The 72,089-nt window shown below is 37.8% G+C and overlaps 2 protein-coding genes across 2 annotated transcripts in view; both read right to left on the bottom strand.

Moving 5' to 3' along the window:
- LOC149022825 (MDIS1-interacting receptor like kinase 2-like) overlaps positions 1-1,058 on the bottom strand; it is a 10,821-nt gene extending 9,763 nt beyond the window's left edge. Inside the window, exon 1 of the mRNA XM_089147707.1 lies at positions 1-1,058. This exon is cut by the window's left edge and continues 539 nt beyond it. Within this exon, the coding sequence (XP_089003833.1) occupies positions 1-1,058 (1,058 nt within the window).
- Positions 1,059-50,824: 49,766 nt separating this feature from the next.
- LOC149022824 (uncharacterized) lies at positions 50,825-59,250 on the bottom strand. The gene is made up of 8 exons (XM_089147706.1): positions 58,565-59,250; positions 58,026-58,164; positions 57,882-57,914; positions 56,830-56,844; positions 56,467-56,518; positions 56,247-56,364; positions 53,044-53,829; positions 50,825-52,949 (listed from the first exon to the last, which is right to left on the bottom strand). The coding sequence occupies exons 1-8, from the start codon at positions 59,248-59,250 to the stop codon at positions 50,825-50,827; spliced, it is 3,954 nt and encodes a 1,317-aa protein (XP_089003832.1).
- Positions 59,251-72,089: the final 12,839 nt, after the last annotated feature.

The following is a 72,089-nucleotide window of genomic DNA, read 5'->3' as shown; positions in this document are numbered from 1 at the left end:
ATGTCACTATATGCAATTGTTCCATCATAGTTCCATATTGAAAATATATCTCCATTTCGTTGTGTTACATCAGTGATAGCATCTGTTGACCTTTGGTGGTTGACAAACCAGACCACAACAATTATAAATCCAACAAGCATGATGCCTAAAAAAGATATAATGATGAGGAGCTTGACATTAAGCTTTTCTTGACTGCTTTTACATGGAAGATGCCAATAATTAGTGCACAAACCTTTATTATTCTTGCACGAATCTGGTGCAAACTTGCAAGCTATTTCATCCGGAACATAACCTTCCAAATGATTGTTGGACAAATCCAAATAATCAGTTCTCCCTATTTGTGCAGGTATTGAGCCACGTAATTTGTTGAACGAAAGATCAAGAAACTTCAGCCGAGCCAAATTACCAATTACCCTAGGGATTGAACCAGTAAACTCATTGTTATTTAGGTTCAACTGATTGAGATTTTTGAGATTTCCTATCCCTGGAGGTATCAAGCCATTGATCTTATTGGCAGATAGGTCTAACCAATTGAGATTTATGAGCTTCCCTATCTCCAGAGGTATCAAGCCATTGATCTTATTGGTAGAGAGGTCCAACCAATTGAGACTTTTGAGGTTTCCTATCTCTCGAGGTATTGAGCCATGGATCCTATTGTTAGAGAGGCAGAGATGGGTAAGTTTAGAAAGCATATTGATGTTGTCTGGTATGGTTCCCCAAATTTTATTCAAATTAAGATCCAGGTGCTCTAGATATTGAAAATAGGAGAAATTGAGTTTATTGAGTTGTGCACTTACAAAGCGAAAACCTGACAGGTCTATCACCATCACTCTTCCTGCTGCATTACAAGCTATCCCGTTCCACTTGCATGGGCTTGTATCATTTGCACTCCAATTATCAGGAAAGTTGTAACCACTAGCTTTCCAATCCAGTAGAGCCTTCACTTCTGCTGGTGATGATTTAGTCGATAGAGCTGGTATTGTTGCAGGGAATACAATAGTGGTGAAAGAAGCCCACACAAAAACCATTTCCAAAACAAATGTGAGGAAGGAAGCCATGGGAACAATTAGTAATTGGATTCTGATAATCAGTTTGGTTTCACTATTACATATATATATAAATGAAATGTTAACACGACTTTACTTTCCTGCCAAGACTGGTTGAAAGTCAAGAGTCAAAGTCAAAACTGCAAGTCAAGATGGGAATCATTTGGCAACCCTTTTTTTAATTCTTCTTTGACGTGATTAAATGATTTCATTGCTGTTTGTCATAGGCTAGAATCTAGATTAATAAAATACAAAAAACCAACTTTGGACGGAGACCAAACCGATTTTGATCCAAGTTTTGACCAGTTTAATTATACTAATTTCATTTAAAATCTCAGTCATTATTAAGTGAAAGTCTTTAAGGTCTTTAATTTGCCCTTTCCACAAGGTAAGTTGTAATTAGAGTCAATATAAGTCTCCCACAATAAATATTTTTTTTATATTCTTTTATTTTAGTGTGTCTCAGACAAGATTATTTTTGTCATTGTACAATCTAAATCATCAATAAAGCTTCACTGGTTAAAATCTTGAGTCATCAAGTCAAGGGTCAAGGGTATTTTGCAGTCGTCAACACCATAATTTAGGTTTTATCCAAAAATAAAAATAAAGAAACCATAATTTAGGACCTTAGAAAATTCTTGACCCCCTGAAAAAGACATACAAAAATCCCCACATCCCTTTCAAACTTTTATTTAAAAAATTAATTGTAAAAATCAAGAGACCAGAATTACTTGTGACCTTGCGCAAATTATAAGCGAGAGCTGTTTGGGGTGAGGTGTAGTCCAAATGAGGCCAGGAGATATGGGGTTGGGCTATGGGTGTAAGTGGATCGGATTCTGATCGGATAGTGGTAATACCATATCCGCATCCTATTATATTCGAATGGATTCGGATAATATCCTATCGGTTTTTGGATGGATTCAATCGGATTCGGATGATAATCGGATAGTTATTTTCTTAAGTAGATTCTTCTAAATGGCATGTGTTGTTAATAACTCCATTTATCTCAATTCAATTAATTGATGGAAAGATCTTTACCTAGATTCGCTTTCCTGAACTATAGAGTTATTACTAACATTGGCATGAGAGTCGTGGTTCCCACAATTCTCGGTTCCTCCCCATTGTTTATCTTCATTGTATGGATCCAATGGAATGATCAAGGGTTTATGAAAATCCATGGAGAATCCGAGGTTTAATAGGAAACCCATGGGAGATTTGATAGGGTTTTTAAAAACCCTTATGTTTTGGTTTGGATCCGAGTGGGAGGATCCTTGTGAATTTTCCTTATCAATTTTTGCATAAATTGATAATTCATGATAATTATTTTTGTCTAATATTTATTGTTGGATTTTTTTTCATGTGTTTTTGGATAATTTTTTGGGAGAAAAAAACGTGATTTTCTGTTTTTTGGAAAAATTTTGTTGAAGAAAATTTTGAAAAAAAAAACCCTCGTTTTTTGTCACTATGGACCAGACAGACAGTCCATCTGACCAAACGGATGTCCGTCTAATGGTCTGACCCAGACGGACTGTCCGTCTGGGAGACCGTCGTTTGTCCGTCTGGGCTAAATGGTCGACCGTCTGGTCACAAAAAGCCAGACGGACTCCCAGACGGAGAGCTGTCTTAGAATCCGTCTAAGAGTTTGCCTAGTTTTGAATGTGTTTCTATTTACTAGACACCAATGGTTCGACAATCTATGTGACGCTTGGGCATTGAGGACCTAATGGGGCCTAGTGGGAGCTAATGAGGTAGAAGTGTTCTATGTGAACCACCTCATAGCATTAACATGATTGCATGTTTTATTTTATTAAAACTATTTTTAATTATAGGTCTATTAATCATGTTTCTTGCACAAAATGAAACTAGTGTATAAGTCTATGTGGGTTTGCATGAGAATTTGATTGAATGTTTGTTAGCATCTCTTTTAGTTTAAATGTTTATCCCATAGGTTGACTATGCTTGTGAAATCCCACCTAATCCTAACCTTGCTGCTGTGCCAAATGCATACCTACCATATACCTTATTCAATTTATTCTTTGCCATATGAGTTGCCTAATTTCATTCAGTAGAAGTTTACCTCGAAGCTAATCTTTTTTCCCTTCTATTTTGTGCCTTCTATTTTTCCCTTTGATGAGAGGGTGATCTTAAGACATTCCCATGATTGATTCTTCTATACCTGCTGTTCTAAAGTGGATCTCCATACACTTTATGGATCTCCATACACTTTATAACCTTGTAATTTGTCCACATGATGATTTCGAAGAGAAATCATGTGTGATCTTCATGATTTGTTATTCCTTCTAATTGTTTCAAGACTTCAAGCTTTTCATCTCCTATTCTTCAATCAAAGCTTAATAATCTCCCTTATGTTGTATTGATCTACTCTTACTATGTTTTATTCCTTGTGATTGAGACTATGAAGAAGATGCTACATCCTTGCAACCATCTCTTCTACAATCTCCTTTCATTCTTAAGGTTTTATGATCTTCATATTGGTCTTCACCATGATCCTTGTGAAGTCTTCATGAAGCAATGATTATACTCTAGATTTGATTTCAAAGCATGTTAAATTTATTCCTTGTTTTCTTACAAAAGACTTCTTGTTATTTGTTTTTCGAAGATTTTGGGAGAAGAAAGTCAAGGTAAAAGCTATGTATCTCCACCTATTTCGAAAGCCTAGTACTCTCCCAATTTCGAGGACGAAATTATTTTAAGGGGGGAGAATGTGAAATCCAGCCCAAACCTAGCCCGGGGCACCCCATTTGTTTTGGGTGAAGAAAGACGTGTTTAATATTAGATCTTGATGTTAGACCATGATTTCTGTGTTTTTATCTTTGAAAGCCTTAGGAGGTTATGTCCGACCTTTTCCTTAGTGTAGATTAATGTCTCGAAATGATGGAAGTTGTCCTTGTGGGCCCTCTTTATGGAAGACATGGTATTTGACCCGAAATGGGGGAAATAGAGACTTGTGGACCCTTTTTATTAATGATTTGGTGTCGGAGCCCAAGCCCTTGGACATTGTCAATGATGCCCCTCACTTGAGAGTATTGTCAGTGTTAGTTTGAATATGCAGCCTGAAGAAAGTGAGCTTAGTTGGTAGATTTAATGAACTCCTGTACCCGATCCGAAGGAATTTTCCAAAACTAGACTTCTTGATGGACTTGTAGAAGAAAACTCCGCTCAAGTTGACCCCGTATAGCCTTCCGAATCCCTGTCTGAAGTTGCTGAACTATGTCTGACCAATCCTGCCTGCGCATCGAAGAAGATTGAATTAGTTGAAGCAGCTAATGAGCTCCAATGCTTGACCTGAAAGTATTTCTAGAAACTAGACTTCTTGATTGACTTGTAGGAGAAAACCCTACTCAGTTTGACCCAGTATAGCCCTCCGAATCCCTGTCCGAAGTTGCTGTTCATGTCTTGGTCGACTGGCCAGTCAACCAGCAGTAATGAATTCGAAAATGACAAAAGTCCTTCCCATTTTGCCCCTACCTTTTTGGGAACTCGTGAATGAGGACCTAGGCTAATCATTTGCACTCCAGAGCATGAAGTTGGACACTCTCTTGGGCTTTTCTTGGTGTTTGGGAAGATCTTTGACTCCAATCATTAGTATTGCACATCAATCATCAACTCAAGGTATGGATTCTCTTCTTCTTTCTTCTAATCTACTCAATCTTCTATTAATTTCTACTCTTGGGACCATGGCTGAAGTGCTGCAACCTTGCAAACACTTGGCCATGAGTTTCCCCTTTCATTTCCATTAATCTAACTATGTTCTTGCTATGATATATTCCCATTATGATTGCTTACATTGCAATTTTATGAATTCTTTCATTTCAACCTATCCTTGATTCAAAACTGATGTGTAGATGTATGCTAGGTCTGATTTACTATGAATTCATGATTCTAAATTAGTTATTATCATTCCCTTAATTGATTCCCCATCATTCCTTGCAAATACAATCAATTCCAATTCAATTCTTGATATTTAGCATATAGAACATAGGGCTTCGAATTGGGGGTTTTCAATTGGATCGTCATGAGATTTGGTGTGTAGTGTTCTCATACTGTTATAAACATGCCCTCCAAATTTCATATCGATCAGAGCGCCAGAAAGTTAGTTTCGGACCGAGTTTTCAATTCTGCCCGGAGGTTAACAAGTCTTGGTCGACTGCTTGGTCGACTGGCAGTCGACCAGCCAATCAACCAAGAAATGAGATCACCCTGTTTATGGCCGAATTGATTCGTTTGACCTCCGATTCGACTTGTTTTCTTCTCGATGTTACTTGTCTAGGGTACCAACACTGACCTTTGGACTATTCTTGGTGATTATTGGTATTATTTCCGACTCAATTAAGGTCAGGATGGTTATCGCCATAAATACGTAGGCTATGTGCTTATGCCTTGATTTTCATAACTTGGTGAACATGGTCTCTTTATTACTTGTGAACATCATAGGACTGTTATACATGCTTTAGAACAATAGTATTGTGATTTCATATATTCTTGTTACAATGATTAATTATTATTGCACTTATACTTATGATGAATCATTTCAATATTATGACTGAACTTCTGCTATGATGATGTATCAAATGTATGTGAGATGTTGGACTTGAGTATGTGGCTGCTTAGGTATAACTTGGGATCGGGGAGTGTTTTAATGACACTTATGTCCTTGGGCATAGGAGGGAATAGTATGGGATGTTCTCCGAAGGTGCCCATCGACACTTTCCTGGGTTATTGGATGACATACATAGGATTGTCTAGGTGTATGGCTAAGACTAATCCTCGTTGTATCAGACCCGAATCGGAAAGGTATTGAGACCGAACGACCCGTGGTAGAGTATGGTTGATGGGCGCTCAAGACCGGTAACCACTTCGTGAGAGGACTTAAACCATACTGCTGATACCCAAAAGGGGCCATTTATTGGTAGGGTTGCAAATGGATAGACCTGGGCTCACGTGAGAGCTTCCCGTTTATCATTTTTGGATGACCAATAGGGTTGATGAGTCCATAGTCCAAGTTGGTCGGTGCCATAGGATATGCTGACTCTAGTGTGAAGGATACATAACCGAGTTGGTCAGTGCCATAGGGAAAGTATCCGGATCTGACATGATACGACTGAGCAGATGACTTGCATTGGGCTAGGCTTTACCTTGACATGTGCCAATACTTAGACCAAATGGTGATGTGAGAGAGCAGTGACCGAAACCCCAGCCAAGGTTGTCCGGAAGGTTTCAGGACCCAATTCTCACCGGCTTAAGTGATTGAGACCTACCCAAAGAAGTATGGTGCTATGACTTAAAGCATGTCTACCTTAGAGACCAGCATTCATAGAGTTAGAACCATACTTGCATCATGTGTTTCATATCATATTGCATCATGTTATGGCTTGTATCATATGGCTTATGTTTTATGGAATGACTACCTTGTTGAGTTCTTTTGAACTCACTCCTTTTTGCAACATATTTTGTTAGACTTTTCTGCAGGTACTACTATTGTTGACTGTGACAGTCAACACTCTAAAGACCAAGTTGGTGACCTGTACCACACTGGTGGCGGTGAATACGTTGATAAAGATTAGCAGTCCAAGACTAATTTTTGTCATGAGCAGATGTGGCCTGGCTTAGTTTCTTATAATTTTGTTATTTAAGAAATATTGTATAAGGTAGAAGAAACTGTAATTTAGTTGTTTACCTTTCCTTTCCCTTCTTTTAAGAACTGGTTGTAACCTGCACCTTATCTCGATCTACCTTCTGTTGTTATTGTAGAATGGGTTTCCGCCTCATTTCAATTTTGATTAATTATTTATTAGTATCTTTCCGCACTCTGATGCTCTTTGTGATTCTTCTGAGATTCTTCCTTGACTTTTATTATTAAGTTAATTGAAATTTTTTGATTTGTTCCTGCTTTTGATTAAACTATTGTGCTAAATGGATATGATCGTTCCTAAACTTGATCTTTTGAGCTATGGATCACTCCACCGGGTAATCCAAATAGGGTACCCTTAGGGTGGATGTGACAATGCTAGTGTGATTTTCTGTTGCTTGTGTTGTGTTTTATGCTAGAATAGTTGAACTCATCCTTGTATGTAATGTATCTAGAACAAATGGCTCCTACAAAGAACATAGTTACTGACCTCACTAAAGGAGATAATGTAAAATCCAGCTTTTACCTAACCTTGACCCGACCCGGTCATTGTTATGTTTGTAGGTCCAAAGACCCGAAGTGGTGGTAGGAGGGACTTATGGGCCCTACTGGTTGATGACGTAATGTCGGGATTCCAGTTTATGGACATTGATGATGCTGCTCCTTCCTTGAGCACATTACCAGTGCTAAGTTAGAATCTGCGCACTGATGAAGAGCGAGACAGTTGAAATAGCAAACGGACTCCTGTGCATAATCCGAAGGTACTCCCTGAAACTAGACCTCTTGAGTGAACTGTAGGAGAAAACCCCATGCAATTTGACCTTGTATAGCCCTCCAAGTCCGCACCTAAAGTTGCTGAACTATTCTGTAAAATTTCTGCAGAGATTGTTTTGGTCGATACTATTGGTCGATACCATCGACCAAAGGTATCGACCAACAAGTCTGCTGAGCCCAGATTTAAAGATTCTTGGAATATTCTTTTCTATTTATTTATTCCTCGAGACCGGAGCCCTATTCTCGCGTTTTTAACATCCGGGAACGTGAGAGAGCCTCCCAAGAACTCCTCCTTGGTAGTGGTGAAGCATCTTCTTCATCAATCATTGCCAACCACTCATTCCTACTTTCTTGTTCCACTTTAAAGGTATGACTCTCTCTCCTAATCACTTTCTCACTCATCTTTTCTCTATTTTACTGTTGGGACCATGGCCAAGGTGCTGCAACCTTGCATACACCTTGCCATGAACCTTCTAAACCCCATACAATGATGTTTTCACCGATATGACTATGATTGATTCACCTCATGATCATTGACTACACATTTTCATGATTTATTGCTTGCCAACTTGCTTTATTTACCAAAACTGAGATGAAGCTCATGATTAACCTAATCTATACCTTGCATATGTGCTCCATGTTACTTCTAAACGATTCCCTACCTAATCCCCCATGTTTTCCCCTAATTTGCATTGAGATATAGCCAATGCCATGATCTACAACTCTTAACCTTAATATGTCAATTTGGGGATTTCCAAATGGACCATTGGATTATGAAAGTTTCTTGATAATTAGTGTCCCCATGTTGTGCTTAGAATATCCTCCAAGTTTCATGTCAATCCGAGACCCGGAAGACCAAATCGGGCAAGAATCCGAAAAGCCGACTTGTTGTCCTGGAATTGATTTGGTCGATACTATTGGTCGATACTATCGACCAAATGTATCGACCAATAGAGTTCTTGTCAGCAACTTTTGCCCGATTCGATTCGTTTGATCTCCGATTGTTCTGATTTCTTCTCTAACTTTTCATATATGCTTGTTTAGGACTTTAAGACTATTTGGGCCACTGCTTGTGATCTTGGACCATTCTCTTCTCCAATTCAAGGTAAGGATAGTTATCGATGTAATTACCTAGGATATGGAAATCTTGACTTGGTATTCCTAACCTAGTAAATATAGTTTCTATTTCATATTCTTATCGTGTTAGACTAGCTACATATGTCTTTTAACAGTAGCTTTGTGTTTACATTATATTACTTCAATGTTTTATCATGTTTATCAATTTCAATATATGATGACTTATGTCAATGTCATGAATTGAATGTTTATTATGACGTTGTATCTTGTGAACTGATATGATGAACTTGGGCATGTGATTGCTTAAGTATAACTTGGGATTGAGGGGTACCCTACTGGTGCTTCTGTCCTTGGACATCGGAGGGAATAGTATGGGATATTCTCCGAAGGTGTCCATTGACGCTTTCCCGGGTTATTGAATGACATGCATAGGATTTGTCTAGATGTATGGCTAGGATGTCCCTATCATATCAGACCCGATTCGGAAGGGCATTGAGACCGAACAACCCGTGGTAGTAGTGTGGATTTGTGGGCGCTCAAGACCGGTATCCACTCCGTGAGAGGACATAAATTGCATTACGGTTACCCGAAAGGGGCCATTTATTGGTAGGGTTACAAATGGCTAGACTTGGGCTCACGGGCACTCAAGACCGGTGAAATGATCCGTGAGAGGGACATGAGAGCTTCCCGTTTACCATTTGTGGATGACCAATAGGGTTGATGAGTCCGGTGAGTAATATCCGTGACTCTAGTGTGAAGGATACCGGAAAGGATCCCGAGAGGGGAGGAATGGAAGTATCTGGAACCGGCATGATATGATTAAGTAGATGACTTGCATTGGGCTAGGCTATACCTGTCATGCGCCAATACTTAGACCAAACGGTGATGTGAGAGAGCGGTGACCGAAACCCCAACCATGGATTTGTCCGAGAGGGATGCGGGACCCAATTCCCCCGGTGATGAGTGACTCGAGACTACCTAAAGAAGTATGGTGCTATGACTTAAAGCATGTCTACCATAGATGACCAGCATACTTAGAATAAAGTCATATTGCATTATATGCCTCATATCATCTCGCATCATTTTATGATTATCTTGTGGTTTATGTGTGGTGGGATAACTTCCTTCTTTGAGTTCTTTTGAACTCATTCCTTTTCTCGTTGCAATATTTTGTAGGCTATTCTACGGGTGATTACTCGATGGCACCCTCCCCGAGGCGGACCCAGATTCCTCATACTACCATCCGGAGGCTGGCTACGTTGAAGACTTCGGTGACCATACCGAAGAAGATTACCAGGCGTACCAGGGTTAGCCCCGGAGTTGTATGGGAGCAGTCATGTTGGGTCTCCATGGTCCTCAACTTTGAAGAAGATATATTTATTATGGAGGAGACTTATGAGTAGTTACCCCTTCTTTTGTGACAGTATACTTAGAAGAATTGTAATAACTTTAACTTACCTTTATAACTTGAGACTTGTACTTAACTAAATTTTGACCTTACTTCCGTTTGGTGAAGGAGTGGATTCCGCCCATTGCCTTCTTAATTTATCTGATTTGATATTTATTTCCGCACTCTGATTATGTCTGACACCTTATTTCTGAATTCCATGATCATTCATTGTTAGTTTATGATTATTATCTGTTCATGATTGTATTATCGTCGATGTGGATTATGTGGTCCCTGAACTATGGATCTTCGGGGCTGTGGATCACATCCCGGGTATGCCAGATAGGGTACCGGCTGGGTGGATGTGACAGATAAGCTGAATGAGAGAAACGATGACCTCTGGCACCGGAAGGTGCAATATCTCCTGGAAGAGCAGAATATGCTGGAAACCGTAAACTAGACCATGAACCCACCTGAGGAAGGTACCACTGCACAGCATCGCAGGGACCTTAAGTTATATAATGCTTGGAAGAGGAATGACCGGGTAGGCATGATTACTATCCTAAGCTCCATGAGGGATGACCTGATGCTTCGGTTTGAGAAGCACAGGACTGCAAAGTCTTTGTGGGAGGCTGTGAAGTTCCAGTACGGAGGGACTTCCACCACAAGAGGCCGCCATCTCAGACTCACCTTTGACGGTTATAAAATGCGCTAGGGTCACACCATGAGGCAGCATATAACCATCATGTCTAACATGATTAGTGACTTGAGCGCATGTGAGCGCCAAAAGACTGATGAGGAGCAAGTCTCCACAGTCATCAAGTCACTACCGAAGACTTGGGAGCATATGAAGATCTTCTTGACTCATGCTGATGATGTCAAGACTTTTGATCAAGCTGCCAAGCACCTTGAGCTAGAGGAGGATCGGATGTTGGCCAATGCCCTTCAAACTGAACTACTTGCTACTGAAGCTAGCACTAGTAAGGGTACAGGCTTCAAGCACAAGAGAGAGAAAGCTCAACCTCAGCGGTCCAAGCAACGTCACCAGGGTGGGAACAAAAACAAGAGTGGCCCTAAGCGTTCAAGGGGGACTAGAGCTGGCAAGAAGAAATCACCTTTGATTTGCTTCAACTGCTGAAAGCCTATTCATTTTGCTCGTGATTGCACTGAGCAAGAGGTATGTACTGTGTGTTATACCTCATCTTGTTATGTAACAAGTTCTACTATGCTTGTTGAACTAAATCCTTTGTGGATTGTTGATTCAGGTGCGACAGAACACATTACAAGGGAACGCTTGAGCTTCATGGAATACCGTCGTATTCCAAGAGGAAGCAGAAGAATAACGATGGAAAATAGCTCAAGCGTGGAGGTTCATGGCATAGGCACATGCATATTAGTTTTGCAAGGTGGCCGGACGCTGTTACTCCATGATGTGCTGTATGCTCCAGACATTCGGCGGAATCTTGTTTCTGTTATTTATCTTTTAAGACATGGTTTTAGAGTTGTATTTTAAAACAATTCTTTGGTTTTGTATCTAGATGATACAGTTTATGGTTATGGTTTTCTTAATAATGGTTTTATTGTATTGGATAAATTTGATAATTTATCTAATCCTAGTAATGTTTTTGTTTGCCAAAATATTGTGTGTATTGATTCTAATTTGTGGCATACTAGACTAGGACACATTGGCTTAAATATGATGAACAAGTTGGCAAGAGAAGGTCTCTTAGGCCAAGGTTCACTATTTGATTTGCCAACTTGTGAGTCATGTCTAGCAGGAAAAGCAACTAGAAAACCATTTAAAAAGGCTTTGAGAGCCTCTCTTCCTTTATAACTTATCCATTCAGATGTGTATGGACCCATGAATGTGCATACTAGAAAAGGACATGCTTATTTAATCACATTCATAGATGACTATACACGGTATGGTCACATTTATCTAATTTCTCATAAGTCAGAAGCTCTAGAATGTTTTAAGAAATTCATGAGCTTAGTTGAGAATCAGTTAGATAAAAGGATTAAGACTCTTAGAACGGATAGAAGTAGAGAGTATCTCTCCGATATGTTCAAAGGGTTGTGTGATGAAAAGGGGACATTTAGACAACTTACTATTCCAGGGACTCCACAGCAAAATGGGGTTTGCTGAGAGGAGGAATAGAACCTTGCTAGACATAGTGAAATCCATGATGGCGCAGGCAAATCTACCCATCTCTTATTGGGGAGATGCTTTGCTGACTGCGGCCTATATCCTCAACAGAGTTCCAACCAAATCGGTTCCTTCCACACCATATAAGTTGTAGACTAGAAGGAAGCCAGATTTGAGTTACTTGCGCCCATGGGGATGTGCAGCATATGTTCACTCTACTTGTCACCAATATGGAATGCTTGGACCCAGAGGAAGAAAGTGTATCTTTGTAAGATATTCTGAACCCTCAAAGGGCCATGTCTTCATTGGACTAGATGAGAGTGAGAGGAGAACGGAACTTGAGTCTAGGGATGCAACATTCTTGGAGAATGATTTTCCATCTCTTTCAGGAGTTAACAAAGAATCATCGGAATTCTTTGAAAGACAAGATAGTGGTCTTGTCACTCCAAGGATTCAGATTCTGGATAATGAACCATGAACCTGAGGTTCATCCAGAAGATCCTAGTGGGAGTGGGAGTGCAGATGTGATAGCTACCTCAGAGGGTGAGCAATCTGACATGCACTTGCGCCGTAGTGGGCGTGGGCTAGTTCCTCGTCGAAGTTTCGACATAGAGGATGAAGCCTACATGGTAACTCCTGAAGAGATCGACTGTGAGATGACTTCAGTCGATGAGCAAGAACCGAAGAGCTTGCAGAAAGCTCTTGCGGGGTCAAGCTGAAAGTAATGGTTGAAAGCAATAGAGGAAGAGTTGGAGTCGATGAAAGTTAATCATGTCTGGGACTTGGCTGACTTGCCGACGGGCCGAAAGGCAATTGGGAACAATTGGGTTCTCAAGATCAAGAGAAAGGCGGATGGATCTATTGAGAGATTCAAGGCTCGTTTAGTGGCTAAGGGCTACACCCAACGAGAGGCATTGATTATGATGAAACTTTTTCCCCTGTGGTTAGGTTTGCCTCAATCCGCCTCATACTAGCCATTTTTGCTCAGTTGGACTTGGAGTTTTATCAGATGGATGTAAAAACTACTTTTCTCAATGGAGAACTTGAGGAAGAGATCTATATGGATCAACCTCAAGGCTTTGAAGCAAATGGACTTGAGCGCAAAGTGTGCAAGCTTAAAAAGTCCGTATATGGCTTAAAACAAGTATCTAGACAGTGGAATGTGCGCTTCCACCAAGCTATGATAGGAAATGGTTTTTTCATGCTTGAGGAAGACCACTGTGTTTACACCAAGAGATCTGATAGTAATTATGTCATTTTGACACTATATGTAGATGACATACTTATGGCTAGCAATAGCAATGAGCTATTGGAAACCATTAAGAAATGGTTGTCGTCCTCCGTATTTGATATGAAGGACATGGGTGAAGCAAGCTATGTGCTTGGTGTCAAGATTGTCAGAAATAGGCAAAAGAGATTCCTGGGTTTATCTCAGGAGACCTATATTTTGGTAACCACCGCACGAGAGAGTAAGTGATTGCATTACGTATGTTTTCCAGAAAAGAGGCGGCTCCCATCTCTCTCTCTCCCTCTCTCCTAGAAACGTAGGAAAGGAGTTCCTTGCTTTGGATCACTCTTCCATCCTTTCCACACGGCATTTGAGTTGTGAAACTTGTTCCCTTTCCTAGTGATTGTGGAATCACCCCAGTGGAGCTTTGGTGGAAAAACAAGGACGTGGATCCAATTTACTTCCGCTGCAGATACTCTATAATTCAGGAAAGCGAATCCAGGTAAGGATCTTTCCATCAATTAATCGAATTACAATGTCTTATTATAGATGCAATTTATTTAAGTCCTTAAAATCTCAAAACTTGAGGGGGACCCCTTTTTTTTTGTTGGGGGGGGGGGGGGGGCTAAATTAAACATCAGCATTTGGTTGCAATTCAAATATCCTTTGTTTTGTAGAAAAATTATAAGAAAACCAACCCCAAGAGATAGTCTTAGTTTGCAAACATCAACACATCATAAGAAAAAGGTCAAGGATTCAAACTCCTTGGGACCAGGGCTCACCGTTATACATAAGTTACCTCCTCTCCTATGTGCACTATTGATTGTTTAAAAAAAAAAAAGTTATACTAAACTATAATCCAAGAACAAGTTCTATGGATTTTAAAAAAGATTCTGTTTTTTTGGTTTAAAAAAAAATAATAAATTCAAAAAACAATATGCTTAAGGTTTCAAAGTTGGAACATAAAAAAGAAAATAAAAAGAATTCAATTTAAGAAAGGAACTGACAATAATTTATAAAGGGATAATTACTGTTGCCCCGTAGTACTCTGATTTTATTACTACTTTATCCCCTCTACTTAAAATTGCTAATCCAACCTTTAACTTTGTCTAAAATTATTAATGCCCCCTTCCGTTATGCTCAGTTAGTTTACTGATGATGTGGCATTTATATATTTTTTCAAAAACCCAAAAATAACCCTACAATTATCTCTTTATTTAATTACTCTTTTGCAAGTTATAATATTATCCTTGATTAACTATGGAGAAAAATTAACTTTAAATTAAATTTTCTTTTCTAAAAAAAAACTACCGAATAAAGAAAAGACTTGATTTTTCTTCTCTAAAAAGAATTCATCGAATAAAGGAAATATGTGACTAAATAAAACTTAAAATAGAAACTAAAATATTATGAAATATCAAATGTAATTCAAATTTGAAAATTGAAAATCTCCTAATATATGCTAACCATTGTACAAAGTGGGTGGTCCCACCAAAGTCAAAATTTATTGTAAAATATAAGATTTTAAAGATATAATTGACATTCAATATAGTATCTAAAAATGCGGGTAATGTCATATTTTTTAACTTCTTAATCTTAATAAAAGGCAAAATAAACATTACATATTTGATGTTAACAACCACTTAACACAGTTAGAAGCGAGGGGGGCAGCAATAATTTTATAAAGAAAGAGGTTTGATTATTAATAAAATCAAAGTACAAGGGGGCAATAGTAATTATCGCTAATTTAAATACAATGTAAAAATGTTGGTATCATGTTAAATAGTAGGTGCTTCGTGCACCAAGAACGAGATTTTGTGAAATTTGTCAATCTATAATTCCATGGAACTTTATGAATTTTTTACTTTGAGGTCGCTAATTGCCACAAGGAATTCATGTGGAATAGTTAAAATCAACATCCACAGTACTTTGTAATTCCAGATATATGTAGTGTATAGTTGGGCGAGAATTTGGATTTGTTTACAAGCATACAATCTTGAGCATCATTTAGAAAGTTAGATCTTGAGCATTAAATTGTGTTTTTTTCTTTTCGGTAGAAGCTCCAAAGAATCTATAGCAAGCTAAGAAGAAGGAAGAGAGGGAGAAAAAAAAGAAGGTAATTTTCATCTTGACCCCCTGAGGTTTTGTCTATGTCATTTTTAGTCCAAAAAAACTGAGACTTTGCATCTACCTCTTATGTGCTACAAAAAAAGTCAATTTAAGGACAAATTATCATTTCTATGACCAATTTGTTCTTTTTTTTTTTTTTTTTTTTTTTTTTGTAATTTTCATCTGGACCCCCTGATGTTTGGTTTATATCACTTTTAGTCTAAAGAAACTGAAACTTTGCATCTGCCTCCCCTGTGATATAGAAAAGTTAATTTAAGGTCAAATTATCACTTTTATGACCAATTTGTCCTTATTCTTTTTTTTTTTTTTTAATTTAATTTTTTTATTTACATACCCCACTTGCCATAAAACTCGTGACTCCCTTTTTAATCAAAAAATTATAGAGAAGTCCTAAAGTTCAAATAAATTTTAAAATATGACCAAAATACCTTTATATGTTAAAATGACTCAAGTACCCCTTAGCTTAAACCATATTTGCAAAGTAGAATCTTAGCCGAGATGGTTGAAGAGATTCCCCCTTCACCCATCTTCATTTTCCATTTGCTCAACTCAACCAAGAAGCAAACACCCATCTTCATTTAATGTTGATCTTTGCAAATAAGGTTTAAGCTAATGGATGATTGAGTCATTTTAACATATACGGTATTTTGGTCATATTTTAAAATTTATTTGAACTCTAGGACATTTCTATAATTTTTGAACTAAAAGGGGAGTCACGAGTCTCATGGCAGGTGGGGGGTGCGTATGTAAAAAAAAATAAAGTAAAAAAAATAAGAATAAGGGCAAATTGGTCATAAAAGTGATAATTTATTCTTAAATTGACATTTTTTATAGCACAGGAGAGACAAATGCAAAGTCTTTGTTTTTTTGGACTAAAATTGACATAAACCAAATCTCAGGATTCAAATGAAAATTACCCAAAAAACGAAAGAAAGTGTATGAAACATCCATAATTTAGTGTATAGCTTTTGCATTTAGAAAGGATAATGAAGAGATGAATGTTCGTGAATGTTTTCCTGTAATTATCTCTCTACGGTCTTAAACATCACATTCCATTATCATTCATCACCATTGTAACACTGCTTTTTTTCTTTTTCTTTTTTCCTTGAGGGTGGGGGGTGGAAGGCATTTACCACATCATCACCATCTGATTGAAATTTTAAACCTGGTGGCACTCTTTTGAGTCAAGGTCACAAGAGTCTGTTACTCCTTCCATAAAGGTAAGTTGAGATAAAGAGTCAAAAAGTCTCCACACTTACATTTAGCCATTTGATTATTTGGAGTGTGTGAACTCAGAGACATCAACTCAACCATGTAGCTTTCAATTGGGCATCTCTTGATATCATTAAAGACATTTGTTGCATTTGTTCTTCTTGTATATCTGTGGTGTTCAGCTGACTTTGTGGATCTTTTAATATATGTTTGCAGATATTTTGGCTAAAGATTGTTTGAAATTCCAGATTATCAGGGCTTAGTGGAACAAATCACCGCATTTTATTGTTGATCCTTCCCTTCTTTAGTTGAGGAAATTCTCTTTAAAGTGCTTTTGGTTAATGAAATCTTTAATATCTGACCAAAAAATAACTAAAAAACTCAAGCATACAAACTAGATTTGGTTGATATTAGTGTCACTTTAGTATGATTTTACTCTACAATGATAAATTTACAATTAGAGAATACAATCACAAACCAAAATCAAATCAGAAACAAGAAATTGACCCCAAACCATTAAAAACTATAATACATAAACTGAAACCAAACTAAACCCCAACCAATCCAACTGGAACCAAATCGAAACCGAATAATCCTTTAAATGGACACTAAAACTGAAGAAATCAAATCAAAATTGGAGCCAACCTAATCCCATTGAAACCCCTATTAATTGCCAAGATGAACTTGTGTAGAATCACAATTTGCAAGACATTCTAGTTTGATAGACACGAATTGCATGGTTCACCAAGATTCTTAGATCTTTGTGCAAACATGAAATTCCAAGCATCATTGGGAAAGTCAGGTCATGAGCGATTGGTTTTGTTGGTGGAGGGAGATGTGGGTCTATTACATCCTTTAACATTACATATTTTGCAATTAGCTTGGATAATGAGGAGATGAATTCACTCGGATGCTTTCCTATAATTGTCTCTGCAGCCAATATCCTAAAATTATAAAGATCGCACTTTTCTGTTACAACCGTTGTATAAGAAAACTCGGAGAAAAAGGAGAATCAAAGGGACAAACCCAAATTAGATTTCTCAACAGATAAGAGTTACTCTAGAAATAACAGGCTGCTCTTCTCCAAGAGTTCACATCAACGGGAAGGTTTAGCACCTCGATGTCGGCTCTTCACCACCTGGGGCTATGCTCCAAGGGTTGGGCTATTCGCCCATTAAAGCGGTACGTGAGCTAGGTTCAAAAAGTTTTGAAACAGTTCAGTCCATATCCGATGTGGGCGTTAGAGCATTGAAAGGACCTTTCCCTAGTACAAGAGGACTGGGAAGGACGCACCTCTAGTGTGTTATAAAATTGATTGAACCCAAAATGGATGAATCACCAGATAGATGACTAGAAATTGTTGAATCAACTGCTCCTCTAGAATGGCTGGTCATACCACTTAAAGGCGGATAGACCGTCCACCCAGTGCCACTAGCCACTTCTACTGAGGTTGAGCTTAATAGGAGCAAGAGTGTCATACCCCACTGACGGTATCTGACTCGCTCTAACAACCCGTGGTTGTGATCATAGCCACAATATCTCAGTTATATTATCAATAATAAATAAAACACACAATCCCATAATCAAGAGCAAAAAGAATAGTTTAATATTCAGTAAGGAAACAAAGGTTTCAAGATCCAAGAATGATTATTGAATGAATCAAATAGGAAAATATCAACGGAAGCAAAAATGAAAAATGTAATAACCCTTGTAATTCTAACTCAGGATCCGTGTTGCAAGTACGAGTACCCGAAGTTCCAGCGGAAAAAATGGGCTATCCGGATTAAAGCCCATAATCCATACTTTGAGCTCATGGAACTGGATTCTACCAATGAAGAACCTACCATACTAGGAACCCAAGAAGATCTAGTGGAAATCCTGATACATTGAGCAGGTGGATCTCTAGCTTGAGAAAGTCGAGTTTGAAGATGTTCAAGATTAAGGTAAGGACCCCCCCCCCCACGTGTTGGTTTAAGTTAGATTGGTGTTGGTGATCAACCAGATGAGCAAAACACCCAAGTATTGAAAAGTACTAGGGGGCGGTTGTTTAAAGCAGTTAATTCACCCAACTAACCGCCCCAAGCGACCGATTGGTCCTTTTGTGGGTTTTAAACCCTAATTTGTCCCTAACTCTCTATAAATAGTCATTCATGACCTAATTTCATATTATTTTATTTGTGGAGGCTCCTATGGACGGTTGGGAGACAAAGTACACGTGGTTGGTGGTGAAGAATTATCGAATCATGGAGAAGACTTGGATCTCGCTTGAACTTTTGAATCTTATAGAGGTTAGTTAAACACACTCTCAAATTTTTAGAGGTTTTATTGTATTGGATACAATTGATAATTTATCTAATTCTAGTAATGCTTTTTCAAAATACTGTGTGTATTGATTCTAATTTGTGGCATGCTAGACTAGGACACATTGGCTTAAATAAGATGAACAGGTTATCAAGAGAAGGTCTCTTAGGCCAAGGTTCACTATCTGATTTGCCAACCTGTGAGTCATGTCTAGCAGAAAAAACAACTAGAAAACCATTTAAAAAGGCTTTGAGAGCCTCTCTTCCTTTAGAACTTATCCATTTAGATGTGTGTGGACCCATGAATGTGCATACTAGAAAAGGACATGCTTATTTTATCACATTCATAGATGACTATACAAGGTATGGTCACATTTATCTAATTTCTCATAAGTCAGAAGCTCTAAAATGTTTTAAGAAATTCATAAGCTTAGTTGGGAATCAGTTAAATAAAAGGATTAAAACTCTTAGAGCGGATAGAGGTAGAGAGTATCTCTCCGATATGTTCAAAGGGTTGTGTGATGAAAAGGGGACATTTAGACAACTTACTATTCCAGGGACTCCACAACAAAATGGGGTTGCTGAGAGGAGGAATATAACCTTGCTAGACATGGTGAGATCCATAATGGCGCCAGAAAATCTACCCATCTCTTATTGGGGAGATGCTTTGCTGACTACGGCCTATATCCTCAACAGAGTTCCAACCAAATCAGTTCCTTCCACACCATATGAGTTGTGGACCGGAAGGAAGCCAGATTTGAGTTACTTGCACGCATGGGGATGTGCAGCATATGTTCACTCTACTTCTCACCAATATGGAATGCTTGGACCCAGAGGAAGAAAGTGTATATTTGTAAGATATTATGAACCCTCAAAGGGCCATGTCTTCATTGGACTAGATGAGAGTGAGAAGAGAACGGAACTTGAGTCTAGGGATGCAACATTCTTGGAGAATGATTTTCTATCTCTTTCAGGAGTTAACAAAGAATCATCGGAATTCTTTGAAATACAAGATAGTGGTCTTATCACTCCAGGGATTCAGATTCTAGATAATGAACCTAAGGTTCATCCAGAAGATCCTAGTGGGAGTGGGAGTGCAGATGTGATAGCTACCTCAGAGGGTGAGCAATCTGACATGCACTTGCGCCGCAGTGGGTGTGGGCTAGTTCCTTGTCGACGTTTCGACATAGAGGATGAAGCCTACATGGTAACTCTTGAAGAGATCGAGTGTGAGATGACTTTAGTCGATGAGCAATGAACCGAAGAGCGTGCAGAAAGCTCTTGCAGGGTCAAGCTCAAAGGAATGGTTGAAAGCAATAGAGGAAGAGTTGGAGTTAATGAAGATTAATCATGTCTGGGACTTGGTTGACTTGCCGCTGGGTCGAAAGGCAATTGGGAACAATTGGGTTCTCAAGATCAAGAGAAAGGCGGATGGATCTATTGAGAGATTCAAGGCTCGTTTAGTGACTAAGGGCTACATCCAACGAGAGGGCGTTGATTATGAGGAAATTTTTTCCCCTGTGGTTAGGTTTGCCTCAATCCACCTCATACTAGCCATTGTTGCTCAGTTGGACTTGGAGCTTTATCAGATGGATGTAAAAATTGCTTTTCTCGATGGAGAACTTGAGGAAGAGATCTATATGGATCAACCTCAAGGCTTTGAGGCAAATGGACTTGAGCGCAAAGTGTGCAAGCTTAAGAAGTCCATATATGGCTTAAAGCAAGCATCTAGACAGTGGAATGTGCGCTTCCACCAAGCTATGATGGGATGTTTGGAAATATGACTAGGGATGTTTAGAAACATGCTCCAACAATTTCCAAACAAAACCATGCTCCAATTAACAAGATTTCTCACACTTTGCACCAATTTCACTATTCACCTTAAAAAAAATCCAACTTTGCAAACACTTGTCACATATTCAAATCAAATGGAATTTTGACACCAAACCACTTCCTACATAATATTCACTAAGAGGAACGTGCTCCCACACTTCGTTCAGCCAAATTCCAACTTTTGAAAAATCACAAACCCTAGCCCAAAAGAGGGTTTCTTTTTCCAAACTTGCTGAATTTTCGCGTCTACACTGCGATTTTGATGGATTTTCTTCAAATAAACCATCCCAACATGTTTATCCAAGTCTTATGCACATGCCAGTATGTTCGAATCGCAATTTTGCCAAAATCAAAATTTTTCCAAAAATTACCAAAATGCCCTTCTTCACCAAGTATTGCACTGCTTAACTTCCTTTACTCATGCAATGCAAAACTCAACTTATCTCTTTAGATTTCCAACAAACCACCACGAGGGAAATGCCTAGGGGCTAGGAGAGGTAGGCAAAGTGCTAATGCTGTGTCACAAGCAGAGATTATACAAAGATAAGGAAACAACAGTCCAAACTCCATATGAGGTTCATGATCAAGATGAAGATGAAGAGGATCAAGAAGTTCAGGAAGATGAGGAGGAAACTATTCCAACTCGACAGTTTAAGGTTAGAGGTTATTCGCATTCAACTTCAGAGGCACGGGTGTGGTTTCTCAGTTGTTAGCGAAAACTTCCACACAAGAGAGGATGGAGACACACATATATATTACAGAAGATCGACTAACACAACTAGAGGAGGAGTCTTGAACTATGAAAGATCAGCTCGATTCTCAGAAACGATTACCTAGACAGATAATTCTAGGAATTCCTTTTATGTCATCACAGATATATTCACTTTCAGACTTGTAAACCTAAGTGATTAGTGAAGTTAAATTTGTATCACTTGTGTTATTGTATATTATGCTTTTATTTTGTTGCATTAATGATTGTTCAATGTTTAGTTATGACTCATAACGACCACTCACAACCATTACTCCCAACGACAACATAAAACAACTCTCGACTCAGACTCGTACGACAACACATGACAACAACACGACCCAGACTCAATTGACGACTTACTCTCGACAACCTCTCACAACAAAAACTTACTCACAAAGACAACTCATGACTTGACACACATACTCAATAACTTAAAACTGACAACTCAACTTTAACACATGACTACAACTCAAGTATAAGTCATAAATTTTAATTATTGTGCATTATTCAAACTTGGTGTATTATGCTTTATTTATTCAAGTTTCTAGTCCAAGGTTCTCTATTATTCACTTCTAAGAGTGCTTGAATCACTTCTGGATCTATGACTCAGATTGCTCATCTAATACTTGTATTAACTATTATTGACTTCGTAAAACTAGGGCTCTAATACCATTCTGTCACACCCCACCCGCCGGTCTCGGTTATCCGCCCGACAACCCGTAGGAGTGAACCGTCACAAGATCCACGGTCTTACCCATCAATAATAATAAACACAATTATAGACAATCAAGAGCAAGAATAAGTGCAATAATTAATAAAAAGGTTACAGGAGTCCAAATACTCCAATAAATATCCAAGAAAGAATCAAAGGAAAGAATCAAGAATTAAATGTGATATCGAGTTCAGCGGAAGCAAAATAAATAAAATAAATAATCTTCTTTCTAGTTTTATTTTCTAAATCTAAAAACTGGTTTTCTAAATTAGCAAGTAAAGGGGTCCTCCAATCTTTCTCCATACACTCCTCAAATATCTTGGCAATCTGCCTCCTTCATCCATCAATGGGTGCTATAAGCACACACCAAGCATCTTCAGAAGGCTTCATGCTCTGCAAGTTCATGTACCACTGTCTGTGCCACATCAGCTTCATATGAGAAGACTCTTTCATATGAATCATCTCCAACTTCTGATGTTGTGCAACCATCTGTACAATTTATATAATACATACAATGAAAGGAATGAGCTCTAACGAACTCAGTAAGGAACATACAATTCTCATATATATGTCAATACAATCCACGAATGCATATATGAAATGATATGGATGGTATGTAGAAATATGAATGCTACTAAGATTTAACTATGCAAGTCTCTAACAACTTACATGCTTTAAGATATACACCAGCCCTCCTCTGGGTAGGTCTAGTCACTCTGATCCGGCAAGGACTGGTTACCTCTGTAGGGATCTTGGGCAAAGGGGTAAGTCCACACCTGGCTCTCAAACCATGGCTGGGTTTAAGTCAACACTCTCTCACCATGACCATTGGCAATGAGTACTGGCGCATGTCGGGGTTTCTAATCCAATGCAAGGTCATAATGGTAACATACTATATGAAGTCCAGATACTTCCCTATGGCACCAACCAACTCAGTTTAATATCCTTCGCAACCTAGGAGTGAGAACCCTCACAGACTAGCTACCGTTGTTGGACTCCACTCCTTAACCCTATGGTTATCCACATATTATTGGGGCGGATGTTCTCATGACTCTTCACGACACCCGGTCTACTCCTTGGACGTCCATGAGCCCAACCCTAACATATGCAACCCTACCATTGCATGACCAACAGTAGACCACTGAGTCTCCGCACGGGACTGGTTACCGCTGTAGGATGAAACAGAGTCACATCACCATTGTCACGGGTCAACTGGCTTCAACTCCCCTGCCGAAAGGGTAATAGCATGTGGGGTACCTAGCCATGCAATTCTAGACTCTCCTAGGTATGTCATCCAGTAATCATGATAGTGCTAGAGGCATCAGTGAGCATGTGTCCCATACCACAACCCTCTGATATCTCTAGCCAAGATATCCCAATGGAATATCCCTTCCATCACAACTACACTACAACACTCTTTATCATACCATGAACAGTTGTGCAATATCATAAAAGATGAAGTACATCAAGAAACATCACAAACAGCAAGTATACAATAAGATTCACATGCTTTATACAATTACAGCAAGTTACATGATCAAAGAATAGTAAATAGAACAACTAAATCATCATGTATATGTAATTGCATATAAATAAGAATGCATGTTGTCACATCCACCCAGCCGGTACCCCATCTGGCATACCCGGGAATGTGATCCACAGTCCAAGGATCAAGAATCGAGGGACCATGCCTCCCACATACGCGATAACACAATCATGAACAATAATAATCAAGGTAAAAACAACTAATAGTAGATATCATGAATAAAATAAGATTCAATAAATCAGAGTGCGGAAAATAGATAATGTCAATGTATAAGTGTGATCATAATGATGAGAGAATAAGTGAAAATCACTCTCTCAAAGCAGCGGAAATGAAGTAATAATCAAGTTAGTTACAATCCTATGTTTCAAAAGATAATCCAAAGAAAGTTAATTACATATCTAGTTGTTCCATAATAGACCAAGGAAATGGGGCACTAGACTAGGGTTTCTTCTATCCTAATGATCGTCTCCTCATAGGTGTGGATAAAGAAGGCCCAGCTCTACTGCTCCTGCACTATCGTGGGGCTAACCCTGGTACGAAGAGTAATACTCTTCAGCACCAAAACTCTGATCTTCACTAAAGCTACCACCCGGAGGGTAGTATGAGGGATCAAAGTCTGCCTTGAAGAAGGTGCCATCCGAGTCATCGGTACCTGCAGGATAATCTAACAACATTTGCACAAAGGAATGAGTTCGAAGAACTCAACAAGGTAGTTATTCCATAATTTAAAATCATACAGGTTCAAAACATAACATAATGCAATATGATATGAGACATATGATGCAAATATGATTTTAACTCTATAAATGCTGGTCTCTATGGTAGACATGCTTTAAGTCATAGCACCGTACTTCTTTGGGTTGTCAGTCACTCTCCTTCAACCCATTCCGTATCTTGGGAATGCCGTGGTAATTGGGTAAAGTCCTCTCAAACCATGGTAGGGGAATCGGTCACCGCTCTCTCACATCACCGTTTTGTATAAGTACTGGCGCATGTCACAGTAAAGCCTAGCCCAATGCAAGTCATCTACTCAGTCGTATCAAGTCAGATCTAGATACGTCCATTCCTCGCCCCTGGCGATCCTTTCCAGTATCCTTCACACAAGAGTCAGCGTAATCCCAGATTACGGACTCATCAACCCTATTGGTCATCCACAAATAGTAAACGGGAAGCTCTCACGTCCTCTCACGGATTGGTTACCCGTCTTGAGCGCCCATGAGCCCAAGTCTAGCTATTTGCAACCCTACCAATAAATGGCCCCTTTTGGGTATCCGTAGCATGGTTTATGTCCCCTACCAGGTTGGTTACCGGTCTAGAGCACCCATCAAACCATACACTACCACGGGTCGTTCGGTCTCAATGCCCTTCCGATTTGGGTCTGACACAACAAGGACAATCCTAGCCACACAACTAGACAATCCTATGTATGTCATCCAATAACCCGGGAAAGTGTCGATAGGCACCTTCGGGGAACATCCCATACTATTCCCTCCAATGCCCAAGGACAAAAGTGTCAATAGAACACTCCTCAATCCCAAGTTATGCGTAGGCAATCACATATTCAAGTTCATCATTTCTCATGCATTCAATACATCTTCATGATAAAAGTTAAATCATAATATTGAAATGATTCATCATAGACACAAGTAATCAAGAATAATAAATTAATATGACAAGAGTATATGAATCGCAATACTACTGTCCTAAAACATGTATAACAGTCTTATAATAATTAAAAGTAATCAAGAGACTATGTTCTTTAAGTATAAGCACAAATCATAAGTTTATGGCCTATATGTTTATGGAGATAACCATCCTTACCTTAGGTTGAGTTGATGATGAATTGAGAATTACCAAGGAATGGTCCAAAAGAAATGTGAAGACCCTAAACAAACATCAATAATAAGTTAGAGAAGAAATTGGGAAGATCGGATGTTAAACGGGTCAAAACTGGCTAAGGTTGTTCTCAGCAACAACTTTGGTCGATGGTCCTTGGTCGATGGCTTCGACCGACCAAAGAGGATCGACCAAAACTTCTTCGGGACAGAATAGTGGATTTTGGTCCGAATTTTGTTTTCCAGGATTCGGATCATTCCGGGACTTGGAGAAATGCTTAAGAACAGTATGAGGACACTACAAATCAAGGAACTAACATAATCCAATGGTCTAGATAGAAAGCCCCAAATTGAGCTACTAAGTTCAAGAGACAAGCATCATAGCATAAATTGGAATTGATTGCATTGACATAGAAAAGGCATGCATTAGCTAACGGAACTTATAGAAATTCAATTAGAATCATTTGCTAGTGATAAACATGTACATAGCATACAATACAACTCAGTTTTGTACAAAATGGCATGATGTTAAGAGGAAAATCAAAGAATGCATATGCTAGGCTTGAGATGGAGGCATATCATCAATAGATAGTTAAGAGGATCATAGGTTAAGCAAGGGTGGACACTTGGAGTGATGGTTGCAAGGTTGCAGCACCATCTCCAAGGTCTCAACAGCAAAAGAGGGAAAAAAAATAATAGAAAAAGATAGAATAGAGAGTGGAATGATGAATCATACCTTGTAGTTGTAAATGGAGACAAGAAACAAAGATTAACAATGAGTTTTGGTGGAGTATCCTTCACACTAGCCTAGGAGTTGCTTTGGGAAGCTCCCCCCATGTTCTCAGGAGTGAAAATGATTACAATAGAGCTCAAAACACGAGGCTAGTATAAATAGAACAGGGAATATTCCAAAGAATCATTAACTTGGCTGACTGGGAAACTTTGGGCGATGGTCCTTGGTCGATGGCATCGACCAAAGAGGATCTACCAAAATATGAATCAACAGAAAAGTCAAGTTTAGTTCAGCAACTTCACACAAGGTTTTGGAAGGCTATACAAGGTCAAATTGAGTGGGGTTTTCTTCCGCAATTAAATCAAGAAGTCTAGTTTCGGGGAATACCTTCGGATTGTGCACGGGAAGTCATTAGGTACTTCAACTAAATCATTCATCTCCGATGCGCAGACTTTCATTAAACACCGACAATGTACTCAAGCAAGGGGTATCATCGTCAATGTCCATGGGCTCGGTCTCCGACTCATAATTATCAATCAAAAGGGTCCATAAGTCTCTTCTACCACCACTTCGGGTCTTCGGACCTAAATACAACAGTGGATCCGGGTTAGGGTCAGGGTTAGAATAGGGCTGGATATTACACATGTCCTTACCTGTAATTTAGTAGAAGTCCTTTAAATTGTAATCCAAACACAATTATAAAACTTTAAGTAGGAACAGAGGACACCTAGGCATAGGGTTACAAGAATGTATAAGAGTCAAGAGTCAAAACAAATCCAAAATCAAACCTTTATCACTGGAAACCAGCCGGTTGCTTGTGCCGGTCGCTTAGGTTAAGTGACCTCCACAAGCGACTGCCCCTGTTTCAGACAGTTTCCAACTTCGAAAATTAGACTTTTGATCATCCGATTTCAATCCGTTTTGGGATGATCTTAGTTCGAATTTCAATCTTAATAGGTCTACAATAAAGGAGTAACAAGAAACCCTAAAATTAACACAGATCTAATACCCAAATCATTCCCCTTGATTAGATCCATCCATTAACAAATGCAAGGATTCGTTTCTGGATAGGATCTCATCAAGAACATTGGAAAGAGAGCTACAACTGATCAATTGGGTAACCACTATCAAAAATGGGGATGGGTTCATATCAATTAGAGGTTAAAAAGAAGAGAATTGCAGATGGAGATTCATTACCTTAACCAAAATCACCAAGAATAGAAGGGAAGAGGTTCTAGATCATTAACAACACTTCGCCCACCTTCCAGCACGTTTCCACTACAGCCTAATTGCCCAAAATAGCAATCCCGAACATAATAATCCGTTAATAGAGCGAGGGATGCTATTTATAACGAACAGGGGGCAAAATAGGGCATTTTCCCGCAAGCAGAACTGGACGGTCGCTTGGTTTAATCAACCGCCACTAGCAACCACCCCCAAGTATATTGCTATACAAGGGTGCTTTGCTCAGGGGGTTGAAACCCAAACACAACCTAACCCTAATCAACTCTTGGGGGAGGTCTTACCTTCATTCCGGACATCTCCAAACACCACTTGCCTTCTACCAGAGATCCAACTTCCCAATAAAGCAGATTCTTCAACAAGAGAATCCAGATCCATGGGTTCTGGATATGGATCATGGACTTCTATCTGGACACTCTACAAAATAAATCCGACTAGACTTTCGGATTCTCGGACCTGCAATACGGATTCCGGGTTAGAAATATCGGGGTTGTTACAATTTCTCACTTGTGCAAAGAGTGTATTTACTTGTGGCAAATCTTAGATTGTTGAGTAGCCATCTAAAAATACTAAGAGCACATGTGAATTCCAGAGATGAAACTAGACAATCATGTTTTGCTACCCACTTCTTTTAATCATATTTATTGTTTTAATAGTTAAATTTAATTAGCAAAATATGATAATTAATAACAAGCTTGAGTAAATAAACCTTCTGGCATACATAAGAATAAAAGCTTTTGTTTCTCTCTCTCTCTCTCTCTCTCTCTCTCTCTCTCTCTCTCTCTCTCTCTCTCTCTCTCTCTCTCTCTCTCTCTCTCTCTCTCTCTCTCTCTTAACAAGTTTATAACGAATAATAACGAGCAACAAACGGGTTGGCTCAAACCAGCCCGAATCATCAGTTTTTGACGTACCCCTCAGCCCGTAGTCAGCCCATTAAGCTTTGGTTCGGATTGGTGCGGGCCAGTCCAGTTCGGTCTTAATGGTCTAGTCTTATAAATTGACATCCCTACCCACTATTCCACTAATCAATCTCCTCACTTTTAGGGTGACTCTACCACATGCTGTCATCTGCCGAGACTTGATCAAACAAAGTGGAATTAAATTATTATTAAGGAATAGAAAATGATATTGTAGTAAGCCATGGAGCTATTCTTTTATGTACCTACACTTGTTATATACACTTGAAAGGCACTTGACTTTGATGGAGGGTATTAAAGAATAGAAAATGTTATTGTAGTAAGCCATGGAATTATTCTATTCTATACCTACACTTTATATATATATTATGATGGACCTGTCTAATAGGGTATCATCAAATTTACTCAAACAATTATAAACTCAATAGAGATTCATTAAAGTTGTCCACTTATGACAAACCTAAGATAAAATACTAAGAAAAATGGTGCCTGGCGTGGTTAAAATGCCTTGTCTATGAACACTTTTTCGTTAAGAAAAATACTAAAAGAAGATGCTTTGCATGGTGCACGTGGTTAAAATGCCTTGCCAATGATGGGTTAGTAAAGCGGTTAAAATGCCTTGCCAATGACGTTGTTGAGAACTTTCCCCTCTCCGCATTAATATGGATGATTTCAAAGGTGAATATTTTCATGAATGGATGGAATTTATCCAATCAAGTTTAAGGGATGTGGGGATATGGATAGAGTTAACCAAATCTGGAGTGCATTAATTTGGTTTATTTGGAATACTAGAAATGCAATTATTTTTTATGGTATTGATGCTTCCATACATTATACTATGAATCACTTCTCCTTTTTATTGGCAGATATCCAAAACTTCTTGAACATTCCTCAGGTCCCAAATCTCCATCAGCAGCTCATTGTTGCAAACCACCTAGGAGATGTTATATGTTTTTCAACTTTTTGTGGATGGTTCGTGGAAGTGCAACACTAGAAAGGGAGGAAGAAGCTGCATTCTCTGGGACACTAATGGAACTTTTATTGCTGCACAATGCAACCATGGTTTTGGAACTTCTGCTTCTTTGATGGAACTTCTTGCTGTGAGAGATGGCCTACTTCTTGCACTTTCTTTAGGAGTATCTCACATACAAGTGAACTTTGATTGCCTACCAGTCGTTTTGGCTCTCCAAGGCTTTAGCTCTTCTTTAGATTGGTCTAGTCTTAGTTTAGTTTCTGAAATTTTTAAGATTGTCATAGACTTTAATGTGGTTCTGTTTAATTTTATTCCTAGGACTAGCAATGTTTTTGCTAATTTTCTTGCTAGGGGGCACGTTGTCTTTCCCTCTCTCAATCTTGGTGGAATATCCCACCTTTATTCATGGTTGATGTCTCTTTGTTGGCGTCCAGGTTTCCTGGCTTACACTCTCTTACTTAATGTTATGACTTTTATTTGTTGACCAAAAAAAACTAAAGCGATTAAAAGCCCAACCTCCCTAGGGGAGGTCTTGGGTTCGCACCCATTCGGCAGCATTAATTATATAAAAGCTCCCTTGAGGATGTAATCGTGGTGCGCGTAAGCTGGCCCGGATGAACCTCATATCCAAAAAAGAAAAAATACTAAAAGAAGATGCTTTAGTTGTACGTCTGACGTGGTGGTGCATGTGGTATCCACTGTCAGATGTAGAGTCTGGATTGTCTCCCTTGACCGTTGTTGACCACAAATTACGGGGGCCCACAAGATTAGGTGATGGGATTTATTTTTTTAAAAATATTTTATTATTTTTTATTTGTGGGCCCACATAATTTGTGGTTGTAACATTGTCGGGGGAGATGATCCACACTCTTAGATGCATGCTACATGTATTCTATTCAATTTCATCCATTCAAAACATGAATTGGTTCATTTAAAAGACCATTTTTGTATCACATAAGCCAGTCGTACGTGCACATAGTATTTTGAGCAGTTAACATTTAATAAAATACGCACGGCATGCATCTAAGTTTGGGCATCACCACGTCAGGCACATCATTGAAGCAAGATACCTAAAAGAATTATCTTTTTGGGTGTAGAACCCATTCGGTAGGAAGTGGGCCCCACCCTATATCTAGTGGGAATCTATCATCCTCCCTTCCTTTAGAATAGTAAATTTTAACTCCTAATATGATACTTTCTATGGGAAAAGAGCGAAACCATATCTAGACATAGGAATCACACCAGTCACTCGACCATTAGGTAAGGCCGTAAGGGTGTCAATTCATATCATATGTTTTTTTGAAACTGAAGATTTTTATATATGGGGGGGGATTATATGCCGTCTGCAAGGATTGAACCATGACATCTTCATTGAAAAGTATGAATTTTACCACTCTATCAACTCTACATTAGCATCAATTCATATCATATAGCGTATACTGAAACTGAAATCATGCCACTTATATGACACCATACCTAGCAAGTAAATATGGTACATTGTTGGTATGAGATGGTTATACCATATGATAAAAGGCATGAAAAAATTGATATAAATGAATTATACTGCACTAGTACCGTTCACGAGATTAAAATCGTTTTGTACCAAATAAATATAATATGATAATGGTTACCCAAAAAAAAATGATACAATAATAGCATGACATACATAATACCGTTTGGTATTCGATACAATAATGAATTTAAGGTAATTTCAATTGATGGTATACCGATATTGTTTTGAGTTGACACCCTTCTCATTGAGCATTATTTTTCCTAATTAATAAATATTACCCTTGTTCACCACCATACAGAATTCTTTCAATTTAAAATAGGGGTGTAAACGGACCGGATTCGGATCGGATAGTGGTGATACCATATCCGCATCCTATTATATTCGGACGAATTCAGATAGGGATAATTATTATTGCCCCATTTACTTTGATTTTATTACTACTGTATCCCCTATATTTTTCAAAATTACTAATCCAACCTTTAACATTGTCTAATTACTAATGCCCTCCTACTGTTAAGTGCCATTAGTTTAATGATGATGTGGCATCTTTATATTTTCTCAAAAACCCCAAAATACCCTTATACTTATCTCTTTACTTATTTACCATTTTGTCGAGTTACAATAGTACCCTTAATTAACTATGGAGAAAACAATAACTATAATCGGTTTTGTTCTTAAAAAAATAAAACCACCAAATAAAGAAAGAATGATTGAATAAAACTCAAATAAAAACCGAAGAGGAAGGAAGATCGAATTCAACTCAAATTGGAAACTGAATATCACCTAAAATATTTTCAGCTTAATCGTTAACTTCACTCACTTCGTTAATTCCTTCTCTCGTAAGATTGCAACAACCTACATAGGCTTCACTTGAATGAAAAAGACGACGATGAGAAGGTGGAAACCAAATCGGATTTGAATTTTGCCCATTTCTTTAATTCAAAATAAATGAAGTTTAGTGAAGGTAGAAAACCAAATCAGATTTGGATTTTGCCCATTTTCTAATTCAAAATAAATGAAGTTTAGGATAAAATTGAGATTTAATCTGGTTTTTATAAATGGAGTAGCATTGTCTTTTGATTTTTTAATTTTAATGAAGGACAAAGTAGACATTACATATTCAAACTTAACAGCTACTTAACTCCGTAATAAGGAAGGGGGGCAACAGTAATTTTGTAAAAAACATGGTTTTATTAGTAATAAAATCAAAGTACAGGGGGGCAACAGTAATTATCTCATTCAGATAATATCCTATTGATTTTCAAATGGATTCATCGGATTCCAGATGATAATCGGATAGTTATTTTCTTAAGTAGATTATTCTAAATGGGCATGAATACAAATCGAATGCAAGTTTTCGACAACCTGATTACATTTTTACCATTTTATTTATGAGGCAAGGTTTGAAATTTAAGAATTTATTAGCTTTGATAACTACTTTAATAGAAAATCTAGAAAAATATTCAGATATTATAGGTAAAAAAATTACAAAATTAAGAAAATTTAAATAAGTAACTTAATCGGATAATTTTATCAAACGGATAATAATCGGTAAAAAGGGGTAAATACCATATCCGCATTCTATTAGTAATCGGACGGATTCAGATACCCCTAAACGGATGCGGATGCGGATTTGTTAACGGATTACACCCCTATTTCCAAATGCCATAATTTGGAAAAAAAAAAATGGAGGGTCTCTCTCAACCGTTTGATATAATTCCAACGTTTTGGATGGAAGCAGTCATCCCTTAGTGTACTTCCTTTGGGCTTTTGGGGTTGGGTAGAATTGGTAAATTACATATTGATATCACGTAATAAGTATTTTGTGCTTGTCGAAAGTTCACATTTTCTTCCTGTACATAAAATAGAATATAAAGGTGCCTCTTGAAACTTATAAACTTACAGCTTGTGTTGCTTTTCTTCTCATTTTTCTTTCTTTCTTTAGTGGGTAAGATAAGTTGTGAATCTTTTTGATGGTTTGAGATGGAGTGGCACAAGGAAGTTGCACTGGGTGGTAGAGATAAGAATTTTCTAATTTGGTGCAAATTGTTTGGTAAATTCAACTTATATTTTAAGATTCTCAAATGTTAATATTTGAAATAAAAATTTCGTTCATTTTTTTTATTACAATTTCTTTTTGTTTCAGCCTATCAAAATAAAGATAAAATTTGCGATATTGGAGTCAATTGAAATGCTGTTGCTTATAGTATGAACATTTCACGTAAGTTTTTTCTAATTCTATAACAATATGAACACAATTAGGGGTAATTTTCATCTGGACCTCATGAGGTTTGGTTCATGTCATTTTTAGTCCAAATAAATAGACACTTTGCATCTACTACCCCTGAGGTATCCAATAAGATCAATTAAGGACAAATTGTAATTTTTATGACCAAAATACCCTCACATCTATTCTACCCTAAGATTTACATAATGCTTTCACAATTAAATCCAAGGGTGAAAATAAAAAGAGTAGGGTATTTGCATCTTGTAAATTTATGCTTCCCACTAAAAAAAAAAATAAAAAATTTATGCTGTCTGCTTTAATCTTTACTTCCATGAGGGATATGAGACCCATAACATCGTCAGATTGGAATCCACATATTCTTCTAGGGTTCTCTCTTTTTCTTCTTCATCATCTGTTTCATATGTGTCTGTGGCAAATTGAACAGTGGGTTTGGCAGCCAAGGCAGCAAGCACATGCTTATTGAAGCGGTTGAAGAACAGAACAGTGGCGGATAAAGCAATGCACGTTGTTTTCAGAAGAGAAGCCTGTGGTTTTAGGATTTCAATAAGGTTATGAGAATACTGGAATTTTTCTGGTAGTTTCGAAGAGATAGGAGAAGAGGATGCTCTGATTTACGTTATTGACTTCGAGAATTTCCTCAACGAGGAGACAGAGGAGACTGGTTTTGCGGACGATGGATGATGATGGAGAGACGCATGAAAAGGGTTTTTGGTAGCAACGGAGGTTCGCAATGAAACCCATTTCTGGAGGAATTTGGCAGCTTAGCTGGCTTAAGCTTGTTCTTGCCTTGCACACTCTTAAGATTAAACTGTAAAACCCATATTTACAGTTCCATATTAAATTGCAAGTCTTACCGTTCCATATTTAAAGAAGAAGCTTGTTGGGGTCTTCATCTATGGAAATGGGAGATGTTGGTCCTAGTTCTCATCTGTGGAAGATTAGTATCCAGTTGGGCAATTCATTTTGCGGTGTTCTTCATTGAACGCAATTTCTTCGGTGGTGGAGGATCTGAGCAGGCAAAATGAGGAGGGATTTGGGAGTAGGGCAAATAAGGGATTGATTTTGTAAATTAAGATACTTTAAATATTTAAATATAAAAATAAAAAAATACTTTTTACAAGTGAACCCACAAATACCCACACTTTTTTTATTTTCACCGTTGGATTTAATTGTGAAGATATGATGCAAATCTTATGGTAGAATAGATGTGAGGGTATTTTGGTCATAAAAATCACAATTTGTCCTTAATTGATCTTATTGGATACCTCAGGGGAGGTAGATGCAAAGTGTCCATTTATTTGGACTAAAAATGACATGGACCAAACTTCAGAGGGTTCAGATGAAAATTACCCTTATTTATTTGTCCAAAATCTTTAGGGCATGTTTGGTTACATGAATCCCGGAATTTGAAATGAAATGAGATTTCAAATCTATGGATTCATAGTTTAATAAATTAACTGTTTGATTAGCCTCAAATATATCAAAGTTAGTAGAGTTATCCGGTTACTCCGCGTGAATCCGCAAATTTCATCCATTTTATATTTAGGGTGGAACTCATGGATTTCACCCAATATTCATGAATGGGTTAATTCACGTTTTTAGACAAAAAAGTGAAATTACTGGATTTCATGAATTAAAAGGGCAAATTGCATATAGACTCACTAGGGTTGCAATCAATTACATCTACTCATTTCGAGAAAAAATCAATTACAAATGCCCCATACTATTAAGAATTGGATTAAGTGATGGCCAATTTTATCCTTATTTGTTCAAGCATTTTTAATAATAGCAATTTTAACTCCAACATTTAATGAATAAAATTGTCCTCAAAGATTACTAAAGAAGTGGAAAAAGAAGAGGTGTTCTTCAACACAATGGCTGAATCATTTCTTCAATGAAGTAAACCTCATCAATAGTGTTCAACACAAACATGAGTGTTAAACTCATTGGTTACAGTAGTATCAAAGGTCCTGAAAACCCCTTGGTTTTTGAGTCTCTTTATTTCAAGAAGTTCTTGATATTTTCTTTCAATTATATAATAATTAATAATGCATCCAAAAAAAAAATACAATTATCAATAATACGATGATTATTAGTGCAACACTATAAAATTCTTAAACCGCTAACATGGAGAGGAAATAATACTCAAAAACCATTTTGCTCATAAATTTGAAATTATAACATGTGATCATAATTAAAATATTTTACAATCATTGAAAAAGTAAAAAGAAAAACATAATTTACTAAAGAGTGTTGTTCGAAGTTGAACATTTATTATACAATTCCTAATAATGAAACTAAGTATGGACGTCAATGCAGCGTTGGTAAAGTAGTAAGATCCATACTTCTCAATGGAGAGGTTGTGGGTTCAACCCTAGCAGACAACAAACATCCCCTCTTAATCAAGAAATTAGATTAAAAAAATAATATATTTTATTATTTTAATCAAAATATTTATTTAGATTCTAAATTAAATGTGTTCAATATTATAAAATACATTAACACTTAATGTTACCTCTTTCTAATTTGTTATTTAACTAATCTTCTCTTTCTGTTAGATTTGATGAATAACATTTTTATGGTACAACAGTCACTTGAGAAATGATTCCACTATTTACTAAAAATTACAAACAAATGAGAATGTGACAAACTAAAACAGATCTGTATAAAAAACATAATTTTATACCTTAATCCATTTTACTAGCTTAGGCATTTTTGAGGTCATATCATACTTCTGCAAGTCAAATAAGCACAAATCATGAGTAATATTAGTTTGTAGGAAATGCGTATGCTCTAAATTTGGTTAAGTTATATCATTGAAGTTAACTTGTCGAATTCGGTCTCATGCATGTCTAGAAGAGTTCAGAAACAAGGGACACTATGAAGATGCAATTATCTATCTTATAGAGACACTATCAAAAGAAGAGGATGAACCGTACAAAACCATCATTGGTGGTCTTTATCTACTCAATGAGGGGGATAATTAATTTAGAATTTCCTTGATATTGGACTACTCAACTCTTTAAAGTTTACTTTTGGCACTTGTATAAATTATATACTAAGGGATGAATCAGATTTGGATGAACCAAAGCGTTTCAAGCTGTATTGTTCTTTGAAACGATCATCAATTTCTGAATTCTGAAGAGATCAACTTCTTATGCAGTCAAGCCTCATCCGGAGGATAGTATTGACCAACAAAAAATATTCATGCAAACTTCTGTTTATGTTGACCCTTGTTTCTTTGAGTTGACAATGGAATTCATGTATTCAATATAAAATATAAGTCACATGTCCGAATTTTCAGACGTGAATGTCTCATTAATGTTACCTTAGACTAATTATATGGTAACTTCCTTTCGCTTAATAATGTGAAGCACTTAAACCAGATCAAGAAAATTTACCAACAATAAGTAATGCATACTCTTCTTAAATCGTGTATGAATCATGTGCATCTACATGTGGCATTTTTCTAGTAAATAAATAAAAGTAAAATGTTTGGTTTGTATCAGCGATTATAATAAACTCAAGTTTGAAGGAAATAATGGCTTATCAATAGTATTCATAGCCTTTATTCAATCAGACTAACCGAATAATACATATTCCCGAGGGGCATAAATGATTAGTCTTTGATGGATAAAGGAAGAAAAATACTCAAACTATGCAAAGAGGAGGATCTAGGGTACATATTGAGCGACTTGAGAAGTCAGAGTGGTCAAGGTGAACTAGTCATAGACTTTCTTATCCTCCGAAGGCACGCAGTGTTCCATCCATTCTCTGGTCTTTGATGGTTCCCCTATAAATCCAGCCCCCTTAGAGAATTTCCATTAGGGCACCTAGTAAGATGGAGGGGGCATTGCTAGACTAACAAAGGCATCCTCTCCCCCAGGCATGGCAGCTGAAGGAGAAACTGGTGCCTTTGGTGCTTTTGATGCTTTTGTTGTCGTTGTTATTGTTGTTACTAGTGTTGTTGATGTTGTTGGTGCTATTGTTGTTGTTGGTGCTGTTGGAGAAGGTCTAACAATTGGAATTTTCACAGGGATCTTTGAAAACTTGGAGTGGGGGTCCTAGTTATTGAGCCTACCCTAGGAGTTCTGGAAGCAGTGTCCTTTGGGGTCTTTTCCCCAATGGTTATCCTAGGAAGAGATTGCCCTGAAACCATTGGAGGAATACCCTACGGACCCTTCCCTGATTTACTGGCCTTAATCATTTTTTCCTTTCCTCTAGTAAGGGGAGGGGACGCAAGACGTTTGCAACTTTCCCTAATTGCCACATCATCACTTTGAGGAGTTCCCTGAGGGCTGATTTCACGAGGAGTATCAATATAAGTCTCGTTCTTTCCAACTGTTGACTTCTCAGCTTCTTATTTTACTTCCTGGGCAATCTCCTCAAGAGTCTTCAACTCAAAGTCTGGTGGAATCTTGGCAACAAGGCTAGGAAGTCCAGTAGGTGGAGCAGATGATCCGGCCCCAATGCCTATGATTTTCTCTTCCCTAGCTGCGGTTTGTGCCTCTCTATAGAGCTGAACAGGAGCTTCTATATCTAGAGACGTGTTGGGAACTACTAAGGATAGAAAAAAAAACTTTTCAGTTCAAGAAAAAAGACAAAACGGACCAATTCCCCAAAAAAATTTGGGGAAAGGAAGAGGGCCAGGGGACTCACCAGTTATGACTTCCCAAAGCAACAAGGAAGTTTCAAAGTTCATTCTCAGCCATGAATTGGAATCCCCCTTCCCTTAGCAAAAACTTCATGAGAGTTTTTCTTCTTCACTCAACGAAGGCTTGGCATTCAACGTCCTAATGGAACTTTGGATAGGTGGGGCCAGGCAGAAGCGCACATTCCTAAGGAACCTTATAGGCGATATACCTGTCCCTCCATCTCTTGTAATTGTTAGGGAGGGTTTCATCCTTCAGAATCGTGAGCTTGAGAGTGGAGGTACCCCATTTGCTGAAGTTGTACCATCCCGCTCTCTCCAAGGCTCTAAGGGAAGAAACACATCTAAAGACGTTTACAGGCAATATACCTGTCCATCCACCTCTTGTAACTGTTGGGGAGGGTTTCATCCTCCAAAACTGTGAGCTTGAGAGTGGAGGTATCCCGCTTGCTGAAGCTGTACCATCCCACTCTCTCCAAGGCTCTAAGGGAAGAAACCCATCTAAAGACGTTTAGGTTGTAATCAATACCTAAACGCTTGCAACATCCCATGAAACCCACAAGATACCTCCAACCATTTGGAGCCAACATCCCTAGGTTAAGACTATAATACTCAAGGGCTTGCATAACAAAAGCACAGAGGGGAAGTCTCAGACCCCCCCCCCAACATGGTATCAAAATAAAGAGGTATCTCTCCCTCTCTCAGAAGGTAATCTCTCTCACTGGGACCAGGGAGTCTTACAGGAAACTCCTTAAGGATCCTAAAGGCTATCTTCATCACATGATAAGGGCAAAGAAGACTGGGGTAAAAAAGGGGCCCTGACTTGGGACCAAAGGTATAATGTTTGATGGTTGAAGGGCTCTGGGACAATACCTTAGAGGCCATTTCCTCTTCAGTAGAACAACCAGATGCAGCATCTTCACACTGTGGCTCTTGTGGCTCACCAGCAGAATCAGTGGCCGTACCAGGTGAAGGATAAGGAGAAGGGAGCCTACCTTCACTATCTAAGGGGTCTCCTATGACTCCTACCTCCTTTCAACTGTTCGGAGAGTTTCTTGTGCTAGGCTTTGTAAGCGGAGTAGTCTTCCTTGCAATTTTCTACCCGTTGTATTGGTTGGAAGAAAGACTTATGAAAGGAAAAAGGATTGAAGGTTCTTGAGATGTGCTTGTTCGAGCAAGAAGTTGCAGAGTTTGCGAAGCCAGGATGAACAATGAGAAGAAGAAGTTAAGAGTATGAAGATTCAATTTATAATGGCTTTGGAGCCAAAAATAATGTCTCAGATTCTTTTTAATCAAAGATCCTCAAGCTTCAACGCTTCAATTTCGAAAAGAAGTTATGATGAACAGGACACGTGGCGATAAAGTAAACGTATTGAGCTTCGTGCGCCTCATTAAGGGTGAAGTGATTAAGTGGCACACCGTCAAGATTTAAGGCGCGAGCTTATCAAGATCTTGGAACCCTCCAAAAAGATATTTTGCAACTTTTTAAGACGTCGCTTCAACTTCTCGGATAACCCTTGTCTTCGAAAACTTGGAGCTTTGGCAGAGTACTCTTTATAGCAAGACTTACCATAAAGACTAGGGGGCTAATGTTATAGTCATTTTGGTTCCATCCAATGAGCCGAATCAGACCATTGGACCAAAAGGAGGGTTTAAATCTAACCCAGGCTAACTCATCTAGCACTTCTCGGACTAGGCACTCCTCAGAAGAGATTCCAGCAGAGAAGTTGTATGGTGAAGACCATATCGTGACACACAGCTGTCCCCTTGCGACTTCTCGGCATGGATAGATAAGAGATTCAGCTTATCTTTATCCAAATGACATTCACAACATTTAATGCCGCATTGGATATACTAAGAATCATTAAATGCTCACTGCTGACAAGGAAGCTTCTCACTCAACCCAAGCTTATCTCAAGCCGTGCATCTGCACGACTGCACCCTTTTGTTCCCCCAACTGCGGGCTGGTGTCACGTTAGTGTCAATTTGAGACTGAATGCTTGACTCATCAACAAGATCTTCCACAAGCGTAAAGATCGCATGGTTTGACTTGTTGCACAAGCCTCTCTAAGAAGCCATCTCCACCCTCTATTCAAGCCTTAGAGGATCGAAGGGTTGTTAGGTGTCCTTATCTACCAAAGGTATGGACCAGCTGCATATATAACCTCATTATGCATTGCTAACGAAAAGAAAAAGAAGACTTAAATACTCCAACCATTATTCTCCTGCATTAACTCTTGAAAAACATTCTCTTCTTCGTCTCCTTGAGCATTTATTTCTCAAAGAGAGTCTCTAGTTTTCCTACCTGAACTGACTTAATCATTGGAGGTGGCTTCTCATCCCCAAAGGCGGCCCACTCTCACCATTGTTTTAGTCTCAGAAACCAGACCAGGATGAGGAGAGAACCAAGGAGTCCCAAGCACATTTTCACTACAACAACATGTAAGACTATGACACATTAATTCTTTTTATATTAAGAAGTAATGTAATGAATGTCTTATTGAAGGGAATCCTCAACCCTCCTCTATGAGATGTCCTATGAGTGTTGAATCTAAGTTCACTAAATTACCACATCCTACTATTATAGGAAGACAAAGTGAATTATTAGACTTGATTCAAATGATCTAGGATATTTTAAATCTCATAAATCAAGAGGAGGAAATAGAAATTTTATAACCTTTATAGGTGATTCTCTAGATACACAAGGGTGTATTTGTTAAGAACTAAAAATGAGGCTGGATAAGCCTTTTTATCTTATAAAACTGAAGTTGAAAATCAGGTGAATAAGAAAATAAGAAGATTAAGGACCAATAGGGGAACCGAATATAGCACTATTAGTTTATCAAAGTTTTGTGAGAACAATGGTATTGTGCATGAGACAACAGCCCCTTATCAACCCCAATCCAATGGAGTGGCTGAGAGGAAAAATAGAGCTCTAAAAGAAACTATGAATTCAACGTTGATTGGTTCGGGTGTACCTTTAAATGGGGGGGGGGGGGGGGAGCATTATTATCAGCATGCTATGTTATAAACCAAGTACTCATAAGAAAATCGGTTTAACACCATTTGAATTGTAGCATGGTTGAAAACCTCTTAAACATTTAAGAGTATGGGAATTCTTAGCAAAAGTTGCATTACCTGAACCTATGAAAAAAGATTGGGATCTAAGACTTTTGATTGTGCTTTTATTGGTTATGCTCAAAATAGTGTTGCTTAGGTTTTTAGTTCTAAAATCTAATGGGGTTTTTTATGCTAATACTATTGTTAAATTTAGAGGTGCTATATTCTTTAAGCATGTATTTCCTTTCTTGAAGAACGAACCTTTGACTAATACATCCATAACTAATGATTTTAGCTCTTCACAAAAGAGAAAGGAAAACCTCTAAAGATCTAGCGAAGTGGAACCAAAAGATGAAAATCACTTAAGAAGATGTAAAAGACAGAAAATTAATAATCCAATTTGGGTAATGGTATGTATACATATTTACTTAATGGTCCTTTGGATAATGATGTATGTACATACATGATTGATAAAGATCCTTTAACTTATTGACAAGCAATTGCTTCTTTGGATTCTGTATTCTAGAAAGAAGCAATACAAAGTGAGTAAGACTCAATTATTACAAATAACACTTGGGAGGTGGTTGATCTACCTAAAAGGATCCAAGGTTTTTGACACTAAGTGGATTTTTAGGATTTAGATGAAGCCCAATAGTACCTTTGACAAATATAAAGTAAGGTTAGTGGTTAAAGGGTTTAGGCAAAAGAAAGATGCTGATTATTTTGATACTTTTTTTTCCCGGTTGCAAGAACAACCACTATTTGAGCATTCATTGCAATAACATCAATATGTAAGTTAGTCATACATCAAATGGATGTAAAGACCACTTTTCTTAATCGGGACCAAAAAAAGGAAATATATATCAAACAACCGGAAGGTAGCATTGTTCAAGGGCAAGAACATAAAGTTTGTAAATTGGTCCGATCTTTGTATTGATTAAAACAAGCCCCTAAGCAGTGACATGAAAATTTTGATAGTGTTATGTTGGAAAATGGATTTCATTTTAATGATGCCTATAGATGTGTCTATAGCAAGTTCCATCATAATCAGGGTGTTCTTATTATGCTATATGTGGATGATATGCTTATAATGGACACCAATCTTGATATTATAAAATCAACTAAAGCTTTTTTAATGTTTAAGTTTGAAATTAAAGATGTAGGTCAGGGTAATGTGATTTTAGGGATCAAGATAATCAGAAGAGAAGATGAAATAGTTTTATCTCAAGCCCATTATGTAGAGAACCTTCTAAATGTAATTATATTAATGAGAAGTTTTTAACAACTCCATTAATGTTGAGTGGTATTCTATGAAAGAATGAGGGGGCCCAATTGCACAAAAGAAGCATCCACAAAAAATGGGTTCCATGTCTTATTTAATGCATTGTATTGGACCAGACATTGCACTTGCAATTGGAAAGTTAAGCCAGCATACACATAATCTGGGAGAAGAACATTGGGATGCCTTAACTAGATTGTTAATATATTTAAAGGGTACAATGACTTATGCTTTGCATTACTTTGGTAATCCTTTAAGGCCTGTTTGGTTACATGAATCTAGAGATTTGAAATCTCTGGATTCATGAATGCGAGATTTATACCCGTTTGCTTGTGAAAATCTTTAGATTCAAGAAATCTAGAGATTCATCTTTTTACACTAAAAGCATGAATTTGTAGATTTATGGGTATGGGGTGAAATCTAGAGATTTCATCCTTACTATAAAAACGCTAAATATTTGTGCATTCACAAAAATCACAGATGAATCCACAGATTTCACTCCACATATTCGGTTAACCAAACAGTTAATTTTATAAATTATGACTCCATAGATTTGAAATCTCTAGATATTTGAAATCTGCAAACTCATGTAAACAAACAGGCCCTTAGTCCATGAAGGTTTGGTGATGCAAATTGGGTATCAGAGATTAAAGTTAGACATTGGCTATAAGTGGATACGTTTTCATTTTAGGTGGTGGAGCGGCTTCTTGGAAATCGGTAAACAATCCTCTGGGAAGACATCCACCATGGAATCCGAGTTTATCAAGTTTATGGCTTTTGAAAAAGCCAGTTTAGAAGCCTAGTGGCCTAGAAATCTTATATTCGGTATACCTTTATGGCCAACATCATTGGCTTCTACCTATTTACATTGTGACAATCAAACGGCAATAGAAAAAGCTAAAAACAAGGTATAGAATGGTAAAAAGAGATATATACGTCTTTGGCATAACTTAGTACGACGATACATAAATGATGGTACCAGTTCTCTTTACTACGTCAAGTTAGTGGAGAATGTGGCTGAAAAGCTTACAAAGCCACGAAGTGCTAAGGTTATTCAAATTACATCTAAAGTAATAGGCTTAAAGGCCGTGACTAATGAATCTAGGTGATGGACAAATAACTTGTGTGATAGAAGTCCTTAGAATTAGGTTTGATGGTTAACAACAATGTCACTGGTTGACTTGTCACTACTATTAAAGTAACCTATTCTAATTAGATAAAAGAATAGTACTTACCACAATGACTGGAGGGTGAGCTATAAAACTCTTAATTAGCGGCAGTACATGCTAGATGACTAACTTAAATGAATGTAGAGAGGAGAGGCTACCTATTAGGAAAATTAAAGTGCAAATTTTTTGAAACATTCACAAAACGAACATGGGGATAGGGCATAAACAAATGTCCAAATTAAAATTAAAGGGCTTAACTGAAAGGTCAAGTAGTAGAATATAGCTAGGAAGGCAGCCCACTACACTAGTGAGGAAATGTTCAAGAAGTTTGACTTCACCCGTACTCGGTGGCGTGATTTACTAAACCTAGGTAGGTTCAAGTCTTAAAGACACCTACGATGATGTATTCTATTAGTTTTAAGTGCTTAAGTTGTTCTCTGTACCAGTTTTTGTTGGGATAATTACTATTGTCCCTCATATACTATAGTTTAATTACTACTTTATCTCCTATATTTTTTGAAATTACTAATTCAACCTTCAATTTTGCCTGTAATTGCTATTGTCCCTTTACCATTAAACTCTGTTAGTTAATGATGATATGACATATTTTATTTATTTAAAAATTTCAAATTAACCCTACGGTTTTATATTACTTATTTGCACTTTATATTAAATTACACTATTATCCTCAATAATTAAAAAAAACTTAAACCTAATTAAACAATCTTATTTTCTAGTCAAAAGAAAGAGAAAAGAAAAAGAGACTCATATTCAAATATGTATTTCTACTTTTCAATTTAGTAATAAAAAAGTAGTAACCTAATTGTTTATGTTATTTTTATTTTTGTTGTTCACCCGTTTAATGTTATCAATTTTAAGACAGTTTCTATTTTCAATAGATTGTTATTTATTTATTGTCTAATTTGACGTTAACAATTTTAGAAAATTTATACTATTACTAGGGTGTGTTTTTTTTTTAATCCAAAATGATAAAAATACACATGTAAAATTATTTCATATGATTTTTTTCTTCTTCTAAATAATGATAGTATTATCTTTGGCCTTCTTAATTATAAAAGGAAAAAATAGACATTAAACATTCAACATTAATGGTCGTTTAACACTATTAAAATTTAGAGGGGTAACAGAAATTTCATAAAGAGAATGGCTCTTTTAGTAATAGAGCTATAATATAGGGGGCAATAGTAATTATCCCTTCTTTTTTCCCTTTCTTGTCTCTTGTGTGTTTTATTAATCTATCGTTATGTTTTTTAAACTTGTGGAGGAATTGTTGGTTTTGGAAGGAAAAATAAAATTTCAAAACGCATAATTGGTTGGTTGATGATTATGTGCATGGCTTGATTGGGCCTTATGATAAGCATATCCATTTATTAAATGTAGGGATAGTTAAATGAGTTGATCCATTTAGCTGACTAGATATGGATACGGGCTGATGCATTTATGATCCATATCCATTGTGTTCCAACCCAAGAAAGGTGTCTCTTTGAGGCCAATGGGCAGTGGGCACCTTTGGTGTCCTTGGCTTAGAAATGTGTTTCTTTGGGACTAATAGGTGTCTCTTCAAGCCAAGAGGTGTCTTTTGAGGAAGACAAGTCTCTTCCACCAAGAGGTGCACCCTCCTATTAAGAGGTTTCATTCCTTTATAAATGGAGGGTCTTTCTAAGGATTCATAGTGGATTTTTTGTCTGTACTTCCTTGCTTGTGTTGTTTTCGTTACGATTTGAGCACTAACTTGAAGAACTCTTAAGGAACTAATAGTAGACGAAGTGCCCATTTACTTTAGGAGGCTATAAAGGTTGTAGTATCGTGGAGGCCAATTTGCATTCAACCTGAAAGCACTAGTAGGAGCGTCTATGGTCTTAAGAAAGTGTCCGTTGGCAGGGGCAGACCCAGGATGCAATAGTGGAGGGGGGCTGAAGAATGAAAGCCAGATAACCTTCCCGTTGAAGAAACACTAATGTTTGTTTGCCACACATAATATGTAGGCCCTGATAAGGCCCATTTGGGGTCCCATCTCTAAACTATTTATTAAATTAAAGAATAGACCCACATATATTTTGTGAGGCCACACAAATTTGAAAAAAAAGGTAAATTATTGATAATGATATTTTTTTTTCCAACAAAAATAGGTAAAATTAAAGCCACAATATAAAAAAAATATACACATAATTTCAACCTTAAAAGTTAGATGCAAGCCAAAATTTTCTTTGGTAGAAGATGTAATCAAAGAAGGTAGCGTTGGATATGGGAGCATGACCAATCCAAATAGAATCAGACTCGCTGAAGGCCATAAGGTTACTGGAACCAGAAGTTAACGAGCAAGGATCGATGGGAAGATTAGTTGCTGAAATTTGAAGCCTATATGCTTCTCGAGGCCATGTTAGATTTAGTCATGTGAGGCGTCAAAATAACAAGGCTGCTGATTGGGTGTCTAAGAGGCGGCTAATTGGAAGAGATGATCTGGTCTTTTTCAATGATCCCCCGCAGGAAATGACAAACATCCTTAGAGTGTCTCAAGAGTTGTGCTCTAGTTTGACTTGTTTTGTTTTGTTTTTTCGGTCTTTTGACCCCGTTTTGTAACCAAAAAAAAAAAAAAAAAAGATGTAAACCGAATTTCTTTTTAGGTAAGAGATTCAAATCAATGGTAGTTAGTTACCTACTAACTATAGACATTTTATTCACAATACAAAATCAAATAACAAAAATTGCAGAAGAAATAAAAAAAACATATAATATAAAATATAAAATCAAATAAAAAGAATAACCAAGAAAAAAAAAAAAAGAAGAAGAAGAAGAGAAAAAGAGAAACGATAAATAAATTGAGAAAGAGACCTAATTGTGGAGTAGAATTTTTTTTCAAATTTTCTTAACCCACCCTTATAGAAATGGGAAGAGAATAAATAGGAAGAAAAGAGGAGAGAGGAGAATAAATATGGATTGAAGAGTTAGTTTCTAATTAAAAATAACATTTTGATTTTTGAATTCCTAATAAGATTTTTTTTTCAAAAATTTCCTTTAACCCACAACATGAGAGAATAAATAGGAAGAAAAGATGAGAGAGAAGAGATGGGAGAATAAATAGGGATTGATGAATTAATTTTTGATTATGAATGACATTTATATCCATCATTTTACCTTTAAAAATTGTTTTCATTATTAGGGGGGGGGGGAATAGTGACATTTCACATGTGGGAAGAGAAAAAACTGTTAAAGGAATATGCATAAAATTTTTAAAAATCGGGGGGGGGGGGGGGCATGGCCCCCCTCGGTCCCTTTATTCAAAAATTTCCTCGGCCCCTTCATAGGTCCGCCACAGTTTCTAAAAAATAACATTTTGAGTTTTGAATTCCTAATAAGTTTTTTTTTTCAAAAATTTCCTTTAACCCACGTTTAGAAACATGACAGAATAAATAGGAAGAAAAGATGAGAGAGAAGAGATGGGAGAATAAATAGGGATTGATGGGGCCAAATAGTGACATTTCACATGTGGGAAGAGAAAAAACGGGAAAAATTATAGGAATTAAAGGAATATGCATAAAATTTTTAAAAATCAGGGGGATGGCCCCCTAGGAAGAAAAGATGAAAAGATGAGAGAGAAGAGATGGGAGAATAAATAGGGATTGATGAATTAGTTTTTGATTATGAATGACATTTATATCCATCATTTTACCTTTAAAAATTGTTTTCATTATTGGGGGGGGGGGGGAAACTGGAAAAATTAAAGGAATTAAGCATAAAATTTTTAAAAATCCGGGGGGGGGGGGAAGAATAAATAGGGATTGATGAATTAGTTTTTGATTATGAATGACATTTATATCCATCATTTTACCTTTAAAAATTGTTTTCATTATTGGGGGGGGGGGGAAAGCGGAAAAATTAAAGGAATTAAGCATAAAATTTTTAAAAATCCGGGGGGGGGGGGGAAATCCGGGGGGCATGGCCCCCTAGGAAGAAAAGATGAGAGAGAAGAGATGGGAGAATAAATAGGGATTGATGAATTAGTTTTTGATTATGAATGACATTTATATCCATCATTTTACCTTTAAAAATTGTTTCATTATGAGGGGCCAAATAGTGACATTTCAAATGTGGGAAGAGAAAAAATTGGAAAAATTAAAGGAATTAAATATGCATAAATTTTTTAAAAATCCGGGGGTATCATCTTGTCACTTCCTTAAACACTTTCATAACACATTTCTACAGTAAGTTTTGATCTCATTTTCCCTCATTTATGAACAATATTCAATGATTTACTTATCAGAAAATAACCATCCCTAATTTCATGAGTTTCTAAAACCTTCAGCAGTTTCAGGATAACATTGACTACCAATGCCATAATACCTTGAGGGTGGATACCCTACGATTTATGCACAAAAAACAATAGCAAAACAAAGATGAAGTACCTTTTTTGTTCTCGTATTTTTTTTGGATCCAAGGTTCATCCGGGTCAACTTGCGCGTACCACAACTACATCCTCAAGAGAGCTTTTGTATAATTAATATAGCTGAGGCTTCGCCCCTGGCCCCGAGAGGATTCGAACTCTGACCTCCTATGTGAAAGCGTTGGTCTTTTTCACTCGTATTTTCTCGTATAGTTTCCAGCAATATTTTCTCCTAAGTATTTTCACCCGTTGCCCACTATCAATGGTGTCATCGGTTTGGTTTGGAGTGGTTGATCTGAGCTTAATGGTTTTGAGCTAAAAGCATCAAGCTCAAAGATGTCCGATTTGCAAAACAATGGTTGCGGTTTGGGTTCGGGTTGACTAACGATTTGGTTTCGGTTTAGGTTGACTAGCGATTTGGTTTTGAGTTGGAGCAGTTTGGAATTATTACTAATCCGTTATAACTCATTTCGAATTAAAATTCATATGGGTCTTAAATCTTACCTCTTTGGCTTAAGGTCCAAACAAAGACTTTATTTTTATGAGAACAGATATTAGCATTAATAAAAAAACCATATCTCGGATGATCCACACTCTCAGATGCATGCTACATGTATTCTATTCAATTTCATCCATTCAAAACATGAATAGGTTCACTTTAAAAAACCGTTTTTGTCTCATATAAGCCAGTCGTATGTGCACATGTTATTTTAATAAAATACGCACGGCATGAATCTAAGTTTGGGCATAACCACGTCAGGCACATCATTGAAGCAAGATCCCTAAAAGAATTATCTTTTTGGGTGTAGAACCCATTCGGTAGGAAGTGGGCTCCCACCATGGTTCCTCGTGTCGGCGATATATCGCCGACACGGGGTGACATTTCGACGTGTCGCTGGGGGGCGACACAATTCCCCCCAGCGACACGATTTATACATAAAGTAGGCGATCGACAACTCGATTTTTCGATCTCGCGGAAGCCTTCCACCTGTTTTCACCCGCGGAACTACAGCACCCAGAAGTTGTTTTGCTTCATCTTCTTCAGTTCTGCACTTCTGCTTTGTTTTCTTCTCTTGAATCGGCTATTCCAGAATCTAGAAGCATGGTTACTAGAATCGCCACCGGAACCAACGTTGAAGCAAACCCTTTCTACCTCCCTCTGCTCGTCTGCAACTCTTCGCTGTCCTTTCTCCTCAACCACCGATGACCTTAGAAATGGAGCTCATGAAGTTGATAGTCCTACGAACAAGTCCCAGTTAACAAGACGTCTTGCGAATTTGGGAGATGAATCGATCCCAAGCAAGCAATCTACCCCATCATGCTCTCCACGGCTCAGGTTTTTGGAGCCCAAGAATAAACCAGCCACTGCAACCCCAACAAACAATGAACAGAGCATCAGCAGCCCAGCCAAAACATCTCCAAGTCTAATCGCTTCGACCAACACCAACACCATCACGAGTTCACAACACAATCGTCATTGTCGTCGTCGTCTACATCACAATTTGCAGATAACCAACTACAGGTAAAAGCTCCAGTGCATCACGAAACAGGGAATTGTGAAATATCTATCAAATAAAAAATCGTCCAACATGTCGACTGATGTCGACATGTCGGTGGTGTCGCCGGCCACCGACACGGCGACACCAGTCGACACCGCTTACCTTGGCTCCCACCCTATATCTAGTGGGAATCTATCATCCTCCCTTGACTCTTAATATGATACTTTCTATGGGAAAAGAGCGAAACTATATCTAGACATAGAAATCACACCAGTCACTCTGACCATTGGGTAACGCTGTAAGGGTATCAATTCATATCATATGTTTTTTTGAAACTGAAGATTTTTATATATGGTGGGGGGGGGGGATTATATGCCGTCTGCAAGGATTGAACCATGACATCTTCATTGAAAAGTATGAATTTTACCACTCTATCAACTCTACATTAGCATCAATTCATATCATATAGCGTATACTGAAACTGAAATCATGCCACTTATATGACACCATACCTAGCAAGTAAATATGGTACATTGTTGGTATGAGATGGTTATACCATATGATAAAGGGCATGAAAAAAATTGATATAAATGAAATATACTGCACTAGTACCGTTCACAAGATTAAAATCGTTTTGTATCAAATAAATATAATACGATAATGGTTACCAAAAAGAGTGATACAATAATGGCATGACATACATAATACCGTTTGGTATTCGATACAATAATGAATTTACGGTAATTTCAATTGATAGTATACCGATATTGTATTGAGTTGACACCCTTCCCATTGAGCATTATTTTCCCTAATTAATAAATATTACACTTGCTCACCGGCAGGGTTTCTCCTCTACCACCACAAAAGATTTCATATAGAATTCTTTCAATTTCAAATAGGGGTGTAAACAGACCGAATTCGGATCAAATAGTGGTGATACCATATCCGCATCTTTATATTTAGACGGATTTGGATAATATCCTATCGATTTTCGGACGGATTCAGTTGGATTCAAGATGATAATCGATAGTTATTTTCTTAAGTAGATTCTTCTAAATGGGCATGAATACAAATCGAATACAAATTTTCGACGACCTGTTTACATTTTTACCATTTTATTTATGAGGCTAGGTTTGAAATTTAAGAATTTAGTAGCTTTGATAGCTACTTTAGTAGAAAATCTAGAAAAATATTCAGATATTATAGATAAAAAAAATTATAAAATTAAGAAAAATGAATCTAAATAAGTAATTTAATCGGATAATTTTATCACATAAGAAAGGGGTATACCATATCCGCATCCTACTAGTAATCGGTCGGATTCGGATACTCCTAAATGGATGCGGATGCGAATTTGGTAACGGATTTCGGTTATCCATTCACACCCCTAATTCCAAATGCCATAATTTTTTAATTTTTATTTTTATTTTTTATTTTTTTGGAGAAAGGGAGCTTTGATTAAATAAAGAGAAAAAAAGAAAGAAAATTACATTCTGAAGAATTTCTAACCATTAGCATCCCCGAACAAAAGCAGAAAGAGCTAACGGAAGAGCATCTGCAGCTAGATGGATTTCTTGGGAGGTATTAAGGAAACCTGCCAGGAAGTCCGCACAAACGTTAATCTCCCGAACATGATGAACAAAATTACATATCAAAAAACCACCCCTTAACTCCCTAATCTCCATGATCAAATCAACAACCCTCCAAGATGTAGAAAAATGTCCCTGAATAGATTGGATGGCCACCATGGAATCAGATCTAATTTCTATCATCGTCAAACCCATTTCACGAGCAGTCTCCATGCCACGCTTGATCGCATATAATTCCAATCGAGTAATATTTTTCTCATTTCTATCACCTGCCAAAGCAAAAATAACCTTACCATGACGATTTCGGGCAATAGCTCCGTACCCACCAATGTCTTCTCGACTAGAACCATCACAATTTATAGCCACCCAATTACCTTCTGGCTTGGGCCATCTATGACAAACTGCCTTTGGAAGTTGAAAAGTCACCCCAATGTGCCATCGAGCAAAAAAATTCCTATCTTCTTGAGTGTTAGTAAGTTTGAGTGGAGGGTGTGCGAATCGCAAGCAGGTATCCTTCTTAATTTTTCCCAATACCACCTGAGCTTCTGTAGTAGTACCACTGAATATTCGACTGTTCCTTTCCTCCCAAATTCTATATATAGTTGCTGTCATAGAGAAACAACGGACTGCAGCTCTTGCTGTCGGACCTGCAAAATGTGTGGTGATCCATATGAGTTCAGCCTTCCAAGAAGCCAATGGCAACCTGGTATACCCATTTAGCTCTAAGATATGACACCATATTTCACTAGAGTAGGTACAATAGAAGAAGATATGATCTAAGTTCTCTTCACATCTATTACAAAGCACATAAGTTGTCTCTGTCACTACGCCCCAATTACGCAACTGGCTTCTAGTTGAGAGGCGTTCTAGACATGCGAACCAAGTGATAAATGCAAAACGAGGGTGATTTCTTTTTGCCCAAACCACCGCCGACCAAGCAACTTTATCAGACCTCTTACGCAGGCTATCCCATGCAGTGCGAAGCGAAAAAATACCATTTGTGCTAGGCATCCAAACTACTAAATCACAGGGAAGGCGAGAATAAATGTGGGTATCGTTTATTTCATCCCACCGCTCCAAGATATATGGGTCAGACGTTAATTGCCATGAAGCTGAATTTAATAAAAGCTTGTGCACCTTGTCAAATGTATGTCTACCAAGTGCTTGAGCAATCATCATGCCCTCCTTTTGCAAAACCCCTCCTTTTAACCAGGGATCGTCCCATAAGTTTGTGGTCTTCCCATCCTTGATAAGGCATCGAATGAGACTAGCTGCTGATTTCTTGGTGTCTAGAATATGACTGAGAGATAATGAACACCGGTTAGGTTTAGGTAGAGACCAAACCGAGTGATTTCCCAACCACCGAATTCGAATAAAATTCGTCCAACATGAAGGTTCCCCGCAGGCAAGCTTCCATAGGTGTCTCATTAGACCAGCAACATTCATTTCCCTCAAACGCCTTATGCCAAGCCCTCCCTCATCATATGGTAAGCAAACATTAGCCCAAGCCACCTTGTATTTATTTGTGTGTGCATTACCATTCCAAAGAAATCTTGCCATTCGCATCTCAATCTTATCCAAGACACTAACAGGTACAACAAGGATATTTATCCAATACGAAATGATGCCCATAAGAACAGATTTTATCAATGTCAATCGTCCAGCATAAGAGAGAGCTCTTGAGCTCCAAGAATGTATTCTGGTTTCAATCTTGTCGAGTAGAACATCATAATCAGTAGCTCGCAGAGATTTGGAGCCTAGAGGGATGCCCAAGTATTTGATTGGAAGGTTTGCTTCTAGTATGCCCAAGGTATTGGTGAAAGTTATCCTGATATCAATGGGGCAATTCCCAAAGAACAAGGCGGATTTACCACAGTTTATTGAGAGGCCCGACAGCGCCCTGAATTGTTCAAGAGACGCATGCAAAGCAATGGCGTTTTCTTGGGTACCCTTTCCAAATACAATCAAATCATCAACAAAACAAACTGTTGTGATCCCAGGCTCTTTGCAGTAAGGATGATGTTCAAAAACACCTGATACAGCGGCGCTAGATAGGGAATCAGAGAAAATTTGTAGAACAATATTAAAGAGGGAAGGGGACAAGTGGGCAGCCACCCTGAAGGCCCCTATTGGCAGTGAACATTGGGGATTGAGCTCCATTCACAAATACAACATAGCTGGGTTCATAGGTGCAATGCTTAATCCAATCAATAAATTTATGAGGGAAATTTAATTTAGAAAGCACCTTAAAAAGGAAGTCCCATTGTACTGAGTCATAAGCTTTCCTGAGGTCCAGTTTAGCTGCAAATTTCGACTGACCAGTGTTGGTGTGGTAGCCATAAAGAAGCTCTTGGCAAAGTAGAACATTGTCACTAATTTGCCTTCCTTGGATAAAAGCAGTATGAGTAAGGTCTACCAGTTTATGGATGATACCCCTCATCCTGTTTGCAATAATTTTTGCCATAAACCTGTATAACAACGAACTCACCGCAATAGGTCTATAATCATTAAATGAATTCTGAGACTCCCCTTTTGGAACTAGGGTAAGTCTGGAAAGTTTGACCTGTCGTGGCATGCGAAGGTTGTCAAAGAAATCATGTATGGATTTGCAGACATCCTCACCAATGATATCCCAGCAATGTTTGAAGAACAGTGCCCCAAATCCGTCAGTTCCAGGTGAGCTATCATCATCCGCTTCAAAAACAACCCCTTTAATTTCATCATTAGTAACGGGTCTGATCAGCCATTCTCCATCTGCAAAGTCGAGATGCCTGTTTAGAGGTAACTCAAAGTCTGGACAAACCAAGGGTTGAGAGCATGCATACGCTTCTTCAAAGTGTCTACCCGCCTCAACTCTAATCTGATCAGGATCAGTTAGAATGGAGAGATCATTTTTGGTGATTGTTGTAATGGTATTTCTACTTCGTCTAGATTTTAAGGAGCGATGAAAAAATTCAGAATTCCCATCCCTAGTTGCAACCACCTCACCCTCGATCTTTGACGTAGTTCTGCCTCCTTAGCTGCCAGGAAAAATTTAAGGTCTGCTACTGCCTGTTTCTCTTGAAGTATGACTTGATCATCAAAATTATTGGTCATCAAAGTAGATTGGAGAGTATCTACTAACTTTTGAGCTTCATTTATTTTTCCATCCAAGTTAGAATAGGTACTACGACTCCAATTCTTAAGTACATCCTTCAATTCCTTCAAGCGATGCCACGTAATTAGTATTTTGAGCTTCATTTGGAAAGAAAAAAAAATGGAGGGTCTCTCTCAACCGTTTGATCTAATTCCAGCGTTTCGGATGGAAGCAGTCATCCCTTAGTGTACTTCCTTTGGGCTTTTGGGGTTGGGTAGAATTGGTAAATTACATATTGATATCACGTAATTAGTATTTTGTGCTTGTCGAAAGTTCACATTTTCTTCCTGTACATAAAATAGAATATAAAGGTGCCTCTTGAAACTTGTAAACTTACAGCTTGTGTTGCTTTTCTTCTAATTTTTCTTTCTTTCTTTAGTGGGTAAGATAAGTTGGGAATCTTTTTGATGGTTTGAGATGGAGTGGCACAAGGAAGTTGCAAATGGGTGGTAGAGATAAGAAATTTCTAATTTGGTGCAAATTGTTTGGTAAATTCAACTTATATTTTAAGGTTCTCAAATGGTAATATTTGAAATAAAAATTTTGTTCATTTTTTTTTATTGCAATTTCTTTTTGTTTCAGTCTATCAAAATAAAGATTAAATTTGCGATATTGGAGTCAATTGAAATGCTGCTACTTATAGTATGAACATTTCACGTAAGTTTTTTCTAATTCTATAACAATATGAACACAATTAGATTATTTATTTGCATGAGTTGAATAATTGTCCAAAATCTTTAGGGTATGTTTGGTTACAGAATCCGGGGATTTGAAATGAAAAAAATCTATGGATTCGTAGTTTAATAAATTAACTGTTTGATTAGCTTCAAATCTATCAAAGTTCGTAGAGTTCTATCCGGTTACTCCACATGAATCCACAAATTTCATCCATTTTATATTTAAGGTAGAATTCATAGATTCCTCACGAATGGGTAATTCATGTTTTTAGACAAAAAAGTGAAATTATTGAATTTCATGAATTAAAACGGCAAATTACATATAGAGTTACTAGAGTTGCAATCAATTACATCTAATGCTCTTGAGAAAAAATCAATTACAAATGCCCCATACTATTAAGAATTGGGTTAAGTGATGATATCACTACTAAATAAAAATTCAAAATACCAATTTACCCTTATTTGTTCAGGCATTTCTAATAATAGCAATTTTAACTCTAACATTAAATGACTAAAAATGTCTGCAAAAATTACTAAAAAAGTGGGAAAAAGAAGAGGGTGTTCTTCAACACAAGACAATGGGTTAATCATTTCTTCAATGAAGTTAACCTCATTAGTAATTAAAAATGCATCAAAAAAAGTAATAATTAATAATGCATCCAAAAAAAATACAATTATCAATAATACGATGATTATTAGTGCAACACTATAAAATTCTTAAACCGCTAACATGGAGAAGAAATAGTACTCAAAAACCATCTTTGCTGATAAATTTGAAATTATAACATGTGATCATAATTAAAATATTTTACAGTCATTGAAAAAGTAATAAGAAAAACATAATTTACCAAAGAGTGTTGTCGAAGTTGAACATTTATTATACAATCCCCAATAATGAAACTAAGTATAGACGTCAATGAAGAGTTGGTAGTCGTAAGATCCATACTTTTTAGTGGAGAGGTCATGGGTCGAACCCATGCAGAACGACAAGCATCCCCTGAGATCCTAGAAAAGCCATAAGGAGGACTGAATCAATCAAGAAATTAGATTAAAAAAAATAAAATATTTCATTAAATTTTATTATTTTAATCAAAATATTTATTTAGATTCTAATTAAATGTGTTCAATATTATAAATCATTTTAAAAGATTCAATACGAAATATTTAATGTGTATAGAATGGAGTTTTTTCTAACACTAACACTTAATGTTACCTCTTTCCAATTTTTTATGTGACCGAAACTAACACATGCCCTAACCAGTATGGACCGAATCATGCAAGGAAATTATCAAATGAGAGAAAGAGTTTGATGACGGAGTTCGGCAATGACTGCCTACGTCTCCGGGATTCAAGACTGAACCCAATCCACCAAGTCATTCAAGACATTACAGGTTTACGGAAAAAGAAAGAGATACAGAGAACACCTGTTACAAGCAACCATAGAGGCCAATACTCCCATCGAGTATACTTCCAACCTTGCTGATCAAAAGGCCCAACATAGAATCTCCAAGATCCTCAAAGAAGTCATCACCGTAGAAGGTTGAAGATGAACGCAGCCATGAAAGCTCCAGAAAGCTCAAAATTGCAGAACAAAGGAAAATCCCCAAATCGTATTTGCATATGAGAATGAGAGTGAACCAAGGATAAAACTATACATAGCAATGAACCATCAATTGAACCAACCGGTTCAATTTCACTTAAACAGTGAAAAGTCCAGATTACCCCCCAACAATCTCCCCCTTAATCTGTACCTCCAAAATGACTATAGTGAACTGGATTACAACCATCATCATCCAAGTGTACCTGCACACAAAAACAAAGAGACCACAGAACAAAGCAAATAACAAATATGCAAAATACCTAGACATGCACTAACTATGCAACACTAAGGACTCCATGCAGATACACCATGCAACAAACTGCACCAGGTAGAGACACCCTAATCAATAACTCATGATTCACAACTCACTCATATAACCATGAAGAATACACATGCACACATCAGACATATATCTCATAACAGAGACAAATAGAACAAGAGTCATAAAAATTTGGGCAGCATCTCCCCTAAAACTGCAACATATGCAAACCTGATAAACAAACACAAGACATACCTGGACATCATCACACTATAGATAAATGAAAACAAGTATACAATATCCACAAAAGGTAATAACCCACCACATAGACTTACTCATGCCAACCAAAGCATAATAAATATATAATTTAAACAAGTAAGACTTTAAACAAGAGACTAGTATAAACTTCAAGAAATCTATGGTGATATCCAAAACCAACCCAGATTAACAGAACCTCACAAACATCAACAGATGAACAACATGGATCCAGACATAATTGACAATGCCTACACAGCCCATGAATCTACAAATGCTTACAATATAAGCCAAGTCAAGTCTAAAACATATCACATGATACATAAGAGAACTTAACAACTAGAGAAGAGAGATTTGAACAATTCAAATATATAAAACATAACAAGTAAGCATAAATCTCTCCCCCTCAACCAGTAGATCCCAAAACTTAGGAAATTCCTAACAGATCCAAATACTTTCATTTCAAATTCTGATTTTAAAACCTTCCCCAAGGAATACAATCATGCAATCAATATGTAAACCACATAAATGCAGATATAAGACACAGAAAAATGAAATGAGAAACTAGAGGCAACTGTTAACCTAAAATGCAAATACAATGCAAAAACTCAAACATCAAGTCTTATATATCAATGCCAAGAGTATTCAAATGAAATCACAACAGGATTCATTAACAAGTCATATTTTCAAATTCACTTGTTAAAATGCCTAAAGAAGTTGCAAATCATTCTTTCTTCTACATTAAAATAAAGAAAGATAACAAGTATCCAATTACCCATTAAAATAATGAAGAGAGTAACTCAGGATCGCAAACTCTTATAGTCTTACATTTAACCAACAAGATGAAAATAATCCAGACAAACCCAAAAAAGGCAATATCACTCCTCAATCCATCACTGGCTTACTACCACTACTCGAACCAAGACCTCTTCACCCACTCACTACACATGACGGGCACAAGTCACAACTAGACAAATCTAGGTCACTTAGAGTAGAAACCAAACCAGAGATAAAAGAAGTAAACTCAATAAGACTTAACAACTTTGACCTACAAGACCAGACTCAATAACCACATAAAAATCTAACTGCAAACAAGACATAATCTAACCAATAAAACTGGTGCAAGTCATCTTACTAGACAACTCAATAAATCTGACAATAACTACTCCCACTCAAAACCATACAAGCTGACAGACCATATCCCTTGAAGTGAACCCCAACAACATGTGAGGACACACCCTCTTGACAACTCCTGTGTCAAGACCAGCACTAATGATGAACTGGAGAACAAACCTCTCCCCCTGGAGACCAAACTCTCTAAACACTTGACAACACCTGTGCCAAAACCAGCACTCATGCTGAACATGGAGACTATACCTCTCCAAACACCAGGGATACACCTAATGCTATACCAAGTGAAATAGGAATCCTCATGTGTAACCAACTTACTAAACAGTCTCAACACCACCTATAACCACTCTAGCATTTCAAAAAACTCAGTCAGACATGTATATCAATGCAAATAAAAGCATCCATGAGAGTACAAAACAACAACAAATAAACAGCTTCCTTACACAAGCATATCACCTTAAAGATAAATAGACCACCTCCCTTTAACAAATGAACAAAATAGGATAAACCAAAGTGTGCACCCAATGGAAACCCAAATAACCAGGTCTTAAAACAAGGTCTATGCTAACACAGAAAGCACCTAGGTCATCAAAGGACCTCAAACATGTTTATTTCACCAGAATTAGACATATCATTGTTAGATGTCTCACCTTCTTGCAGTTTCTTCTTATATGCAAAACAATTTTTCTTAATATGACCCACTTTATGACAGAAATAACATCTCCTGGTGTTAGAATCAGACTTATTATTATTCCCATTATTATTCTTGTTGTTATTTTCATGATTGTCAAACACTTTACCCTTCCCTTTGGACTTCCTATGTTTGTAAGAGCCCTTGCCCTTAACAAACAAATTGTCACCATTCCCTGAAGTATTTCCAGAAGTCAACAACTCTGACTCCCTATTCCTTAGAGCATCAATCAATAGTTCTAGGGAAATGTTTGGACAAGCATACTTAATTGAATTATTAACAACAAGATAGTCATTATGAAGGGAATTCAATAGGATGATAGACAGATCTTGGTTTTCAAATCTGCTCTTTTCCGCAGTACTAGCTAAGTCTTGAATCAACTTCTTAAACACGTCTAGGTTCTTATCAAGGCTGATTGTAGGGTCCATCTTAAACCCATACAATTTTTCTTTCAGATAAATCTTATTACCTAGATTCTTTTTCTGGTAGATTTGTTCAAGCTTATTCCACACTTTAATATGGGTATTGCCATCATCATCCAAACACCTGATAACACCATCAGTGATGTTCCAAAGCATACAACCAATTGCATTCTCCATCACATCAGTCCTCAAGACTGGGTCAATGCTTTCAAAGAAAGCAACTGGGTCATCTATGGATCTTAGGAGTTTCTGCTGAGCCATCAAAACTCTCACCTTTCTCTTCCAAATCCCAAAGTCCCCTGTCCCATCAAACTTCTCAATGTCTACCCTGGAAATCCCCATTGGAACTCCCAAATCTAGGTACCTAGGATTCTCCCCTAGACCTACAGCTCTACTAGAGCCTGTGGTAACCACACTGACCACACTGGGAGGAATACCCTCCCCTGGTAGACCAAATTCCTTGCTTGGCTCCACTTTGGAGCCAGTATCATACACCAATCAGTATATACAAGAATAAAAATTCACAATACTGATATACAATTCTGAAAAAGAAGATTATTATAACCAAGAATTAAATAATCAGATATTAATTAACCACAAATTCATAAGCTAACTTTATACAATTTCAGCAGACTTTATTAACAAATTGTTAACACAACAGATCAATACAGACCAAGTATTGTATCAAATATTAACAAAAGAATAGGGCAGTAGCTAGTATAATAAGAAATCAAGAAATTAATGTGATTAATTAATCATTAACCATTTCAGAATCAGCCTACTCATACTAGAATATCATCCATCAATTTGAATTCAGATTTATACAAAGAGCCAAGAACATATGAATCATATAAACAGGGTTTTATCATAGAACCGAACCTTTTATTGACATATATAATCAGATCATATTATATGAGAGAGCATATATGACATATAATTAACATACTATGAGAACCGGACCATGAAACATATATCAGAGGCAGCAATGAAAGAAATACAAGAAATCAGAAATTACAAATTGAACTAATCTTTAACCATATGAGTAATCAATCAAATTAGGATGTAATAATCAACAAAACCTAATTTGAATTCATAGAAGCATTAACCATAGCCGAATTACAGAGTCAAGAAACAATCATAGTTTGAATCGAATGCCTACTGTTAGGTTACATAAGCAGCAGAAACTCATATATATAGATTAACAGCAGAAACTAACCAATTGATCATAAAAAGAATTATCAGAAGAATCGAATGGTAACCAGCAAAAGCAATTTTCAGATCAAGAGGATTAATAATGAAATCTATAATATCTACGAGATCAGATGAATCAAATTAACCACTTTGATTCCACCGAATCACCTAACCGAAAAATAGGCTGTCTCAGGCTAACAGGCTAACCGAGCTCTGATGCCAATTTGTGACCGAAACTAACATATGCCCTAACCAGTATGGACCGAATCATGCAAAGAAATTATCAAATGAGAGAGAGAGAGTTTGATGACGGAGTTCGGCAATGACTGCCTACGTCTTCGGGATTCAAGACTGAACCCAATCCACTAAGTCATTCAAGACATTAAAGGTTTAGGGAAAAAGAAAGAGATACAGAGAACACCTGTTACAAGCAACCATAGAGGCCAATACTCCCATCCATTATACTTCCAACCTTGCTGATCAAAAGGCCCAACATAGAATCTCCAAGATCCTCAAAGAAGTCATCACTGTAGAAGGTTGAAGATGAACGCAGCCATGAAAGCTCCAGAAACCTCAAAATCGCAGAACAGAGGAAAATCCCCAAATCGTATTTGCATATGAGAATGAGAGTGAACCAAGGATAAAGCTATACATAGCAATGAACCATCAATTGAACCAACCGGTTCAATTTTACTTAAACAGTGAAAAGTCCAAATTACCCCCACCATTTTATTTAACTAATCTTCTCTTTCTGTTAGATTTGATGAATAACATTTTTATGGTACAACAGTCACTTTAGAAATGATTCCACTATTTACTAAAAATTACAAACACATGAGAATGTGACAAACTAAAACAAATCTGTATAAAAAACATAATTCTATACCTTAATCCATTTTACTAGCTTAGGCATCTTAGGTCATATTATACTTCTGCAAGTCAAATAAGCACAAATCATAAGTAATATTAATTTGTAGGAAATGCGTATGCTCCAAATTTGGTAAAGTTATATCATTGAAGTTAACTTGTCGAATTCGGTCTCATGCATGTCTAGAAGAGTTCAGAAACAAGGGATACCATGAAGATGCAATTATCTATCTTACAGAGACACTACCAAAAGAAGATGATGAACTAGACAAAACCATCATTGGCGGTCTTTATCTACTCAATGAGGGGGATAATTAATTTAGATTTTATTTGATACCGCACTACTCTACTATTTAAAGTTTACTTTTGGCACTTGTGTAAATTATATATTGAGGGATGAATTGGATTTGGATGAACCAAAGCGTTTCAGGCTGTATTGTTCTTTGAAGCGATCATCAATTTCTGAATTCCGAAGAGATCAACTTCTTATGCAGTCAAGCCTCATCCGGATGATGGTATTGACCAACAAAAAATATTCATGCAAACTTCTGTTTATGTTGACCCTTGTTTCTTTGAGTTGACAATGGGATTCATGTATTCAATACAAAATATAAGTCACATGTCCGAATTTTCAGACGTGGATGTTTCATTAATGTTACCTTAGACTAATTATATGGCAACTTTCTTTCGCTTAATAATGTGAAGCACTTAAACCAAATCAAGGAAATTTACCAACAATAAGTAATGCATACTCTTCTTAAATCGCATATGAATCATGTGCATCTACATGTGGCATTTTTCTAGTAAATAAATAAAAGTAAAATGTTTGGTTTGTATCAACGATTATAATAAACTCAAGTTTGAAGGAAATAATGGCTTACCAATAGTATTAATAGCCTTTATTTAGTCAGACTAACAAAATAGTACATATTCCTGAGGGGCATAAATGATTAGTCTTTGATGGATAAAGGAAGAAAAATACTCAAACTATGCAAAGAGGAGGATCTAGGGTACTTACTGAGCGACTTGAGAAGTTAGAGTGGTCAAGGTGAACTAGTCATAGACTTTCTTGTCCTCCGAAGGCACGCAGTGTTCCATCCATTCTCTGGTCTTTGATGGTTCCCCTATAAGTCCAGCCCCCTCAGAGAGTTTCCATTAGGGCACCTAGTAAGATGGAGGGGGCACTGCTGGACCAACAAAGGCATCCTATCCCCCAGGCATGGTAGCTGAAGGAGAAACTGGTGCCTCTGGTGCCTTTGGTGCCTTTGATGCTTTTGATGCTTTTGTTGTTGCTGTTATTGTTGTTACTAGTGTTGTTGATGTTGTTGGTGCTGTTGTTGTTGTTGTTTTTGCTGCTGTTGGAGAAGGTCCAACAATTGGAATTTTCACAGGGATCTTTGAAAACTTGGAGTGGGGGTCCTAGTTGATGAGCCTACCCTAGGAGTTCTGGAAGCAGTGTCCTTTGGGGTCTTTTCCCCAATGGTTATCCCAGGAAGAGATTGCCCTGAAACCATTGGAGGAATACCCTTCGGACCCTTCCCTGATTTACTTGCCTTAATCATTTTTTCCTTTCATTTGGTAAGGGGAGGGGACGCAAGATGTTTGCAGCTTTCCCTAATTGCCACATCATCTCTTTGAGGAGTTCCCTGAGGGCTGATTTCACGAGGAGTATCAATAAGAAGTCTCGTCCTTTCCAACTGTTGACTTCTCAGCTTCTTCTTTTACTTCCTGGGCAATCTCCTCAAGAGTCTTCAACTCAGAGTCTGGTGGAATCTTGGCAACAAGGCTAGGAAATCCAGTAGGTGGAGCAGATGATCCGGCCCGAGTGCCTGTGATTTTCTCCTCCCTAGCTGCGGTTTGCGCCTCTCTATAGAGTTGAACACGAGCTTCTATATCCAGAGACATGTTGGGAACTGCAAAGGATAGAAAAAACTTTTCAGTTCAAGAAAAAAGACAAAACGAACCGATTCCCAAAAAAAATTCAGGGAAAGGAAGAGGGCCAGGGGACTTTCCAGTTATGACTTCCCAGAGCAACAAGGAAGTTTCAAAGTTCATTCTCAGCCATGAATTGGAATCCCCCTTCCCTTAGCAAAAAGTTCATAAGAGAGTTTTTCTTCTTCACTCAACGAAGGCTTGGCATTCAACGTCCTAATGGAACTTTGGATAGGTGGGGCCAGGCAGAAGGGCACATTCCTGAGGAACCTTAGAGGCAATATACTTGTCCCTCCATCTCTTGTAACTGTTAGGGAGGGTTTTATCCTCCAGAACCGTGAGCTTGAGAGTGGAGGTACCCTGCTTGCTGAAGTTGTACCATCCCGCTCTCTCCAAGGCTCTAAGGGAAGAAACACATCTAAAGACATTTACAGGCAATATACCCGTCCATCCACCTCTTGTAACTGTTGGGGAGGGTTTCATCCTCCAAAACTGTGAGCTTGAGAGTGGAGGTACCCTACTTGCTGAAGCTGTACCATCCCACTCTCCAGGGCTCTAAGGGAAGAAACCCATCTAAAGACGTTTAGGTTGTAATCAATAACTAAACGCTTGCAACATCCCATGAAACCCACAAGATACCTCCAACCATTTGGAACCAACATCCCTAGGTTAAGACTGTAATACTCAAGGGCTTGCATAACAAAAGCACAAAAGGGAAGTCTCAGACCCCCCAACATGGAATCAAAATAAAGAGGGATCTCTCCCTGAAGGTAAGCTCTCTCACTGGGACCAGGGAGTCTTACAGGAAACTCCTTAAGGATCCTAAAGGCTATCTTTATCAATTGGACATGATAAGGGCCTAGAAGACTGGGGTAAAAAAGGGGCCCTGACTTGGGACCAAAGGTATAATGTTTGATGGTTGAAGGGCTCTATACCTCAGAGACCATTTCCTCTTCAGTAGAACAACCAGATGCAGCGTCTTCACACTGTGGCTCTTGTGGCTCACCAGCAGAATTGGTGGCCGTGCCAGGTGAAGGATAAGGAGAAGGGAGCCTACCTTCACTATCTAAGGGGTCTCCTCTGACTCCTACCTCCTTTCAAAGGTTCGGAGAGTTTCTTGTGCTAGGCTTTATAAGCAGAGTAGTCTTCCTTGCAATTTTCTACCCATTGTACTGGTTGAAAGAAAGACTTACGAAAGGAAAAAGGATTGAAGGTTCTTGAGATGTGTTGATTCGAGCAAGAAGTTGCAGAGTTTGCAGAAGCAGGATGAACAATGAGAAGAAGAAGTTAAGAGTAAGAAGATTCAATTTATAATGGTTTTGGAGCCAAAAATAATGTCTCGGATTCTTTTTAATCAAAGATCCTCAAGCTTCAACGCTTTAATTTCTAAAAGAAGTTATGATGAACAGGACACGTGGCGGTAAAGTAAACGTATTGAGCTTCGTGCACCTCATTAAGGGTGACGTGATTAAGTGGCATACCGTCAGATAACGTCAAGATTTAAGGCGCGAGCTTATCTAGATCTTGGAACCCTCCAAAAAGATATTTTGCAACTTTGTAAGACGTCGCTTCAACTTCTCGGATAACCCTTGTGTCACATCCACCCAGCCGGTATCCTATCTGGCATACCCGGGAATGTGATCCACAGCCCAAGGATCAAGGATCGAGCGGCCATGCCTCCCACATACACAATAACATAATCATGAACAATACAATCAATGTTTTAAGCAAGTAATAACAAGATCAAAATGGATAAGAAAAGATAATCACATCAGAGTGCGGAAAATTATAAGGTATCAAGTATATATAAAGGTAATTCTCAAAAGAGAGAGAGAGAGAAAGAGTGATCAGAAGTCACTTCTTCTCAAAAACAGCGGAAAGTGGTTAATTAGTTAAGTTACAATTCCAATATCAAAGAGTAAATCCATAAAAGTTAATACAACATGTCCAAGTTCCAGAATGATAGAAAAGGGCCTAAGCTAGGGTCTCCTCCATCTTGTATAAGGTGTCCTCGTATGTGTACACAAAAGAAACCAAGCACGGCCTCTCCCAAAACAAGGTCGGGCTAACCCTAGTACGGAGGGTAATCACTCTTGGCACCTTCACCGTAGTATGAGGGATCCTACGCCGCCTCGTAGTAGGAGCCATCAATGTCTACGGTACCTGCAGATAAGTCTAACAAAAACAATTGCACAAAAGGAAATGAGTTCAAAGAACTCAACAAGGCGAGTCATTCCACAATACACAAATCATACGATACAAGTCACAATATGATACAAGATGATATGAGACAATAATGCAATATGATTCTAACTCTGAGTATGCTAGTCTCTAAGGTAGACATGCTTTAACCCATAGCACCATACTTCTTTAGGTCGTCTGTCACTCCCCCTCAATCATACATGATATCTTGGGTCTGCCGAGGTAATTGGGTAAAGTCCTCATCAGAAACCATGGTTGGGGATCAGGTCATCACTCTCTCACATCACCGTTGGTATAAGTATTGGCGCATGTCACGGAAAAGCCTAGCCCAATGCAAGTCATCTACTCAGTCGTATCAAGTCATATCCGGATACTTCCCCTATGGCACCGACCAACTCGGTTCCGTATCCTTCACACTAGAGTCAACGTATCCTATGGCTACAACCAACTTGGACTACGGACTCATCAACCCTATTGGTCATCCACAAATAGTAGACGGGAAGCTCTCACGTCCCCTCACAGATATGACTCCCGGTCTCAGGTTGCCCGTGAGCCCAAGTCTAGTTATTTGCAACCCTACCAATAAATGGCCCCTAACGGGTATCCATAGCATGATCTATGTCCTCTCACGGGGTGGTTACCGGTCTTGAGCGCCCATCAAATCACACTATTACCACGGGTTCTTCGGTCTCAATACCCTTCCGATTCGAGTCTGATACAACAAGGATACTCCTAGACATACATCTAGACAATCCTATGTATGTCATCCAATGATCCGCGAAAGCGTCGGTGGACACCTTCGGAGAACATCCCATACTATTCCCTCCGATGTCCAAGGACAGAAGTGTCGGTAGGACACTTCCCAATCCCAAGTCATACTTAGTCATTCACAAGCTCAATCTCATCATATCATACATGATCAATGATTCATTATATAAACAAAGGCATAATATAACATGATCAATCATATATGTAATCATAAAGAATAATTAAGCATGATATTCCGAATGACAGGTAACATAATATTACTGATATAAAGTGCATACAACAGTCATACATGGCTAAGGAATACACTAATGAAGTATATATACTAAGTTTCCAAAGTAGAAGTAGATTCGCATAATCAACGTACTTGGGGTAACAACCGTCCTTACCTTAATTGAGTCGAAAATAATACCAAGTATCACCAAGAATAGCCCAAAAGTCAGTGTTTGTACCCTAGACAATACATAAGCAACATTATAGAAGAAAACAATCGAATCGAAGGTCAAACGAAGCAGATCGGCCAAGGACAAAGTTGCTGTCATATCTTGGTCGACTGGCTGGTCGACTTTCAGTCGACCAAGCAGTCGACCAGAGCAAACAGTAACGGGCAGAAATGGAGATTTGGCCCGAAACTGATCTTCCGGTGCTCCGATCGATATGAAACTTGGAGGGAATGATCATGGCAATGTGAGGACACTACACACTAAGTTTCATCATGATCCAACGGTCCAAATATGAATACCCAAATCGAAACCCTATGTTCTATATGCTAGACATCAAGAATTGAATTGGAAGTGATTGCAATAGCAAGAAATGATGGGGAATCAATTAAGGGAGTGATAAGAACTAATTTAGAATCATGAATCAATAGTAATTCAAACCTAGTATACATTTACACATTAGTTTGAATTGAAGAATAGGTTGAAATGAAAGGAATCATGGAATTGCAATGTAAGTAATCATAATCATAGCAAGAATGAAGTGAGATTGATGGAAATGAAAGGGGAAGCTCATGGCCAAGTGTTTGCAAGGTTGCAGCACTTCAACCATGGCCCCAAGAGTAGAAATTAATAGGAGATTGAGTAGATTAGAAGGAGAATAAGAGAAACCATACCTTGAAGTGATGATTGAGATGGAAAGCCAATGATTGGAGCCAATAATCTTCACAAACACCAAGAGATGGCATAGGGAATGTCATTCCTCGTTCTCTGGAGTGCCAATGATTAGGGTAGACCTTCATTCACGAGTTCCAAAAAGGTAGGGTCAAAATGGTCAAGATTTTTATGATTTTTTGAAATTAACAACTACTGGTCGACCAAGGCTGACAGCAAACATAGAGCATGGATTTGGAAGGCCAAACTGATCCGAATTGAGTTGGGTTTTCTCCTACAAGTCAATCAACAAGTCTAGTTTCAAGAAATACCTTCAGATTGAGCACGGGAGTTCATTAGGTGCTTCAACTAATTCAATCTTCTTCGATGCGTAGATTTTCACTAAACACTAACAATGTGCTCAAGTAAGGGGCAACACTGTCAATGTCCATAGGCTCTGGATCAAGCACCGAATCTTCAACTATGAGGGTCCACAAGTCTCTTCTACCTCCACTCCGGGTCTTCGGACCTACATCAGTACAAAATTCGGGCCGGGTCAAGGTTAGGATAAGGCTGGATTTTACACCTTGTCTTCGAAAACTTGGAGCTTTAGCAAAGTACTCTTTACAGCAAGACTTACCATAAATACTAGGGGGCTAATGTTATAGTCATTTTGGTTCCAGCCAATGAGCCGAATCAAACCATTGGACCAAAAGGAGGGTTTAAATCTAACCCAGGCTAACTCATCTAGCACTTCTCAGACTAGGCACTCCTCAGAAGAGATTCCAGCAGAGAAGTTGTATGGTGAAGACCATATTGTGACACACAACTGTCCCCTTGCAACTTCTCGGCATGGATAGATAAGAGATTCAGCTTATCCTTATCCAAATGACATTCACAGCATTTAATGCCGCATTGGATATACTAAGAATCATTAAATGCTCACTGCTGACAAGGAAACTTCTCACTCAACCCAAGCTTATCTCAAGCGGTGCATCTGCACAACTGCACCCTTTTGTTCCCCCAACTGCGGGCTGGTGTCACGTTAGTGTCAATTTGAGACTGAATGCTTGACTCATCAACAAGATCTTCCACCAGCGTAAAGATCACATGGTTTGACTTGTTGCACAAGCCTCTCTAAGAAGCCATCTCCACCCTCTGTTCAAGCCTCAGAGGATTGAAGGGTTGTTAGGTGTTCTTATCTACCAAAGGTATGGACCAGCTGCATATATAACCTCATTATGCATTGCTAACGAAAAGAAAAAGAAGACTTAAATACTCCAACCATTATTCTCTTGCATTAACTCCTGAAGAACATTCTCTTCTTCGTCCCCTTGAGCATTTATTTCTCAAAGGGAGTCTCTGGTTTTCCTACCTGAAATGACTTAATCATTGGAGGTGGCTTCTCATCCCCAAAGGCGGCCCACTCTTACCATTGTTTTAGTCTCAGAAACCAGACCCGGATCAGGAGAGAACCAAGGAGTCCCAAGCACATTTTCACTACAACAACATGTAAGACTATGACACATTAATTCTTTTTATATTAAGAAGTAATGTAATGAATGTCTTATTGAAGGGAATCCTCAACCCTCCTCTATGAGATGTCCTATGAGTGTTGAATCTAAGTTCACTAAATTACCACATCCTACTATTATAGGAAGACAAAGTGAATTATTAGACTTGATTCACAGTGATCTAGGATACTTTAAATCCCATGAATCAATAGGAGGAAATAGAAATTTTATAACCTTTATAGGTGATTCTCTAGTTACACAAGGGTGTATTTGTTAAGAACTAAAAATGAGGCTGGATAAGCCTTTTTATCTTATAAAACTGAAGTTGAAATCAGGTGAATAAGAAAATAAGAAGGTTAAGGACCAATAGAGGAACCGAATATGGCACTATTAGTTTATCAAAGTTTTGTGAGAACAATGGTATTGTGCATGAGACAACAGCCCCTTATCAACCCCAATCCAATGGAGTGGCTGAGAGGAAAAATAGAGTTCTAAACACGTTGATTGGTTTGGGTGTACCTTTAAATGGGCCGGGGGGGGGGGCATTATTATCGGCATGCTATGTTTTAAAGCAAGTACTCATAAGAAAATCGGTTTAACACCATTTGAATTGTAGCATGGTTGAAAACCTCTTAAACATTTAAGAGTATGGGAATTCTTAGCAAAAGTTGCATTACCTGAACCTATGAAAAAAGATTGGGATCTAAGACTTTTGATTGTGCTTTTATTGGTTATGCTCAAAATAGTGTTGCTTAGGTTTTAGTTCTAAAATCTAATGGGTTTTTTTTTATGCTAATACTATTGTTAAATTTAGAGGTGGTATATTCTTTAAGCATGTATTTCCTTTCTTGAAGAATGAACCTTTGACTAATACATCCATAACTAATGATTTTAGCTCTTCACAAAAGAGAAAGGAAGACCCAACTTCCCTAGGGGAAGTCTGGGGTTCGCACCCGTTCGGCGGCATTAATTATATATATATATATATATATATATATATATAATCTCCCTTGAGGATGTAATCGTGGTGCGCGTAAGCTATCCCGGATGAACCTCATCCAAAAAAAAAAAAAGAAGAAGAAAGAGAAAGGAATACCTCTAAAGATCTAGCAAAATGGAACCAAGTGATGAAAATCACTTAAGAAGATGTAAAAGACAGAAAATAATCCAATTTGTGTAATGGTATGTATACGTATTTAGTTAATGGCCCTTTGGATAATGATGTATGTACATACATGATTGATAAAGATCCTTTAACTTATTGACAAGCAATTGCTTCTTTGGATTCTGTTTTCTAGAAAGAAGCAATACAGAGTGAGTAAGACTCAACTATTACAAATAACACTTGGGAGGTGGTTGATCTACATAAAGGATCCAAGGTTTTTGACACTAAGTGAATTTTTAGGATTTAGATGAAGCCCAATAGTAGCTTTCACAAATATAAAGTAAGGTTAGTGGTTAAAGGGTTTAGGCAAAAGAAAGATGATGATTATTTGGATACTTTTTTTTCCCAGTTGCAAGAACAACCACTATTTGAGCATTCATTGCAATAACATCAGTATGTAAGTTAGTCATACATCAAATGGATGTAAAGACCACTTTTCTTAATCAGGACAAAAAAAAGGAAATATATATCAAACAACTGGAAGGTAGCATTGTTATGTTGGAAAATGGATTTCATGTTAATGATGCCTATAGATGTGTCTATAACAAGTTCCATCATAATCAGGGTGTTCTTATTATGCTATATGTGGATGATATGCTTATAATGGAGAACAATCTTTGATATTATTGTTGATACGGAATCTCGCTCGTCCTTCCCTGTCAAGAACCTGCAAGATATGAGCTCGAACTTGGAGGGTCGAGGTACGTCTCCGACGAACAAGTCAGTACCAATAATATGATCTCAACTACTCAATAGAGAATTCAAGTAATTGATCACAAGAAGTATGAATACCTACCTCTTAGTGTTTACTAGAGGTCTTTATATAGTGTATGGTGATGGAGTTATATTCGGAATAACCCTGATATGAGTTGTTATAGGAAAGTAACTCTTTTAGAAGAGTCCTTTTACCTATCTAACTCTCTTCTCTAGTTATTGGGTGGTAGGAGTCTATCTTCATGAGGCCATCTCATACAGTTATTCGGATGGACTTATTAGTGTGGTCGGTCCTACCATGAACCACCTGGCCGGGTCTTGTTAGGTTGCACACATGGTCGGATCGTGCAACCACCGGTTCAAACCTAGGATATAGAAAAGACCTGAAACTCTCAAGCAAAAAAGACCTGAAACTCTCGAGAGTAAAAGACCCGGAAACTCTCGAGAAGAAAAGAGACCGAAACTCTCGAGTGAAAAAGACCTGAAACTCTCAGGCAGAAAAGACCTGAAACTCTCAGGCAGAAAAGACCTGAAAATCTCAGGCAGAAAAGACCTGAAACTCTCAGGCAAAAAAGACCGGAGATTCCTAGGAAGGCCCTACGAATCTTAAGGCATAAAAGACCTACACTCGATAGGCAATAAAGACCTAAAATTTCTTAGGCATAAAAACTCCAGAATCATACCAAGTTAACATGCCCGGGAGGAAGGGGTTATGAACGAGCAGTTGTTGACGAACAACTACTTAGATCTTGACCGAACAAAACCTTACTATACCGAACAGCATGGCTTGAGATGATACAAAAGTAAACCTTGTCTACCGAACAAGGGTATTAAACCGACCAAGTAAACTTGTGCAAAAAGAGGATATTTCCATAAATAAACAAAAGTTTACATTGGCAAAACAACCTATCTATTACAAGTTCATCATTGTTCAAAAAGTTGTTCCTAAACAACAAACAATAAATTGCCCAAAGAAAAAAAGGAAGGCTATTCGGCAATTTCATCATCGGTTGGATTGGTGGTAGGCAAGAGGTCGACTGGATCAGTAGTCGTCGAGGGACCGGCTTCATCTTCCTCCTCAGGGGCCGGTTCCCAGTCGGAGTCTAGAAAATCCTGCACGCCCACCCTCTTCGGCATAGGGAAAGCATCCTTACCAACTGCCCAAGATGGTCGAGGAAGCCTAAGCTCGTCAAAGATACTTGGATCGACATATTTTTGTAACAATCCAAGGTCGATTTCCGGATAATTTTCAACGACTTTAGAAAAAGCGTCCTTCCGACCATACTTGAAGCCCGAGGCTGCAACTTTGGAGACAAATCCAATGCAACCTTTAGTACGTACCCACCTCTGAATCACATCCCGACGTAATTCCTCGGAAAGATTCTCAAAAGAGGTCGGGCAAGCTCGAGTGAGTTGATCGGTCAAATCTTTTATAAACTGATCCTTCTCCTGCTCGAGCTGTGTAAGGGCAGCATCTTTGTTTTCCAGAGAAATCTTCAGACTTGCAACCTCATGCTCGAGAACTGAAATACGCTCTTCGGCAAACAGAGCCCAAGCATCAGTAATAGCTTTCTC

The sequence above is a fragment of the Hakea prostrata genome, chromosome 3 (genome assembly GCF_041222555.1).
Source record: "Hakea prostrata isolate BN-2017 chromosome 3, UWA_Hpros_2, whole genome shotgun sequence".
Taxonomy (NCBI): Eukaryota; Viridiplantae; Streptophyta; class Magnoliopsida; order Proteales; family Proteaceae; genus Hakea; species Hakea prostrata.
Note: the sequence above shows the minus strand (reverse complement) of the source record. Positions and strands in the feature narration are given on the sequence as shown.

Excerpts from the sequence above, each read along its gene's own strand:
- LOC149022824 (XM_089147706.1), bottom strand. The coding sequence starts at position 59,250 with ATGGAGAATGCAATTGGTTGTATGCTTTGGAACATCACTGATGGTGTT. Across the intron at positions 58,165-58,564 it reads AATTCTGGTGAAATAAACAT|GTGTTGTCAAGTGTTTAGAG; the intron begins GTTTGAGGTCCT and ends GTTTTGGCACAG. Across the intron at positions 57,915-58,025 it reads GGTTCACTTCAAGGGATATG|TTAGATTTTTATGTGGTTAT; the intron begins GTCTGTCAGCTT and ends TCTTGTTTGCAG.